General features: G+C 40.5%; 3 protein-coding genes across 3 annotated transcripts; 1 reads left to right on the top strand and 2 right to left on the bottom strand.

Moving 5' to 3' along the window:
- The first annotated feature begins 11,330 nt into the window (after positions 1 to 11,330).
- Positions 11,331 to 11,864, top strand: LOC131224242 (non-classical arabinogalactan protein 30-like). Its single transcript, XM_058219778.1, has one exon. It carries the CDS (start codon positions 11,331 to 11,333, stop codon positions 11,862 to 11,864), a length of 534 nt encoding a protein of 177 aa, XP_058075761.1.
- Positions 11,865 to 27,443: 15,579 nt separating this feature from the next.
- On the bottom strand, positions 27,444 to 33,821 carry LOC131223644 (importin subunit beta-1-like). The gene is made up of 3 exons (XM_058219096.1): positions 33,591 to 33,821; positions 28,130 to 30,545; positions 27,444 to 27,913 (listed from the first exon to the last, which is right to left on the bottom strand). Exons 2-3 carry the CDS (start codon positions 30,538 to 30,540, stop codon positions 27,715 to 27,717), a joined length of 2,610 nt encoding a protein of 869 aa, XP_058075079.1. The 5' UTR covers positions 30,541 to 30,545; positions 33,591 to 33,821; the 3' UTR covers positions 27,444 to 27,714.
- Positions 33,822 to 57,854: 24,033 nt separating this feature from the next.
- On the bottom strand, positions 57,855 to 69,543 carry LOC131223643 (GDSL esterase/lipase At2g40250-like). Its single transcript, XM_058219095.1, has 3 exons — positions 68,910 to 69,543; positions 61,735 to 62,011; positions 57,855 to 58,497 (listed from the first exon to the last, which is right to left on the bottom strand). Exons 1-3 carry the CDS (start codon positions 69,504 to 69,506, stop codon positions 58,307 to 58,309), a joined length of 1,065 nt encoding a protein of 354 aa, XP_058075078.1. The 5' UTR covers positions 69,507 to 69,543; the 3' UTR covers positions 57,855 to 58,306.
- Positions 69,544 to 72,089: the final 2,546 nt, after the last annotated feature.

Below are 72,089 nucleotides of genomic sequence, written 5' to 3'. Positions count from 1 at the left end.
GGATCGTCCACTCTTATGCAAAGTTGAGGATTTCGGACAGACGGTTTATGACCAAACTTCATACGTAGAGTAAGGAAAATTCTCAACACACATCCGTATAACCATGGCCCCGATTGAACATTCATAATCGTTGATCTGACAGAAGCTTCCCACGGCCAATCTGTTTATCCGATCGCACCAAAACTGTGTCCTAACGTTGATCCATTGATAGGGAGCCTACCTCATGGCATATATGAGCCCGCGGGCCCTCCTAAGGTCCCTGTTAGTCAAAAATAGCCGCCCATAGGGTATAAGTATTATATAAATTGGCCCTAGGGCCATTTACACACCATCTAGAGCTATAAATAGCTCTCAATTCACCCATTTCTCCTAAAAACGAATTTGAAAACCCTAAGGTGAGAGAGAGAAGAGAAAAGAGAAAGATAGAGAAGAAGAGAGATTGAAATAGTGCTTGCCACGAAGGGTAATCCTCTTCCATCGACTCACAAGCCTGACCACCGCCACTCTCGCTATCGGAACTCTTCCGACTACGACTTAGGGTAAGAAATACAAACTCCCTTATAGATGTAGGTCCTCAAATGGGTTTTCTCCAACCCTAACTAACCAGTGTGCTCGTTTAGGCAGCCGACTATCCTTGGAAACATATTCCTAGGAGCGAGTCTGAGTCGGGCGTGCTACTGAAAGGTGTGGACTATAAATGCTTAGGTTGCGATTTATCAATACTTTCATTATAGTTAATGATTTATGATTGCTAATATAAGCTTTCTTGTTGTCTTAAGTATACTTGCATCTCTATCTAATGAATTGATGAATTACAAGTTGTTGTGTGATGTTATCTATGTGTTAGATGAAATGCCTATATGAATAGATTATTAAAATTTCTTATTGAATGTTAACCCATATGTTATGAATGTTTGTTACTATGATTTGGATAGGAATAGGGCTATGAGTGTTGTCCAGGTAACCGGTAAATTTTCATGTTTGAGTGGCCGGACTGGGTTAGCCACCTTAGGTAAATTCGAAAGATACGGGTCGGACATTAACTATCGATAGTGGCTAGGCTACGAGGGGCGCTCATGCACTCCATGCCGGTTATGTTAGTATGCGCCTGTACCAATCGAAATTACTTAAAGAAATGGTTGACTTATTGTATGTTCATCATGTATGAGCGCGATTGTTTGAATCTAAGGTACCCCCTCACTATTGTAGAGATCCACCTTTAACCGTGGTACCATGATCCTCAAGACTCGTAAGCCGGGCATGGTGATATGGGACACCGTGTCTGTGCTGTCAGCCTACGCTGGGGTGACGAGCCTCCCTGTAGTGACCGCGAGCACCTCTTCTTACAACTTATCTATCGTATGTATTTATCTAGGAGTGATGAACCTAGACGGATCAAGAACACAGGAGTAGGACCGCTGCAGTTGTCCAATTCCTAGTGATTCGATTTGGATCGATGTTTAAAAGGGAGGTATCCTAGCTTCCTCAAATTACTGGATGAATGGGCATAATTAATCACTTGGCTAACATGATCATGCACCACATTGCATTAGTTAGAATGTTGCGAAAAAGGCGTTAGAGTCGTACGTTTGAGAAAGTGTTGTCATGTGCGAAACAAGTGGTCGAAGTCACGTGTTGAAGGAGTGTCGATGGGTGAGGGCACGCATCATTATATAAACTCCAATCTCACATTAAAAAGAGTAGTTAGGAAGTGATTGCTTATTATTGTCTTATCATTACTGCATTGATTGACTTGATAACATGTGTAACTTTTGTTTTATAGAACCATTGAGTTGATCACTCACCCCACTCTGGAACGATGTTTTAAAACACCAACCAGACGTTAGTGTAGATGCAGGTATTGTTGATGTCGATACATTGGAGCAGGATTTCTTAGACAAGGAGGAGGAATTCTCCTATTTTCAGCTCTCGGATGGGCCGATGTAGGCCATGTATCGTTGGACAGGGAGCGCTAGGTATATGGGCTTAGTTGGATGTCATATTACCACATTTTGCTTATTTTTTGGAATCATATATGTATATATTAAACCCAGCCGTGGACTCATATTCTAGAAGGAACTTCATGATATATGTGTGTGTGTGTGTGTGTGTGTGTGTGTGTGTGTGTGTGTGTTTTGATTTACGCATCTACTTTAATCGCATTGAACCTGGAGTATGGTACATTGTTTAGTATAACTCTATGCATGCTCATATGCTCAATGTGAAATAAATCAGGATATTGGCTTCCATAAAACATAAGTGATGTTCGGAATCTCGGGAGTCGAGCTTTGCATGACCCTCGAAATTCAGGGCGTTAAAAAAAAAAAAAAAAAAAAAACCTTCATATTTGGTGTTACTCATCTTCTAAGATGTTAATACATGCCCTTTTTAATGAAAATAAACAAACAAATAAATAAATAAATACTTCATTACAGCAGCTATTGTTTATTGCATTTTGCTGCTTTTGTTTCCTTAATAACTTCTGAATTATGTACTTCTTTCTTTTTGGGGATTGAAACTTCATATTTTCATTATAATGCAAGGATGTTAAGACTGCTTTTCATATTTCGGTCTACATATCTGAGTCAATGCTTGAAAACTCATAACTTGATGTAGCTTCCTTGTTCCGAAATTGCAATTTGGGCAAGTTAAATTGGTGTGGTGGACGACTCACTCATAACTTAATGTATCTAGCTTGTTCTGAAATTGTGATTTGGGCAAGTCAAATTGGTCGACTTGTGTTCTCGTCTCTGGTGGATTGCTTCCCATTTTGGGAAAATGGGTTATTTAACCCATTTCTTCACATGAAGCGTTCCAGATGATGCAGAACAACTTGGGCACTTTCTCAGCTAACCTGTCAATTTGTCGAATGTTTATTTATCTGCCGAGATTCTTATTGTGAATATGTGATGGGTTTTTTTCGGTTGTTTCTTCCATTCCTGATCTTGTGTGCATTGATATCCAAATTTTTATGAATGTGGACATATTTATAAATTATGTGATTTCATGTAACATTATATTATATACTAGTTATTCTTGCTCTTTGCTCATACGTTGACTTTTGATATGCAGATTAGATGTTGCAGAACAGAGTGGAGAAGTTATATCACGGTCCTTGCCTGGACCTATCTTGACAAGGTATTTGGTGATTAATCAACAACCTCTATGTTTTGAAGAAATGCAGTTGTTTTTTAGTATGCTTTCTTTCATGATATGGATACCCTTATTTTCTAACGTTCTTGTTTGGTGCAAATATTTGCCACTAGGGAAAGCAGTGGGCATTTTGAGTCTCCTATTGATAGGCATCTCTTAAAACGGCCACCAACTGTTGCAAATGGCCCCGCAGGCTGGAGTGAAGCTTTGGATGTTATTTTCTTGGGTTCTCCTGAGCAGGTTGTATACTTGATTTAGTCATTTTAGATTCTTCTTTCTTCTTTCCAATATTCATCTTTTGTTGCATGAGAAAAGAATTATATTAGCTAGGCCTCAAGTGTTCTCTTAATTGTTCATGTGAAGAATTTGAACACAATTTCTTCCTATTTTTATTTGGTGCAGTTAGCTGAAGGCATGAAAGTTGTTTGTCATGAGCTGACCACTACTGATCCTGAGAGCAGTACGATGGATGATCTTGTCAAGGGTGCAGATAGGCTAGTTGCATGTCTTGCAAGCAAGGTAAATAAATATTTTCTATTCTCCTCATTGGTATCCAAAGTTAAAAATATTGTCAGAAAATGGTATGTTTTGTGTGATACGTACCGGTCTCAATACTAGGAGACATGGTTTCGATACTAGAGAATACTCTTTCTAATTATTTTCTTTTAAAGGTGGCCAATACCTGCTGCAATTTCAAATGTTCATATGTATTAGCTAATTCATAAACAATTAACCAAATCATGCTATTTTAAAAACCCATTCTCAAATTCTACTAAAAATTTGATTTTTCTTTTCCTTGTATTCTTGGATGTTCATTGAATGGAATATACTAGGTGGAATGGAATTATCAATGAAACAGTGGATCAACATAAACACCATTGATTTTTTATGAAACATTTACACGTGACATTGAATTCTCTTTCTTTCACTGCTCTAATTTGCGTAAATACCAATGATTTTTAAGAAATATTTACACCTAGATTTTTTATGTTTGGAATTTGGATGATATATCTGATTTGGATTTCTTCCTTTTCTTTTTTGTAGATTTACCTTCTCAAATAGGTTGGTTGGTTTAGGTGAGAAATGGGTATATCTAGTTTTGGATACATGCGTTGATTAGGCAAATAATTATTATCATTATTATTATTTATGAGAAACGCGAATGGTTTTCGTCGCTCTCAGCCGTCGTAGACTCCGACGGCTAAAAACCGTCGGCGAGCAATGCCCACGCCCCTTTTCCTGACGAACAGTCCAACAGATGTCGGGAAAGCACATTTCCGACGGTTTTTAGCCGTCGGCTTCGCCGAATTTTTTGGTAGTCATCATCTCCTCAATGGAAAGATAATGACATTTCACTTATTTGTTTTGCACCATGAATTTGCATGGAAAATCTTATTAGACGAAGACGAAGGAAATGTTAAAAATATCATATTATAATATTTTATAAAGTAAAATGTTTTTCTCACTTTCTGAAGTATACTTCATAAAATGAATTTGATTTTCTTATCTTTTCTATTTCATGCTTCTCAAATAGAAAAAAAAAATCACATTAAAGGAAATCAATTTCCTTTCTATATATAATTAAGGAAATTCGTACATTTGGTTTGGCTTACAATATGGTCTTTTGTTGATTGATGTCTTAAATCTGTAAATCAACATGTCTGTCGATAATAGTTCAAAGTCATCGAGCAGGACGATACCATCATAAAAATCCAAAATTTCTTATGTTGGTTACTGGACACTTTACGTGTCTTACTCGATGTCATCAAAGGTTGTTTGATAATAGCGAAGGCCTAATTGATGCCATCGAAAAAATCCATGAAATTCATGATTTATCACCGGAACGTTTGATGTTTAGTTCAATACAAAGACGGTTTGATGCCATCGACAGTCTATCGATGCCATCGAATGTGCCATCGAACGATCGCGCAGATTTACGTAGAGTTGCGTATTTGCGGGGTTTGTTTCCTATTCCGATTAAGATTCTCGTAGAGGCTATAAATATAGGTGTAATTGGGATTAGTATCTCAGAGCTCTCTAATTCATTCCTAAGGCATTCAAGGGCTTGTAAGGAGAGATTTGAGGCTTATTCGAATCAAGTATTCTCTTTATTTCTTGTAATTTCTACTTTCATAATTATATCTATCGCTTTATGCCGTGGTTTTTTTCCAAAAGAGTTTTTCTAGGTTAAATTCAGAGTATTTATGATTAGACATGGCTGTTGCGATTGGAGTACTTTATTTAATTCATCTCTGTGTGCTTCCATAGTCCCCCAACAAGTGGTATCAAAGATTATCGTTGGGGCACAGATTGAATCTAAAAACAGCATATCAATGGCTTCAAATCTTAAGTTCGATGTTGAAAAATATTTCAGGAAAAATAAATTTAAATTATGTAAGGTCAAGATGACCGGTCTCCTAGTTCAACAAGGATTGGATGATGCACTCCTTGAGAAGCGACCGAAATCTATGACATATGATGAATGAAACATGATGGATAAGAAAGTGAGAACATCTATCCAATTGTGCCTAATGGATGAGATCATTATAATGTCATGAGAGAAAAAACTGCGACAAGTTTATAGGCGAAGTTAAAGGATATCTATGCGGAGAAATCTCTTAAGAATCTCCTATACTTGAAGCTTTAGTTGTTCAATATAAAGATGACAGAGGGAGGTGATGTTGAGGCCCACATTATCAACTTTAATAAGATGATTTGCAAATTGTTAGATGTGAAGGAAACGATTAAAGATGAGGATCAAGCATACATCCTGTTGAATTCTTTCCCAGCTTCATATGAGTCATTCAAGGACTGGTTGTGCACTGGTAGATTGACCTTTAGTGTCAATACCATTATCTCGACCCTTCAAGGAAAGTTGATGAGAAATAAAAATAGTGACATGGGAGCATCTACTAATGTATTAGTTATGAGGGGGTAGAACTTTGAGCGGGACAGTGGATCTTCTCGATTGAGATCCAAATATAAGGGTAGGGGCAAAGAAAGTTGAAGTGCTGTAATTATGTGATGTCTGGGCACATAAAGAATGATTGTACAAATCCTAAGGCAAGAAGAGAGAACTTGAAGGCTTCTTACAGGGAAGCCAACACTGTCGAGTCGAATGAAGGTACAATTAGAAGTGACATGTTGTCAGTATCTATGGTTGCATACATATACAATGATCGTAGGGATGAGTGGATTTTGGATATTGGGGCATCATATCACATAACTCCTCATCAAAGTTGGTTCATCAGTTACAGAGAGTGTAATGGTGGACAGGTATTTATCAGCAATGACAATGCCTGTAATGTGGTGGGTGTTGGATCGGTACGCATCAAGATGTTTAATGGCATGGAACGTACCTTAGCCCAGGTGAGACACGTTCCTAATATGAGGAATAACTTGATATCTCTTGAAGCACTCGGGGCACTGTGGTGCAAATTCACCGGGTTTGATCATGTCCTCAAAAGCTTTAAAGGGGACACTTATTGTTATGATTGCACAGCGGAATGAAAACCTTTATAGGTTGATCGAGAGCACTTCATTGGGTGGAGCTACAACGTTTATAGCCGATTCCACGTCTGCACGTGTGTGGCATGCACATCTGGGCCACATGAGCGAGCGGGGCATGAAGGTATTTTCTGACCGTTGTTTAATTATAGTTTTTAAAAGTTTTGATTAAGTATATGTGAGCATTGTATATACAGTAAACATTCAAGGTTATCTTTTAAGTTTGAAAAACATGTATGTAAGGTGTTCTTGATTATGTGCATTCTAATGTATGGGTGTCGTCGCCTATGGTTTCTGCTGGAGGTTCTTCGTCACATTCATTGATGACTACTCCAAGAAATTGTGGATTTATTTTTATAAAAATAAATTCAATATTTTAACCAACTTCAAGTAGTGGAAGACAATGGTGAAAAACAGTTAGGGAGAAAGGTGAAGGTACTAAGGACAGATAATGGTAGAGAACTTACTTCTTACAAGTTTTAATCAATATCGTAAGAATGAAGCGGTGTGCGCTACACGCTAGATCAAAACGATGTGGCTAAGTGAATGAACCAGACTCTCTTGGAGATGGCCTGATGCATGATTAGTAATGTTGGGTTAGACAAGGAATTGTGGACTGATTATCGGCGAGATACAAGAATGACTCTAATATCGCATATGCCTTCATTACGGATGATGGGGATCCGTCTACTCTTCAAGAGGCTCTTGATGAGCCTGACACAGAAAAATAAAAAGACGCGATGAATGATGAGATGGACTCCTTATACAAGAACAATACATGGGAACTGGTGGAGCTTCGTATCGGTCAAAAAGTGATTAGGTGCAAGTGGATCTTCCATAAGAAATAGGATAAGTACAAGACAAGGTTGGTAGCGAATGGATACGCTCAAAGGGAAGGAGTCGACTTTACTGAGATATTCGTGTCGGTTGTGAAGCAAGTATCCTATCAAATTCGTATTGGCGCTAGTTGCCCAAAACAATCTCGAGCTGAAGCAAATAGATGTGAAGACTGTTTTTCTGTATGGGAAATTGGAAGAGCATATTTACATGAAGCAACCAGAAGCCTTCGAAATAAAAGGGGCAGAGAACAAGGTTTGCATGTTAAATAAGTCATTGTATAGCCTGAAACAATTGCTTAGCAGTGATACAAAAAGTTCGATTCTTTTATGGTGAATCAGAAGTTTACTGGGAGTGAGTATGATCACTGTATCTATTACAAGACATTGTATGATATGAAGTTCATTATCCTATTATTATATGTTGATGACATGTTAATCGTCAGTCATAACATGTCTAAAATCAATTTACTGAAGACTTTGTTATCAGGGACATTTAAGATGAAAGATTTGGAGGCTGCAGGAGAATTCTTGGCATTGATATATATAGAGACAGGAAAAGGAGTAGGCTTTGGTTATCTCAGAAGGAATACCTTAAGAAGGTATTGTTAAAGTATAGAATAGACAGGGCAAAGTTGGTCAGCGTTCCTCATGCAGTTTATTTTAAGCCTTCTTATGAACAGTGTTCTAAAACTAATGAAGAAAAGCAGGGTATGTCTTGTGTGCCTTATTCGAATACGGTGGGCAGTTTGATGTATGTCATGGTCTATACAAGACCGGATATTTCACACGCGGTTGGTGTTATTAGTAGATACATGTCTAACCCCAGAAAGCAATACTAGGAGACAGTAAAATGGCCAATTCGATACATTCGAGGTATGCACAACTATGTCTTATCTTTTCAGAAATCAGGGGCCAAGTTAGTTGGATATGTGGATTCTGATTACACAAGCTAGTGTGGATTCTAAAAAATCAACTTCAGGATACTCGTTTGTATGTGCGAGTGAAGCAATCAGTTAGATATCGAAGCTTCAGTCTGTGGTAGCTCTTTCCACAACCGAAGCTGAATATATGGGAGTAACAGAAGTATTCAAGAAAGATGTTTGGTTGAGGGGGATGATAAATCAGCTGGGGCTTCAACAGGAGGTCGTGCCAGTCAATCATGACAGCGAAAGCGTGATCGATTTGGCTAAAAATTATGTTTATCACTCACATACTAAACACATTGATGTTCATCACCATTTTATTCGACAGGTGCTTGAGGAAGGAGGCAAAATTCTATAAAATATTCACACTAGCATGAATCCAGTGAACATACTCACTAAGGTAGTTCCCATAGAGAATGTTTAAGTTTTGTATAACTTTTATAGGCTTAGCAAAGGCGTAAAGGAAGATGAAGTGTGCACGAGCAGCAATAATGGAGCTATGATACAAGACGTAATTAGATAATAGGAAAAATTAGCTATAAAGAATTGTGATTGAAGACATGTGGAGATTTTGATTGATGTCTTAAATCTATAAATCAACATGCCTGTCGATGACAGTTCAATGCCATCGAGCAAGCTTCAATGCCATAGAAGTCTAGCTTGATGCCATCATAAAATCTGGAATTTCTAATGTTGGCTGCTGGACATTTTAGGTGTCCTGCTCGATGCCATTAAAGGATGTTCGATTACATTGAAGGTCTGATCGATGCCGTCAAAAAAACCCAAAAAATCCATGATTTATCGCTGGAATGTTTGATGTTTAGTTCGATGCAATCGAAGACGGTTCGATGTCATGGACGGGCGGTCGATGTCTCATCAAACGATCACGGATGAGTTGCTTATCTATGGGATTCGTTTTCTATTCCAATTGAGATTCTCCTAGAAGCTATCATTATGGGTGTAATCTGAATTAGGGTGTATCTCAGTGCTTTCTAATTCATTCCTAGGGCATTCAAGGGCTTGTAAGGGGAAATTTGAGGCTTGTTTGAATTGGGTATTCTCTCTATCTCTTGTAATTTCAACTTTCATGGTGATATCTGTTGCTTTGTATCGTGGTCTTTTCCCGAAAGGGTTTTTCCACATTAAATTCAGAGTGTTTGTAATTGGACTTTGTTGTTGTGATTAGAGTACTTTGTTTGATTCATCTTCGTGTGCTTCTGTAGTCCCCTAACATCTTTCATGGATTCTTCTATGGTAAAATATTAAAACATATATATCAAGAATCAAAATTCTCTTCCTTTCCTTTCATAATAGCACTGGATTTATTGACTATTTTTAAGAGACATTGATATCTAAGTTTCTCTCTCTCTCTCTCTCTCTCTCTCTCTCTCTCTCTCTCTCTCTCTCTAATTCTAAGGTATTGAATAGAAACAAACACGCCACAAGAAAACCACAAGTTGGTTATTTCTATTTTCTAGACTAGTGATTGCAAGTCAATTCAACAATGCATCCAAACATACTCTTTAAGTTAGGCCCACTTCTCTTCAATCTTCTTCGTCTATTATAATGGTTGGCTTTGGCCCTACTGTTGTGCTGTTGACGGCATTGATCTCCTCTTTCATGGTGATCATGGCATTCGGAAGATGGCAGATTGTAGGCATCCTTTGCTTCAGATTTCTTTAACCAATGGCTAATTGGTACTACTTCTAATGACAGTAGAAAAATACTATGAGATCGACCTCTGTGGCCCCACTAAGATGTGTTCTGGACATGGACATGTGCATTTGGTGGGCCTCCCAAAAATCAGCTGTACCTCGAACTCATTAAGGACTACACCATCTGAACCCATGCCTAAAACATCTTAAAAGAACTTGGTGGGGGGCATCCGTGCCATGCATTTAGGTGGCATGCTTAATGCGAGTTCTGGTCACCCCACACATCCATCTAGGTTTGCATGTTGCAAGCTGGAATACGTGCAGCACATCCGTGCCATGAATTTAGGTGGCCCGGCAATGCAGATGAACTGGCCAAAAAGAAAAGAAAAACTAGGCCGGTTCGACAAACCACACATACTTATTGAACTTGGACTGTCACAATTTCCTTAAAACTATCCGCGTTAGGCCCACCTGATGTGATCCTGGTGCTGAGTAATTTGCAAGCGTCAGATCATAAATCGAATAGTTATTTTCTTCTCTCTTAGCAAATGTGAAGATGCAGAGAAAGCTGAAGACCCCCATTAATGTAGTTTTCAGTTCTTGGATTAAGGTCACTTCTCTTTCTCGGAGAGAGAGCTCGGCCGCTGTTCAAGTAAACAACAAAGACCCCTGATTTCACTGGGGCCACAGAAAAGGGATTCAAGTGGGAGGGGACGACCACCCGATTTTATTTTTTTTGTCTAAGCCAGATGAAGAGTTTGTATGGCCTGGATTTGCATGGATGCATTAACCGTTAAATTTGAACCACTTATTATTCTACTTCTAGCCATCCATTTAACAGCCATTAATTAGAAGGTCAGGATTGCTCGATCAGCATGATTTTAGACATAACGCTCAAATCAGAACACGACCCACTTTTTGAACGGTCTGCATAGCTCTATATCAGTGCCACATGTAAGGAGGATGGTCCACCGCCAACTCTTAAATGGTGCAAAACACAATAGTCTCCCACAAGGAATGTTGAAAGTGGCTCCCACGTCCACATGCACATGAACGTTGCCATCCATTTCAAATGCAACGTGGTAGCTCCCACGTTCATCAAATCTCAATCATGTCAGCCAAACACCCACAAAACACCATCCAAAAAACAAACAAATATATATATGAATCTACTCCAATGACTCCCTCCCATCTCACCCATCTCCTCCAATCCAATCAATCCCACTCATTTCTCTAACAAAACAGATAGAGAAATGGCAGCCAAACAGCTCGCCTCCTTCCCCTCACTACTATTCCTATTCTTCCTGGCCTTCACTGCCTTTCAATCCACACAAGCCTCATATGACAAAGAGAAGAAGGCGGTAATGTCCGCTGTTGAAGGTGTGGTCTACTGCCAGAGCTGCACCCACGTCGGGACGTCGTCCTTGATCGATGCCAAGCCCATACGGATGGCGAAGGTTGGCGTCACATGCAAAGATCACAAAGGTAATTTGAGCTTCTACAAGGTGTTTGTGACTGACCCGAATGGCTACTTCTACGCACCACTCCATGGCTTCAAGATCGAGCACTCCTACTTGGATCATCCGCTCCAATCGTGCACTGTCCACCTTCTTTCATCCCTCCATCCTAGCTGCAATGTCCCCTCCAATGTCAATTCCGGCATGGTTGGGTCCCCACTTCGATACGAACGGAAGAGATTGTCTGGAAGGGATTATGAGGTGGTGTTGTATGCAGCTGGGCCGTTGGCTTTCCACCCTTCTGATTGCCCTGTGACGATTCACAACTGATTATCCATGATGATGCAATTGATTTATCTGATTTTGAGTTTTGGGTTTTGTCCAAATAAATTGGTCCGTTGATCATCTTCATTAGGAGGTTAGGATCAATCTTTTTTTAAAAAAATTGTATGATTGTATTGCACATCAAGATCGAAACTACGTTCAGTTGATAATAATTAATAAAAGGAAATCATTTCCATCGTTTCATATTATCCAAAATTCACCACCAGTAGCAGCTTGATTTGCAAAATGTGCATCCATCTACTGGGTTCGCATGTTGCAATCTGGAATACGTGCGGCACTTCAATGCCATGCATTTAGGTGGGCCCCGCAATGCAGATGAATTGGCTGAAAGAAAAGAAAAACTAGGCCGGTTCGACAAACCATACATACTTATTGAACTTGGACGGTCACAATTTCCCTAAAACTATCCGCGTGAGGCCCACCTGATGAGTTCACTGATGTGATCCTGGTGCTGAGTAATTTGCAAGCGTCGGATCATAAATACAATAGCTATTTTCTTCTCTCTTAGAAAATGTGAAGATGCAGAGAAAGCTGAAGACCCCCATTAGTGCAATTTTCAGTTGATGGATTAAGCTGACATCTCTTTCTATGGAGAGAGAGCTCGGCTGCTGTTCAAATAAACTACAAAGACCCCTGATTTCAGGCTTTTCGGTGGCCCTTGGCACGAATTCTAGCTCATCCATTGCCTCTGTAGGCACTAGCCACTACCCCATACATATGTAGCTTGTCAGATGGAAATGACAAAACCCTGTACATGGTTCTTGAAGATGTTATCGCTCGAATCTGGTTGAACCCACGAACCCACTTGGAGGCTTATTGAACACCTGCACCAGTTAAAAAGATGGACACTGGGGGTGCTGGTAGTGGCCGTGGACCCTCTGATGCATAAGTTGGGTAAAAAATCCTATAGTAGATGTGGCTAAAGTTGGTATATATGTATGTACCTTTCCCCTAAAATGGGGTAGTGTATTTATAGGTTTTCCTGATAGCTTACATATCTAAGTGGATCTTGCTACACATGCTAGAGAAGCCCGTATTAGAGTTGGAATTTGTTCTTGAAAGTATTTCTGATTTTGCTTCGTTTGGCTTGATTTTCGGTTAGGATATCGTCGGATTGATCTTGCTCTTATACGATTACGAGATTCTCTCGGCTATTTCTGATGTCAAGGTCAATAACTAAGGTCGATGTCGGTTAGATATCTTGGACAAGATGAAAAGGTCTGCCTATGATTCCCATTAACGAACTCGGTTGATCGATTTAATTCGTCCAATGGATTATTTGCCAAACTCAGCTTCTCTAATGGTAGACACGTTGATTGTTTGGGGAGATTACTCTGCTGATCTTGTCACGATTCTCATGTGGCAAGTCAATTTGACTTTCCCCATAACAGAAGCTATTCTCCAGTAGGAATTTTAGGTAGTGTTTGTTTTTATTAAAAATATTTTTTGGATACAGAACGAGAGTTAGAATCGGCGAAAAATGAGAAATCATATATTCAAGAAAGGCATGTTTGAATTGAGTAAAACCTTAGTAAACTATGAAAAAGAAATGAAAGAACGCGACACTGACTTAAGACTTGGAACTCATATCATTACTGGAAAGATAATGACATTTCACTTGTTTGTTTTGCATCATGAATTTGCATGGAAAATCATTTCAGAGGAAGAAAACAGTTTAATAATGACAACTTCTTGCCATTAAAAATATCGTATTATAAGATTTTATAGAATAAAATGTTTTACTCACTTTTTTGAGTAATACTTCGGAAAATAAGTTTGATTTTCCCATCTTTTATGTTACTGGAAAGATGATGGCATTTCACTTATTGTTTTTGTTACCATGAATTTGCATGGAAAATCTTTCCAGACCACCGAAACATTTAATAATGACTTCTTCCTATTAAAAATATGATATTAGAAGATTTAATAGAGTAAAATGTTTTACTCACTTTTCGAGGAATACTTCATAAAATGAATTTGATTTTCATACCTTTTATGTTTCTCAAACAGAAAATAAATAAATAATACCACATCTAAGGAAATCGATTTCCTTTCTATAGTTAACGAAATTTGTACATTTGGTTTGGCTTGCAATGTAGTTTTTCATGGATTCATCTATGCTAAAATAAAAAAATAAATAAAAATCAACAATCAAAAGTCTCTTCCTTTCCTTCCATAATAGCATTGGATTTATTGACTAGTTTTAAGAGACATTGATATCTCCGGTTTTTCTTCCGTTTTTTTTTTTTTTTCTTTTTTTTAAAGTTCGTTAAATAAGAACAGACCCTGCTCTTTTTTAACCCCTCTAATTCCAAGGCATTGCATAGAAACAAACAGACCCTAAGAAAATCACAAGTTGGTTATTTCTATTTTCTGAACTAGTGATTGCATGTCAATTCAACAATGCATCCAAACACACTCTTCAACATGTTGACGGCATTGATCACCTCTTTCATGAAGATCATGGCATTTGCAAGATGGCAGATTGTTGACATCCTTTGCTTCAGATTTCTTTAACCAATGGCCAATTGGTACTACTTCTAATGACAGTAGAAAATTACTAGGAGGTCGAACTCTGTGGGCCCCACTAGGATGTGTGTTGGACATCGACATGTGCATTTGGTGGGTCTCCTCTAGGTTATTGAATGTCCCAAAAATCAGCTGTACCTGGAACTCATTAGGGGCTACACCATCTGAAACCATGCCTAAATCATCTAAAAGTACTTGGTGGGGCCCACCTGAGTTTTGGAATGTCTTGAAATTTGGTGTGACCCCTCATCCAAGTGGGACACACACAATGGATGGGCTGCATGTCTGAAACCTTGATTGGGCCCCATTTCGATATGAACAGAAGAGATTGTCCGGAAAGGATTATGAAGCAGTGTTGTATGCAGCTGGGCCATTGGCTTTTCGTCCTTCTGATAGCCCTGTGACGACTCACTACTGATGATCGATGACGATACAATTGATTTATTTGATTTTAAGTTTTGGCTCGTGTCCCAATAAATATATGCATCCATTGATCTTTCTTCATTAGGAGCTTAGGATCAATAGATTTTTTAAATGATATGGTTGTATTGCATATCAAGATGGAAACTATGATCAATTGATAATAAACATAAGGAAATCATTTCCATCGTTTCATATTATCCAAAAATTCACCACCAGTAGCAGCTTTATTTGCAAAATGTGCATGCTTAACGAAAGTTCCGATCACTCCACATGTCCATCTACTGGGTTCGCATGTTGCAAGCTAGAATACATCATGGCACATCCTGTTAAGATGTGGAGCCACATCTGGGACCGTCCTCGACCGGTCGTGAGCCATGCTTGACCCGGTCGTAGGGTCCGGCTCGACCGGTAGTGGACCGGCTCGACTCAAAGTCCAGCAAGCACTATTTTTGATCCCGAGGTGTTCGACCGATGGTGGCCTATTCACGACCGGTCGTGAGGTCCTCTCGACCGGTCGTGCAAGCTGCATGACTAGTCGAGGTTACGCAGATTCGTTTCACAATTTTGCGCGGATTTCGTGTCGCAAGTCCTTTCGCAACTGGGATGCGGAAAGGGGAGTTTCCTAAACTATAAACAGGAGTTCCTAGATTTTTCATATAGAAAAAAAAAACAAGGGAAAATTATTCTAAGGTGTGGGCAAAGGGTTTTCTATGTGCTTTCAAGGGAGAGGTTAATATATTGCTTTGTAATCTTCATTCTTCATAGTGAAATTTTACATCTGTGGTTTTTTACCCTAGTTTGGGGTTTTTCCACGTATATCTTGCCTTGTGGTTTGTTTTGAATGTTTTGATCTATTCCTAGTATATATTTCTTCCTGTTTATCGTTTGTGGGTGAGGCCTGAGATTGGATCTAGGCTCACTGCATTGTTAGCGTGCTGCGCAACAACTGGTATCAGAGCTATTGGTTTAGTTCTATTGGGAGCGATGATGGAAGAAGGAAAAACTAGAATTGAGAAGTTTGATGATTCAAACTTTGCCTTCTGAAAGATACAGATAGAAGATTATCTGTATCAAAAGGACCTCTATATTCCTCTAGGAGGAAAAGAGAAGAAACCAGAAAAGATGACAGATGATGAATGGTTTTTACTGGATAGGAAGGCTTTAGGAACGATTCGACTCTCTTTGTCTAAGAGCGTTGCCTTTAATATATCCAAGGTAAAAACGACAAAAGAATTAATGGAAGCCTTAGCCACCATGTATGAAAAACCATCAGCATCCAACAAGGTTCATCTTATGAAACAGTTATTCAACATAAAGATGTCAGATGGTGGGAGCGTGGCTGAACATCTAAACGAGTTCAATACAGTCACGAGCCAGTTGGAATCCGTTGGCATTATTTTTGAGGATGAGGTAAGGGCGTTATTGATCTTATCTAGTTTACCAGACAGATGGGATGGTTTGGTGATTGCTGTGACCAATTCTTCAGGGTCGACAAAGTTGAAATTTGATGATGTGGTCAGTCTAATTCTCAGCGAAGAATCTAGAAGAAAGGCATCAGGAATTTCAGGAGATTCAGGGAATGCTCTAAATGTTGAAGGAAGAGAAAAATCGCTGAACAAAGAAGGCAATACACACCAGCGTTCTAAGTGGAGGAAGAAGTCCAAGGGACCGAAAGACAAAGACGGGTGTTGGCATTGCGGCAAGAAAGGGCACATGAAACGTGATTGCAGGACGCTCAAGAAACAAGAAGGAAGCTCTCAAGGCGGGAAGGATTCAATGAATCTATCTGAGGAGAGTGACACAGAGGCCTTAATCTTGTCTCTTGATGCGAAGAATGAGTCTTGGGTTATAGACTCGGGTGCTTCGTTTCATGTCACTTCATGTAAGGAAGTTCTACGTGATTATGTGTCAGGTGACTTTGGGAGAGTCTACCTGGGTGATGATGAGTCGTGCAGTATTGTTGGAAAGGGAGACGTTCATGTCAATCAGAAAGACGAAACGGTTTTAAAATTGAAGAATGTTAGACATGTATCGAGTTTGAAACGTAACTTGATTTTAGTGGGGCAATTGGCCGATACCGGTTATGTGACGACATTCACCAGTGATTCCTGGAAGATTACAAAAGGTGCCTTGATGATATCTCGAGGACAAAAGGAAGGTACTTTATATGTGACTTCAGGATCGTATTGTTCACTCTCAGTCGCATCAACTAGAGTGAATGGGCAGTTATGGCATCAGAGGTTAGGACGTATGAGTGAGAAAAGGATAAAAGTGCTATTGTCAAAAGGGAAGCTACCAGGGCTGAAGTCTATTGACTTGGAATTCTGCGAGGACTGCGTATATGGCAAGCAGAAGAGGGTAAGTTTCAAGAAGACAGGACGCACTCCAAAGACGCATCTATTGGAGCTTGTACACTGATGTGTTGGGACCGGCACAGGTATCATCTCTTGGTGGCTCACGTTATTTTATTTCCTTTATTGATGATGCTAGTAGAAATTTGTGGGTCTATTTCTTAAAGCACAAATCTGATGTATTTGACGTATTTAAGAAGTGGAAAGTTATGGTAGAAAACGAGACAAGTAGAACAGTAAAATTTTCAGATCTGATAATGGGGGAGAGTACTGTGATAAGAGATTTGAGGAGTATTGTGCAGCGAAATCAAACATCAGAAAATGATTCCAGGGACATCACAGCAGAATGGTGTGGCTGAGCGCATTAACAAGGCTATCCTTGAGCGCGCCAAGAGCATGAGGCTACATGCAGGGCTGCCTAAGACCTTTTGGGCAGATGCTATGAATATTGTCGTATATCTCATCAATAGAAGTCCCTTAGCACCATTAGATGATGGGCTACCAGAAGAAACCTAGACTGGGAAAGAAGTGAACCTTGCACATCTCAAAGTGTTCGGTTGCACTTCATATGTTCACATTGATGCAAAGCAGAAAAACAAGCTGGATTTGAAGTCCAGGAGGTGTACATTTATAGGCTACGGGTAGCATGATTTTGGCTACAGGTTTGGGATGCAGAAAATAAGAAATTCATCAGAAGCAAGGACGTAATCTTCAATGAAAAAGTGATGCATAAGAACAGTGTGCACGAAAATAAGGCCGAGAAGAAAGAATTCGTAGAGATGGAAGAGTTACAGGACACGGGTGTTACAGTGCCACAGGATGATCATGCACAGGAGCATTATGAGGTAGAGCTGCATACACCGGTTGTGATGAGGTCTACTCGGGAGAGGAGACCCACGGTCCGATACTCACCCTCCTTACATTATCTACTTCTGACAGATAATGGTGAACCAGAATATTTTGAAGAGGCATTAAAGACAAATACACAGGTTAAGTGGGAGCAGGCCATAGATGAGGAAATGGACTCTCTTGAGTCCAATCATACATGGGAGCTAGTCACTCTACCTATGGGTAAGAAAGCTCTTCATAACAAGTAGGTTTACAGATTGAAGGAGGAGCACGATGGTTCAAAACGGTACAAGGCTAGACTGGTTGTGAAAGGGTTTCAACAAAAGGTAGGTATCGATTTCACTGAAATATTTTCACATGTGGTGACAATGTCTATGATTCGTATGGTCTTGAGTACAGTGGCTATAGAGGGCTTACATCTAGAGTAGCTAGATGTTAAGACAGTCTTTCTTCATGGGGATCTTGAAGAAGAGATATATATACATCAGCCGACAGGATACGTGACCAGGAAAGGAGAAAAAAGTGTGCAGACTGAAGAAGAGTCTATATGGCCTAAAGCAGGCCCTGAGGCAATGGTACAAGAAATTCGACAGTTTCATGTCGGAAAACGGTTATAAGAGATATCATGCAGACCATTGTTGTTATTTGAAGAAGTTTGATATGTCATACATCATCCTTCTTCTGTACGTTGATAATATGCTTGTGGCCGATTCAAGCATAAAGGACATCTCATATCTCAAAAGACAACTGTCTAGAGAATTTACCATGATGGATTTAGGAGCTACAAAACAAATCCTAGGCATAAAGATAAAGCGTGACAGGGAAAACAAGAAATTAGTTTTGTCACAGGTAGAGTACATAGCCAAGGTACTTGATCGATTCAATGTGGGAGATGCTAAGCCGGTTAGCACTTTATTAGCCAACCACTTCAAGCTATCTAAGGAACAAGGTGCAAAGACACAGGAGGAACGAGATTACATGGCTAAAGTCCCATACGCGTCAGCTATTGGGAGTCTCATGTATGTTATAGTGAGCACGAGGTCAGACATTGCTCAAGCAATGGGAGTTGTTAGCAGGTTAACAAACAACCCCGGGAAGGAACATTGGGAAGCTGTGAAGTGGATACTTAGATACCTGGTAGGTACTAAGGATGTAGGGTTGTGCTATGGTAGATCAGAAATCAAACTATAGGGTTATGTGGATTCAGATTTGGCAGGAGACATCGACAGCAGAAGAAGCACTACAGGTTATGTCTTTACTCTAAGTAGTGCTGCAGTCAGTTGGGTCTCTCAGTTACAGAAGATAGTATCTATTAGTACGACAGAAGCAGAATATGTTGTGGCTACAGAAGCATGCAAGGAGATAGTGTGGATGCAAGGTTTCATGGAAGAGTTGGGTAAGAAGCAAGCAGATTGCAAGATGTACAGTGATAATCAGAGTGCAATACACTTGGCTAAGAATTCAGCCTTTCATTCAAGGACCAAGCATATTGCCATCAGATATCACTTCATTCGTTCGTTACTGGAAGATGGATCAATTACTCTGAAGAAGATTCATACAAGTGAGAATCCTACGGATATGCTGACCAAGGCAGTCACACGGGAGAAGCTAAAGCTCTGTTCAGCTTTGATTGGTCTTCAGGCTTGAAGACAGGGAGGTAATGCACTCCGGATAAAGAAGACGAAGGTTTAAGGCGATATGTCTCTAAGTGGAAGATTGTTAAGATGTGGAGCCACATCTGGGACCGTCCTCGACCGGTCGTAGGGTCCGGCTTGACCAGTCATGGACCGGCTCGACTCAAAGTCCAGCGAGCACTATTTTTTATCTTGAGGTGTTCGACTGGTCGTGGCCCATTCACGACCAGTCGTAGGGTCCTCTCGACCGGTCGTGCAGGCTGCACGACCAGTCGAGGTTACGCAGATTCATTTCACAATTTTGCGCGGATTTCGTGTCGCAAGTCCTTTCGCAACTGAGATGCAGAAAGGGGAGTTTCCTAAACTATAAACAGGGGTTCCTAGGGTTTTTTATATAGAAAAAAAAAAAACAAGGAAAAATTATTCTAAGGTGTGGGCAAAAGATTTTCTATGTGCTTCCAAGAGAGAGGTTAATATATTGCTTTGTAATCTTCGTTCTTCATAGTGAAATTTTGCATTCGTGGTTTTTAACCCTAGTTTGGAGTCTTTCCACGTATATCTTGCCTTGTGGTTTGTTTTGAATGCTTTGATCTATTTCTAGTTTATATTTCTTCCTATTTATCGTTTATAGGTGAGGCCTGAGATTGGATCTAGGCTCACTGCGTTGTTGGCGTGCTGCACAACACATCCAAGCTATGCATTTAGGTGGGCCTCGCAATGCAGATGAACTAGCCAAAAGAAAAGAAAAACTAGGCCAATTCGGCTCGTTGACAAACTACACGCATTGAACTTAGACAGTTGTAGTTTCCTTAAAACTGTCTGCCCTGTGGCCCATCTGATGAGTCGACTGATGTGATCCTAGTGCTGAGTAATTTACAAGCTCTGGATCATAAATCCAATAGCCATTTTCTTTCTCTCTTAACAAATGTGAAGATGCAGAGAAAACTGAAGATCCCATTAATGCAGTTTTCAGTTCTTGGATTAAGCTGGCTTCTCTTTCTGAAAGAGCTCCACCGTTGTTGGAATAAACAACACAGACCTCTGATTTCAGGCTTTTCTGATGCAGGGAGGGACGTGATGAGGTTGATCACCACCATCTTCCTCAGGGGATATCTAATCCGAATCCATGAAAGTCTCTGGACTCCTCACAAAGCTTCCTCAAATCCACGATTGATGAAAGTAGAAATATTTTTTAATATATTCGAAATAACTTGAATGATGATATTAAAAAAAAAAAAAAAAAACAAAACAAAACAAAATTACAACCTTTTAAATAATGAGCTCAAACTTAGGACGGAGTTTTAGACTCAAACACCCTAAAAACGTGACTTAGTATAAATAGTAAACTTACAATTTATAGACGGTCTCCATTCCTACTAGACTTCATGGTTTTAGGCCAAAAATAGTAAGTGTCCAATTTGGCCCAACCATGTTATTCTACTAACTTTTCTAAGTCTTTTTTATGTTGGGCACGACTTCTACAGCTCAAATGATCAAAAGTTATACTCCAAATAAAACTTATTATTTATAGTAAAAAAAATAAATAAACTGGACTTTTGACCATCTATCTGATGAAATCTCATAAATTTGGCATTGGTAACCTAGCATAGAAGGGTTTGTTGGCTTAGAGCCTGTTTGGATACCTGTAAGTTGGGTAAGTGGGAAGTGACTTACGGGAAAGTCACTTACAGGTGGTGTTTGGGAGAAAAAATCCACCTATAAATAACTTACAACCTGCAAGTCACGGGTAAATCTCCCAAAAAACTGCAGGGGGATGGGGGTGAGAAGTCACTTCCCTATTAGTCACTTATAGGCACAACGGTCGGATTTTTAAAACGAGGGGAAGAGAAAGAAACGCACCATCCCACCAACCACCATTAAGCTCCAACCAATGAAGAAGAAGCACCAAGCCATTGAAGGAACCCACCAACCACCAAGAGGGGATTGAAGCTTTCGTCTCTCCATCTCAATCTGTCTCTCCCTCTCTCTCTCTCTCTCTCTCTCTCTCTCTCTCTCTCTCTGTGCAACTACCACTCTCCCTCTCTCTCCTCCTCCCCAAAACGATAGGGTTTTCATCGTGACCTCCCTGTTTTTTTTGCTTTAAAAATAGGAGTGGTTTAGGTGTTACTAATGTAGAGGCATGCTTGCTGCGCACCTGCGCACATGTGCAACTTTACACACGTGTCATGGGACTCTAATCCGATCGGTCCATATGATGCAACATACCTTGAAAGCCCCCAGGACCGATTTTCAACCTAACCTAAAACTCTGGTGGGCTACAGAAAAGAGATATGCAAATCAAGGGAGGAAACTGTAAGTTTTTTCATGGCCCACCAAAGTTTTGGATCAAATTAAAAGTTGGGCCCTGGGGGTTTCATGGGGTTTTACATCACATGGAGAGATTGGATAAGCTGCACACATTTACAGTGGGCCTAAATGAGTTTACTGAGTTTACTCGGTACAATAAAAGTATACCGTGGGGCCCACTTTGATGATGTGTTATATATCCACTCCGTACATCCGTTTCTCCAACTCATTTTGGGGGCGTGATCCCAAAAATTAAGCAGATCCAAATCTCATGTGGACCCCACCACAGCAAATAGTTGTGAGTAATTAATGGAGCCATTGGCTTTGTTGCCTGTTTCTAATGGTGTGGTCCACTTGAGATTTGGCTCTGCTCAAGTTTTGGGATTTCATCCTAAAATGAGGTGGAAAAAAAGATGGTCAGCCTGGATATAAAAAATATTCATATGGTCAGCCAAAGGAATGAATGGTTAGAGAGGATGATTCCCAAGTGATAAATTTTAAATGCACTTTTTATTGTTAAAGAAGACATTGTTAATGTACTTTGATTATTATATTTGCTATTAATGTTTTTAAGTTTATTCTCAATATTTAAATTGAGTTATTGTTTTATATTATATATTATATTTTTTGAATTCATAGGCCCACTTTTATGGCCCACTTGATTATTAGTTTGGCCTAATAATTAGCTCAAATATTCATCTTAATAGGCTTAATAAAATGATATATTTGATTCTATTCATTCTTATATGATCATAACATTTTGAAACAATTCCCTAATTCAAGCTCTGCTTGGTGCGAATATACAGCTTTTCACCTGTAGGTAACTTTTAGGTTATCCAAACAGAAAAACTAACTTACCTATGAGTGACTTACAACTTATCCACACAGGTTACCTATAAGTGACTTTTACTTGTAAGTGACTTGCTGGCATCCAAGCAGGGCCTTAAGTAGGCTTCTCCTACCCCAAAATCATATAGTATGTCTAGAAACTCATCCCAATTTGTAAGATACGAGTGTTTCAAGGTCTTGACAGTCTGGATCATTTCTACCTCCGATCAAGCCCTCTCTCATCCATCTTTGCCATGAAAGTGTCTGCGACCCACTGGCATGAATTCTAGCTCATCCATTGCCTCTGTAAGCACTAGCTACTACTCGAAACTGCACCCCATGTAGCTTTTCATATGAAAAATGACAAAGCCCCAAACATAGTTCTTGAAGCTATTCTCTATTAGGAATTTTAGGCCATTTTTGCTCCTATTGGAAATATGTTGTGGATACAGAAGGGAGCTAGAATTTTATTTTTTATTTTTTATTTTAAGGAAATTGTATATTCAAAAGGGGATATTTGAATTAAGTGAAAACCTTAGTCAACTATGAAAAAGAAATGAAAGGTTGCGACACTGACTTAAGACATGGAACTCATATCATTACCTAAATGGATAGATAATGACATTGGCTTGTTTGTTTTGCACCATGAATTTGGATGGAAAATCGTTTCCAGATGACGGAAATGTTTGATAATGACAACTGCTCGCCATTAAAAACATCATATTATAGGATTTTATAAAGTAAAATGTTTTATTCATTTTTTAAGGAATAGTTTAAAAAAGGAATTTGATTTTCTCATCTTTTATGTTTCTCAAATAGAAAAAACTATCCCATCAAAAGAAATCAATTTTCTTTTTATAGTTGATCAATGGTTTCTCCCAATCCAAACACACCTTTAATGAAATTGGTACATTTGGTTTGGCTTGTAATGTAGTTTTTAAAAAAATTAAAAAAAATAAAAATAAAAATAACAAAATTAAAAATCAAGAATCAAAAGTCTCTTCCTTTCCTTTCATAGTAGCACTGGATTTATTGACTATATTTAAGAGACATTGATATCATGGTTTTTTTTCCCTTCTAATTCTAAGGTATTAAATAGAAACAAACAGGCCATAAGAAAATCACAAGTTGGTTATTTCTATTTTCTAGACTAGTGATTGCAAGTCAATTCAACAATGCATCCAAACACACTCTTTTAAGTTAGGCCCACTTTTCTTCAATCTTCTTCATCTATTATAATGCAAGTTAGAAGGTTGTAGACATCCTTTTCTTCAGATTTCTCAAATAGAAAAAATACTATGAGGTTGAGGTCTGTGGGCCCTACTAAGATGTGTATTGGACATGACACGTGCATATGGTGGGTCACCTCTAGGTTATTGGATGTCCCAAGAATCATTCCTATCCGGAACTCGTAAGGGCTACATCATCTGAAACCATGCCTAAAACATCTAAAAGCATTTGGTGGGGTTCACCTGAGTTTTGGAATGTCCTGAATTTTATTGTGACCTCTCATTCAAGTGGGACACACAGTGGATGAGCTGGATGTTTGATCCTCATCTCAATGGACCCTATAAACAATCAGAAGGTTTCAATGACTATGGTGTGTCCCACCTAAGTCATGGATTGGGTTCCACCGCGATGTGTTTCTAAAACCAGGAAAAATCATATTTCAGGTGGACCACACCAAGAGAAACAATTGAAAGGAGAACAACTATCTATCTAGGAGTCCTTGGATGGGAGGAAACATGGAGGCGGCTCAAGTGTGGCCCACCATAATTTTTTTTTCCTAAATCTACTCCAACCATCAGGTGTGTGAAGGAAATTTATCCATATGGCTAAAAAACTAGGTAAATTCACTATTCAAGTGGGCCACACCGAGAGAAACAGTTGGGAGGGAGACACCTAACTTTGATTTTTTATTTTTTATTTTACAGGGCCCACCACGATGTTTATATACAATCTATTCTAACCATCAATTGTTTCATCCATCTTTGTGTCCAGGGCCCAAAAATCAGACTGACCCACGATTCAGGCAGGCTACATGAAAGGAAATAGTTGGAGTGGGATATCTACGGATGATTGTTACAGGCCCACATGATGATAATGTGAATTTTACTCCAACATCAGTTATCTCATGAAAAGTTATGCTTGGGGCCCAAAACTAAGGTCCATCCATTATTTACGTGGGCCAGACCCCGTGAAACGGCTTGGATGGTGGGTGCCCAGCCTTGATTGGCCAGACCCGGTTAAACAGCATGGTGCAGCCCTTACTGCGGGGCCCACCTTGATGTATGTATTCTATATCCACACTGTCCATCCGTTTATTCCAGATTATTTTAGGGTAATATCCCAAAAATTAGGCTGATTCAATTATCAGGTGGACCATACCATAGGAAACAATGGTGATTGATCATTAATGGACCACAAAAGTTTTGAAAGAAGCTGATATTTGTTTTTTCACTTCACCCAGGCTTATGTGACCTTATCACCAGATGGGATGGCAACTGAAAACTAGGCAGTGTTTAATGGCACGGCATTCAATCACTACTGATTTCAATAGTATGGTCCACCTGATAATTGAATCTGCTTCATTTTTGGAATAATGCCCTAAAATGGCCTGGAAGAATAAAAACATCAAGGTGGGCCCCACGGTAAGGACCAGACCGTCTTGCCCCCCTTGCACAGTTTCCACTAGTTTGTCACACCTGAATCGTGGATGAGCTGATTTTGTCACACCTGAATCGTGGATGAGCTGATTTTTGGGCCTGACATGAGCTGATGCATCATCTGATGGACAGGGTAGGTTTCACATTACCCAACACGGTGGCTTGGCACGTAAAGTCTCCTGCGACCTCGCCTGCAGGTTGTCAGGTTGGATCAGGGATATGGACCCAACGTGAGCTGATGCATCTGATGGACAGAGTGGGTTGAGAGGAAAAAGGTTGCGATATTTTGCACTGAAAAATATTTAAAAAGCAAGGGCTGGATGGAAGCATGCGTTCTTCTTCACTTTTTTTAATGGTGGTGATTCAATCACCACCCATGTGGTGTACATGTGCAATGGCTGTAGCAAGACGTGGATCCTAAAACCGATTGGATCATCTTAACCATTTTCATCTTTTTGCCACCATTCATTGGAGAGCAGCAGCAGCATTTGAATGGTTTGGACTTGTCTCATCTCGATGGTTGTCCAAAGTGGGCTCCATATATATGTACAGTGTACTGGCCACGTGTATAGTGGACCCCACATATACCGGCCACGCGTACAGTTGTTCACCACATGTTAAGTGTGCCAGATAGCGGCCCTTAATACCCCGAACATAGATGATGCGCACACACACAGTTAAGTGGGCCATAAATGCACAATGGCCTGGATCATTGAACCATGGGTCCAAACAATTGGATGGATGATGTTCGATTTAAGATCCACACTAATAATTTCATCAGTCCAAACAATGGTTGGATTTTCCCTGAAGAAAACCCAATTTCCCACCAGATTTAAGCCCATCCATTGCGTTAATTTGATGGGCCCTGTCAGCAGATAGAACATGCCCCATGAAAGTTATCGATTCTAGATCCAGACCGTTACTTTTCATCAGTCGAAACAATGGTAATTTTTGGCCCATTTAAGCGATCCATTGCATCATTTTGATGGGCCTGACTTTAGAAGGAAGATGCCCAAAGAAATTCACCCAATTTCAGATCAAGAAGGTTAATTTCAAGGGTCTCTGACCATAGGTGGAAGATGCACAATGGAACGATTTAACCATTAATTTGATGGGGCCCATCTATAGATGAGTGATCTGGCAGTCTGCTACTGTAGCGACTTGGCCATGGCACAATTTGCTGCTGGGGGGTGAAGAGCGTGAGATTAAATACGCAACAAAAGGGGCTCTTTTAACTATTAATGCAAAAGTGAGGCCACTGTCTAGAAATACCAAATTGATAGTTGCTTATTTGGAATTCCACCAAACAACAAAACCTTATTTGACAAAAACCCAAAAAAATAAAGAAAATAAAGTAGGTAAAAGAGTTTTTCATTATCTGAATTTTACAAGCATCCAAACGGCCCCCTAAGGGCCCTGTTTGACAGGCCGGAATTCATGGATTGAAAATCATTTCTTCCTAATTATTTCACAAGTTATTATTGAGAAACATATTCCACCTACAGGTGGCACCTTTGATTTGAAAGTGGAAATCTCTAATTCATCTTACGAAGGGCCACGATTGAATTTAGTAAATGCATAATCATCATCATCAAGGGTTTCTTTACAAATCATGTCATAGAAAATTAATTTTCCCATGGATTCCCACTTACAAGCCCCATCTAAAAACAATAAACAAGGGCAATCGTTTGGTTTAAGATCAATTATAAATAACTTTTTTTACTTAAGTTACTTAATCACTTCAGTTTAATAGGTAGAAACCAAGATAATCAACTAAAGGTCATTTGGTTTAAGATCAATTATAAGTAACTTTTTTACTTGAGTTACTTAATCACTTGCAGGCCACCTACTGGTGTGGATTGATCCCATTCTTATCAAGTGATCTTTTTCATTGTTCTGCACACCTTTTGCCTATGTTCTAAACAAGTAAAATGTCGGCAGGAATGACTTGTATTCACATAGAGAGCAAGAGAGAGAGATGACAATATCAGTGAATTCATTCCAAATAACAGAGTTCAAGAAGCAAGACATCACTATTCAGGTGGCAAAGCACTGAATCATCCTCTCAACAAGGACCCAAAAAAGCATTGGATCCGAAAGACTCTAAACATCCACAGCTCCACCTACTGAGATAGCAAGTCGGACATTGGTCGCTCCTACTCCTTGATACATAACAAACACTAGAGAAAGGGGGAAAAAACATATAATCAGGACAGAAAATGGAATCCTTACCATGAACAACTTCACCTCATGAGACCAAAATGCGTCCAATCATCCCTTGTGTCCAACTTGCAGTCTCCTTCAGCTGTTCATCATCTGACTCAAAGCACTCTCCCAAGAATTCCATATGGAATGTGCAGTCCTTGAACAATATCTTCATGTTCGGGCCAAGTGTGTCTGCAAGGTCGCCCATCACAGCAACTGCAGCTTTTGTCACAGCTTCATCCCTACCAAAGTTCATTGCAAGATATTGTTAGTCTAAAGAGAAAATATAAAATACAATCTTTGGCCGATTAAAGACTGGATCACCCAAATTGAGATTCGCCAGTATGGCTGTCAGGGGAAAAAAGCACTGGTTTGTTTTACCATGAATCACATAATAGACCATTCAAAACATTTCATCTGATGCAAACAAGCAGGTAATCTCAGCAAGTTCAGCATACCTTTGCTTGTCTTCAAAGACTGCTTCTATAAACTGCAAGAGGTGACTTGCAAAAGGCATCATCAGGTCTGCCTTAGAATTCTTAAAGCCCTGGAGTATGCCCGAGTAAGCTTCAAATATGCCGCATCTAAGTTGGTTTCCATAGTCAACCATTTCCTCATCATGGGCATCCAATCTGGCACAGAGCTCCGCCGCTCCTTGTAGCATCGGCATCGCATACGGAAGGTACTTCTCAAACTGTTCATTGATGGCAAGTGCAATATCTCCAAAGCAGGAGAATATGGGAGGCTTGACAGACCTGTGAAGCAAGGTGTTGGAGAGGTCCTTGAGGAGGTGTGTCATGATGCCATCACAGTATGGAAGGACCTTCGCATCCAATGCACGGCAGATGTCACCAACCACCCCGACCGATATGGCACAGACTTGATACTCCTCGAAATTCTGCAAGCCCATCTCCAAGTAACGGTAGAACTCCGACATGTACTTGGCAAACTCCTCGCCTGTTGCATAGGCCAATGCTCCGATTGCAAGCATCGCCTCCTCATGCACTGTCGAGCTGCGGCAGGCAAAAACTTTGAGAAACAAGAGCATCATCTGATCTGCTGCCTGGAGGATCATGTGCTTTGTGTCATCAGAAGCGCTCAACTTCTGAATGATGACCTGAAGGACACCACATAACAGAGCTTGCAAATCTCCTTGCTTTTCCCTATCATCCGAGGAAACAATTTGAATCTCCATTGTCTGCTCCAATTTTTTCATGATGACAGGAAGGAGATGCGCTATGATTGGGGATGCTTCAGATAGATTAGAGCATCTAACAACCTCATTCAAGGTCTCATAGGCTGAAGCTCTAAGTCTGGAATCGTTACCATCTGTACGTTCCGCAGCGAAAACAAGAGCAGCAATAATGTTGGGAAGGTGAGGTGAGAGAACTGAAGAACTACTCCCAGCCTCTTCATACCCCTGGGCAAGATAGTAAATTGCACCACATGCTTTTTCTGCAACATTGGGGGTGTCCTTGACGCTCTCCAACAAGACCTGAACAACTCCAGCAAGGTTTGTGTCAGTTATAACTGAATATCCACTAGCTGGGGAGTGCAAGATCTCAAATATCCTGCCTAGAGTCCAAGCAGTCGTATCCTTTACGTGGCTGTTCCCATCTTTCATCGCAGTTAGCAGGAATCCAAGACCCCCATTAACCAATGGTGAGAGAACTTCAACAGATGGACCTTCAAGAATGGACCCAAATGCAAAGGTGGCTGCTTCACGGCTGCGCCAATCGGTCTTTAGTATGTTAGCCTCCACAAAAGGCATCACAAGGGGCACTATAGCATCACCAACAGTTTTTGCAACGAGTCCCAGACAGGTCCCGCCAGCCATGGATAGATTCCAAATGCTGTCATCTTGGTCCTGATCCTCCTCCTGCTTAAGCAACATCTCTAACAGCATTGGAACAAGCAATGGCAGAGCCTTCTCGATAAAGTGTGAATGGGTAGCACCCTCACTATCTTCATCCTCTTCTTGGACCTCAATCTCTTCATCACAGATTGAGCTCCAGAACTCTATTGCTTGAAGTGCAACGGGTTCTTCATCCCCCTTAACTGCATTCGCAGTCAGATTGAAGAGAGTCTGCATGTAAGGTTCAAGCTTGTCATAGTATATTGTTGAGATTGAGACAAGGCACTCAAATGCTGCCTGCCGAATCTCCGCTTCCTTCGACACTGCAGTCTCGCATACAACCTTCATGATGTAATTCCGCTCCATCTCATTCTCAAAATTGGTTTGTGCGAAACCCAGAGCATTATACAAAGCTTTAGTCGCAGCAAGGCGGACATCGCCGGGATGGTTGGCGAGAGTCATGCCTTGGACTACAGCGGTGAGGACAGAATTCACCTGATCTTGTTCGAGGTCTTGTGAAGATATCTCCTCACAGACATAACCAAGTGTTTCAAGAGTGGCCTGCTTCAAAGAAGCTGGCTTTTCTTGCTGGGTCATGTTGGAGAGCAAGCATCCAATGAGTTCAGGCCACTCTTTACGGGGTATTTCAATCGAGGCAATCTTAGCAATCACCTGTGATGAAGTGTGCCTTGCTTCATGCACGGACGATCCCAATGTCCGCAGAAGCAAGTCCTTGATCTGGGATCTGAGCGTGCCATCAATTGCAACCCAATGCTGGATAAGCAATTCCTTACGAGCAGAATCTTTGGCATCCAACGAATTCTTTAAAATGATTCCAGCAAGGCGGCGGGATTCAGGGGCCTTCTCATCATTCGAAAGTTCAACTGAGAGCGATAGGAGAAAAATGGGTAGATTCTGTTCCTGAAACTGCTTGAGGCTTTCTTCAGCAGCTGTTCGCACATTACCATCTGGTGACTGTGCAGCTAACAGGATCTGAGTGATCTCCATTGCCATCTTGTCTACAAAAAATAAAATGAAGAGATGAACTAAATGTCAGAGATTTGCCAAATGAAAAAAATACAAATCCTAAAATCGAATAACGTTCCACCAGATATATGGGTATGGTTTTCCATGGTCACAAGAGATTAGATGCACAACCCACTCATATTGGAACCAAAAGATGAATGGTAGGGATCACAAAAATGTTGGGATCCACATGTACAATTATAGACAAACAGAGATTTTTTTTTCTCAGCTGGGGAAACAAATAATCGAAAAGGTAAACAGACATCATCACAAACATGCCATCCTGTGTTCTTGGGATGCAGAATCAGTAGACCATTTGTTTGTGCATTGAAATCGCATGGAGAGGGGAGGTGTCCTTTGATCTTTTCAGATTGTCCTGCATGATGACTGGCACGATTGATGCCTTTCTTGAAGCATGGAATTGGGTGATACTTGGCTAAAGGAAGCAGAATTCCCACAGCTGAACTATGTTAGCCAGGTTGTGCACAATTTCGAATGAACCAAACAACAGGACATTCAATGACTAAGTCAAGTCACTGAAGGGGGACTTTGTCAATAGGCTTGTAAGAAAATTTGCTTGTGCAGCCTTTGCCAGGTGCAGTAAAGAAGAGTTTGGAGGAAAATTGAGGGGCCTGAAGATTAAGTTCCAAGGTTGATGACGTCTGATTGCGTCCGCCTTCAAGCGGTCACTTATGTCTTTGTTTTCTTTAATGTGTTGCACTTCCTTCAGTTTTAGTAAATTGTTGTTATCAACTAAAAAGGGTGCAGATCAGCTCATCTACAGATTTAAAAATAGTTGTTATCAATTTTTTTTAAAGGTAGTGCAGATCAGCTCATCTTCAGATTTAAAAATTTTCATTATCAATTTTATTTTATTTTTTTAAATACAGAAGCGCTCATCTTCAGATGATCTGAAAAGATCATCCATTGGGCTCCCATTATCAATAAGCAATGCTGTATTGATGGCTAACTAAGATTTGATGGGCTGATCATATGGCTAAGATTTTTTTGTCAGGAAAGTTTTGGGGCATAATTCATTCATAATGGGGCCCGCTGGATAAATGACTGCGATTACAGAAATGCGGGACCCAACTTAGAGTTGTTGTCCTAGAGAACACAGCTCATTTGCTTGACCAGTAATTGTAGAAGGGGGACTCCTCCATGGTGGACCCAGATGTTTACAGGTGAAACCCATTGTGGATGGGCCATGCTGCAGCACATTCCCTCCATAAACCAATGATCTTGACTCTCTGATCAGTGGCCTGCAAATGGATGGCTTTGGGGCATGACCCATTCAACGACAAAAAGAGATCTGCTACTGGCTAAAATTTTCTGGTATGTGAGAGTTTTGGGGCATGATACATTCATAATTAGGCACACCAGATCAAACATTTGGACAAAAGAAAGGTAGAACCCTCTAATACAATTGTGGCCACATGAAATGCCTTTTTTCTTGGTTTGGCCCAACAAATGCATAGGTATGGTATCTTTGGGAGATATCCAAAAAAAAAAAAAAAAAAATTCCTCTGGTGGATCCCCATTAGGGATGCAATACCACAACAAGTCTCTCCATCTTGTAATGATATTGTCTGATCAGTGGCCTGCAAATGGATGGTTTTAGCTACCAATTCAACAATCAACAGTAAAATCCACCAATGGATAGTCAATTCTCATCACCCATTTCCTTGATTGATGTATTTTCTGCTTTTTAATAAATTCTGATTATCAATCAAAATAATATTCAAGCTGGGGAGAGTGCTATGCATGATGGGGCACACTGATGAACAGTCCAGACCAGAAAAAGGTTAGACCACCTATTTGGTTACTAACCAAACATAATGCATATCTTGTTTAGGTCAAGAACTTTAAAGGTGGGGCATCTAGAGATGATCCAAATAGTTCATATCATGGAATCCCACTACGCATCAGCTATGCCAAAACAGATCCCAACAAGGCAGTGACCGCAATTGTCCTAAAATTGGATGTTTTAGCCAATGGTCCACATTCAACCGTAAAAACCCATCAACTATTCAGATAAGGTTTTCCAGCTGGAGAAAGTCCTGGGACATGACCAATACGCAATGGTGCCAATCCACCCAATGATCCTAACCACTCAATCGATGGCCTGCAAATACAGAATTTTAGCGGACAGTCCACTTTCAATGGTAAAACATCCATCAACCATACAGCTAAGCTTTTCTGACAGGGAGAGTTCTGAGCCATGACCCATTGTGCCCAACCAAGCACAGCTTAAGTGGGCCCCACCTGTACAGTTGCTGGGCCAAACAGAAAAACCATTTTGCTCAGCAAGACATTGCATATCAGAATCGTAGGGTCCCAATTCATCAAGATGCATATATTGTCCTGATGCAACCATGTTGCTATAAATCGCATCCATCCATGGTATGGCAATCCAAATCACCAGTTTCATGGGCGGCATAAAAATATCTCCCCACTCCGAAAGACCAAACATACGGAAAACATAGACAGATTGGACAGCCAGGATCATCCAATCTTCAAGGCTCTCCACAAATGGTCCATCCACAACAACGCCCATCATATCAACAGTCTGGATCACCAGAAATGGACCCCATACACCATAAACTGCAGATGCATCAGGCCTATAACTCCGCAAATACAAAATACATAAAAATAAAAATAAAAATAAAAAATAAAAAATAAAAACCCGGAAGGAATGCATATGAAAACATACACTTACCAGATTAAGACAAGGAAAAAAAAAAGTAAAATAAAACCCTAATTCATAAACCCTAAAACCCTACAAAAACACAAAAACAGGAGCGAGAGAATAACGACAGTAGTGAAATGCATAGATTCCAGATGACAATAGAAAATAGACAAAAGAAAAAAAAAAAAAAAAAACACGCACATAGAGGATAACGAATGCGTGAACAAGGGCAGAAACCCTAATCTCCTTCAGGATGCGACATAAAAGAATAAAAACGAACCCTAAAACGTGGGAAGAGCGCCATAGAGATGAGAAAAGACTCAGATCTGTTGCAAGAGAAGAGAAATACCTCTTGATATTGATGAAATCTCTGAGAAATCCTTCCTCAAACGCTCTCCTCTCTCTTCTCAAAACCTGAGAATGAACAAACGAAACCCTAGATCTGCACCTCTCTCTCTCTCTCTCTCTCTCTCTCTCTCTCTCTCCGAAAATGGCGATTTGAAAGAGCAGCGCCTCTTTCTCTCTCCGGATATATTTCTATATGTATTTTTTTTCGAATGGATGGAAGAAGCGGGAGGAAGTGAAAGCAAATGCGACTTACCAAACCCTAATTTATTTTTGAAAGAGAGACCTTTCATACTCTGCCTGACTGTGTTGGATGATACGCAGGCCACTTAGAAATTGCAATTTTGGCATAAATTTAGTCAAATTATTCAATAAAAATTATGTTAACTAGATTATATGTATCATGAACTAAAAATTATGCTTATTTTATTATCTGATTATTGAATTGGCGGATATTTATTGGACGGTTCAAAATAAAAAATCCAACGGTCCAATTTTTATAAATAAGTATGCAAAAATCAGTGGTTGGGATTGTTCAAACAATCTGATCTTGGGATTTTGAGTTGTAGATATTGGAATTCATAATGTAGTCTGCTTTATTTGAGTTAACATATTCTACGTGTGCAATTTTGAGTGCCAGTGTATCAAGCGTCGTGTGCGGCCTGAGTATCATATTAACTCCTCTTTTCGAAAGGGGCAGCGTGTTGTAGTCCGCGAACCATGTGAATTCGTAGCCTCCAACTTCGGGCCTTCTTGTTGATGATCGGAGACATTAAAGGAATGGGACCCACAATAAATAGGCTTTTCAAATTGTATTCGATGCTGAAGATGATCCTATACGTTTAATATTTTCAAACCTATAATGATACTTACCTCAATGGTCCGCCGGCTACCCTTTAACTCTATTTTGGGAAATGGCGGTGTATCACACGCGTGGCGCTTGGGCGGGCCACGACATGTGCCAGTATCGATCGAACATTTGCTGGACGTGAGCAGACTGCGTGCGGCCCCGGCCTGACCCAACACAGTACGTCCCTTATTATGGGGCCCACCTTGATGTATTAATTTTATATCCACTCCGTCCATCCGTTTTTTCAAATCATTTTAGGGGATGTGCTCAAAAATAAACCAGATCCACCTGTAATGTGGGTCATAGCATATGAAACAGTTTTTATTGATCATTAATGGGTCACATAGGTTTTGGATAAGCTGATATTAGTTTTTTCCCATTATCTAGATTTACGTGACCTTATTAACTTATTAGATGGCAAATAAACATCACGAAAACATTATAGCAAGGCTTAGAAAGCTTTCAGTGATAGGACATTTTTGACCTATCATTGATAATTCAATGATAGGTTATTATTTTAGGGTATGGGTCAAAAGATAAGGCAGGTCAAAATCTCAGGCAGACCACTCCACAGGAAAACTATGGTGGTTGAACGCTCACCATAAAAAAATTTTAAAAAAATTTAAAAAAAAAAAAAAAATCTATCACATCCAACCTGTTGATCAGATCACATGGACATGTACAGAGGGCCAAAAAATTATCAGTTTGATCCAAAAGTTTTACTACCCATTAGAAGTTTTTAATGGTCCATATTCAATTGCCATTTTTTCTGATGGTGTGGTCCACCTGAGATTTAGATGTGCCTAATTTTTACAACCATATCTAGATGGTGCCGCCATACAGAGCACCATCTAGCGGTCAATCGCTGCTGGCACTGTCAGTATGCAATCTGCGTTGGCATTTGCTTGTCCGGACGGGCCCACATGGATTGCATATTGACACTGTAGGCAGCCGTGTCGCCATGAGAGGGTATTCTGTACAGGGGTGTACATTAACCGAGCTAGCAAGGTTAGCTCGCTCGACTCGACTCAAAAAAGCTCAATTCAACTTGGTTCAAAGCTGAGTTGGAGTCGAGTGGAACTGATTTTTTGAGCTCAAAAATGAGTCCGAGCTGAGTTTGAGTAGGCCCTAGTTTGACTTGACTCAGGTCGAATCCAGCTGGAATCTAGCTCGAATTGAACTTGGATCGAACCAGTTCAATGACTCGGTTACTTTGCCATTAATGTTGCTCACCAAGTGTCTGATAAAATGACTCAATTAAGTGTGGCTGGTGGTAAGGAAGGTATGTACATGAAACAAATATCCTTTTTTTCTTGATTTTTATGTTGCTTAGAAGGTGTCTGATAAAATACTTGAAAAACCATTACTTCTGTTTTACATATAGAGGGATTTTGAAGGTGCACACCAGGTGTTTGTGGAAATGCCTCAATGGCGAACTCGGCTTGATCTTGGCTCGAACTTGGCCCAAGCTGCTGACCGAACCGAGCTGGCCAGACAAGCTCGAGGACCGAACCGAGCCAAGTTTGAGCTAAGGTCAGCTAGCGGCCGAGCCAAGTTGAGCTGAGGCCAGCTCAACTCGCTTCGACTCGATGTACACCCCTAATTTTGTAGGCCCCTTCAGGATAATCTATGTGTATTATCCTCATCCATCCATTTCTGATCATTAGTTTAGAATGTAAGTTCAAAAGGTAGATTCAAATATCAGGTGGACCACTGCAGGAAAACAGTGGTGATTGAATGCCCACCATTAAAATTTTCTAAGGCCCATTGATGTTTATTTTTCTGTCCAACTTGTTAATTAGGCCATAGAGCCCTTGATGAAAGGAAAACACAACTATCATCTTGATCCGGAATTGTTATGATCCCTATAAAAGTTTATAAAGATGGGTATATTCAACCTCACTTTTTTTATAGTGTGGTCCACTTAAGATTTGAATCTGTCTCCATTTTTAGCTATGCCTTATAGTGGGATCAACTGCCTGGATAAAACACATAAATCATGGTGGGACCACATAGCACGGTCTCGCTGAGAGCGGATTGGCTACACTCCCTTCCACTAGCCAATGGCTGGTGGTCGGTGCTTTATGGGCCTACCATGATGTATGTGTTTCATCCATGCCGTCCATCTATTTTTCTAAATCATTTTATGGAATAAGACTAAAAATTAGGTATATCCTAATCTCGAGTGGACCACATTACAGGAAAAAGTGTTGAATGAACATCAACCATTAAGAACTTTTTGGTGCCATAAAAGTTTTAAATGAAGCTGGTCTTTGTGTTTTCCCTTCATCGAGGTCTGTATTACCTAATTAACATATTGGATGTCAAATAAACAGTACAGTGGGCCTTAGGAGGATTTTAATAGTGGATATCCAATCACTATTGTTTTCCTGTGGCGTGGTACACTTGAGATTTATATCTATCTCATTTTTGTTATCAAGCCATAAAATGATCTGTAAAAATGGATGAACGACATGGATTAAACACATACATCATGGTGGGGCTCACAGAGCACCGACCACTAGCCACATGCTAGTGGCAAGGGCAGTAGCCAATCCGTTTTCGGTCTCGTCGGAAGCGGATTGGCTGGTGTACCTCACACTAGCTATATAGCTGTTGTATTGACGACAGCAAGTTATGTGGGTCTGATGATGAGGCATGTGTTATATCTAAACCGTCCATACATTTAGCAAGCTCGTTATTAGGTTTGAGACGAAAAATAAGACAAATTTAACTATCAAGTGGTCCACACTGTAAAAAGTAGTGGGGGATTGAATGTCATAGAAGTTCTGGATCAATATGAAATTTGTTTTTCCTCTTCAGTCAGGTCTTTGTGACCTTATGAACAAATTGGATGGAAAATAAAAGTTATGGTGGGCCCTACGAATAGTTTAACGGTGAAAATCAATATCTCAACTGCTATTTGCAGTGTGGTCCAGATGATCTTTGGATATGATTCATTTTTTGGATAATGCTCTAAAATGATCTGTAAAAATAGATGAACGGTGTAGATATAATAAATACATCACCGTAGAGCCCATGTAACTTTGATCTCCTTTGAACCATTCATGCAACATGGAGCTCAAGGAGTGTCAATGTTCGTCTATGCACGACGCATACCTACAGCAGCTATATAGCTGGTGTGTATTACACCAGCCAATCTGCTTCTGTCTCGGCCCTAGCCATGTCAGTGCGCAATCCACTTGTGGGAAGTGGATTGGCTGGTGTACCACACGCCGGCTATATAGCTGGTGTAACGACATCAGCAAGTTATGTGGGTCCCATCATGAGGTATGTATTATATCTAAACTGTCCATCCATTTGGCGAGCTGGTCTTAAGGCTTGAGCCGAAAAATAAGACAGATCTAAATATCAATTGGACCACACTGGTTCTGTGGGTCCCATCAGAAGGTATGTATTATATCCAAACTGTCCATCCATTTGGCGAGCTCGTCTTAAGGCTTAAGCCAAAAAATAAGACAGATCTAAAGATCAATTGGACCACACTGCAAAAAGCAGTGGGGGATTGAACGTCTACCATTAAAACCCTTTTGGGGTTATAGAAGTTTCAGATTAATATGAAATTTGTTTTTCCTCTTCATCCATGTATTTGTGACCTTATTTATAGATTGAATGGAAAATAATCGTTACGGTGGGCCCTACGAATTTTTTAACTCCTCTCTGCTAATTTTGGCGTGGTCCATTTGAGACTTGGATATGAATTATTTATTTTCTAATGCTTTAAAATGATCTCGAAAAATGGATCAACGACGTGGATATAATAAATACATCATTGTGGGGCCCTGTAACTTTGCTCTCCTTTGAACCGTTCCCTCAACTTGGAGCTCGAGGAGCTTGGCGCTCGTCTTCGCACGACACATAGGTACACCAGCCAATCCGCTTTCCCACTTGTGACCTAGAGGTATACCTGTGCTCGAGGCTGTGTGCAGCCCACAGAGATGTTCCGTGACATATCCACTCCATCCATCTATTTTTGAAGACCACAATAGGAGAGGATTCTAAAAATCAGGCAGATCCAAGACTCAGGTGGGCCATCCCGAACGAAACAGTGGAAATAGAAACTTCCACTGTTGAAAATTTCTTGGACCTGACGATGGCGTTTACATGCCATCCAAACCGTTCTATTATGGTCTTTAAAAGCAGATGAACGGAATAGATTTGTCACGGACATCTCTATGGGCCCCAATTTAAGTCGTTCAGAGCTTCTTCCATTAAGTGATCACAACCATCCAATTTGGGATGTTTTTATTGGATACATAGAATAAATAATAAGATATGCACCACACATGATGGGACAAACTAGATCAATAGTTTATGCTAATGGAAGTGGGACCCACCAAGGCCACTTAAAAAATGGACGCTAATTGTCTCATGCAGTTACAAGAATTCCTATAACCATGGTTAAAAGACCTGGTGACTCAGCTTCGCTCGTTGACTCTATGTCGCACGTGACTCCTTAAGTGAGGGTGACTCGTGGTATTGAAACGCTCTGAGTCCAAGCTAACTCAGTAAATTAGGTAAAACTGTCATTTCATATAGAGGGGTCTCTGAAGGTCACGGGGGATTCATCTGGCCATTATCCGGCAATAAAAGTGCAACCAGGTGGGTTTGATGGAGCTAAGGGTCAACCCAAGCCGAAGCCCAACCCAACCTCAAGTGTAATTAATCTGACTTAACCTGAATTCTGCATAACTTAAACCCAACTCAATCTGAATTCCAACTTGAAGTAGTCTATACTGGCTTGAACCAGACCAGACCCGACTGAAATATATGTGATTGTTCCCTATCAAACTTAATTTGACTAAAATTGCAGGACATGAATTGATCTTGAATTCAAATCAAGTTGCATTTTAAAAAACCAACCCAACCCGAGGACCTTAACAATCTGACCCTGACTTTGATTGGGTCGATTCCCAGTAGAGTTGTCAGTTTGTTTCAACAAGAAACAATATATCGCGTATTGGAATATCTATATTCAATAATAACAACAGGAAAGTGGAAGAACAAACATCATCATTTATTTTTATTTTTTTTTAATTTTGAATTCGTATTACATCCCTTTCATTTTCCCTTGATTCCATAACAATGTCCATTTATCAATATAATAAAGGAAAGAAAAGTAGTTCAAGGGTAATTTCGATAGCATTTCGGCTTGCAAAACATCCGTCGCAATGACAGAGGAAGCCCTCTCATTCTAAACTTAATACACTTAGGGCGTGTTTGGGCAGTGGGATTAAAAGGGATTAGGTGGGATGGGATTCATCTAGTCCTGTGCCAATTCCACTCCATGTTTGGGAAGAATGGAATTAGGTGGGAATTAGATTAGATGGAATTGCATTGGGTCCTGTGCCAATTTCACTCAATGTTAGCAAGTTGTGTAGGTCCCACCATGATGTGTGGGCTATATCCACACCGTCCACCCATTTTTCGAGATTATTTTAGAGCATGGGCCAAAAAATCAAGTAAATCTAAAGCTCAAGTGGACCCCACCATAGAAAGCAATGGGGATTGAATACTTACCATTGAAAACTTCTTTGGGGCCACATAAGTTTTAGATTTTAGGCCCATGCCATAAAATGAGGTTACAAAAATAAATGAACGGTTTAAATATAACACGTGTGTTATTCTCAGTAAGTTTAAATGATGGTGGGTATATCCATTCAATGTACCACCGTATTACCAACAAAGCATGGAATTAATCTTATCCCATGGCAACAGGGGACAATCCCTGCCATGGGTAATAATTATGTTTTTTGAATCCCATCCCACCTAATCCCTTCTAATCCCACTGCCCAAACACGCCCTTAGAATATAAGTGCAAAAGACTAACTCGCGAGAAATTTCGAATCTCGCAGGAGAATATCATCAAAGTAATCAAATCGACATGTGAACATGTCTGTTGCGTGGTCGCGCAACCAATCCCTGCTGCGCGGCTGCACAATAGGTCTTCATCCTGCCTCTTGCATCTTTTTTTCTTTTTCTCCGCATCTCATGTATCACGCCGCAGGATACCCGAAAAAGCTTTTAAAGGATCTCTGAAATCTCTTTGACCTTTTTGGAACTCCTAACTGATGAATGAATGAAATGAGAGGGGGAGTAGGTATTTATAGGCTTCCACAAGTGCGAGCTATAAATTCTCACAACGAAGTGCAGTTGCGCGATGGTGCATCGTACCCCCGTTGTGTGACCGCGCAACAGGATACATAATCTATTTGAGCAACTGCCCCCTCCAAGGCATTGTTCTGGCCACATCCTTTGTGTTGCGCGGCCGTGCAACATATACCCATTGCGCGGTCGTGCAGCAGAAGGATTTCATGTGGATTTACACATTTTTATGCTCCAACAATTAGGCAAGGGTAGAGGGACACTCATACCATAAATAGGTCGGGCTTGATTTTTCAATCCTTGGGCCAGATGTGATTTTCCTTGCCCCCCATGGGAGACCGTTAAAGGATGACATATCAATGTATATTAAGGGACTTTAAAACTCCTCTACACGTGTGGGGTGGAACTTTGCACAGGAATATATTGGGCAAGCATGGAAAGACACTCACAACATATACAACTCTTGTGCGAGAATATATTAGCTAGGCGTATTTGTTATTCCCAAGACTTAAGTAGACCTTTCGATACCATGTCAAGTAATCACTTGCTCTAAAAGCTAGAGCTGCTAGAGAATTGTAACGTCTCGGAAAAATTCATACAAAGACCCGAGTACCACCTCAGGTAGAAATCACTAAGGATCGAATCCTATAGAAAAGTGGACAAAAATTACTTAAGTGTTAAACTAAATAATCAGTGGAATTAGCTTGAACCACTATCTATACGAACTGCAAGACCCAAAACCCTTAAAATCGCTAACTCAACATTACCTAAAGAAACCTAGGAGAATCTCAAAACCCAATTGCTCTCGGGAGCGCATTAAAACTCTGTATCGGACCTAGACCGCACATCGAAAGTCCGATGACCGCGAAACTATAAGGTTATGACTACCTTATTGGGTTTGACAACCATTGTGGGAATCGAGCCCAAATAGTATTCAGAAACGCGCAACTTGAGCCTCGAGTGAAGTGTGTGAGAAATGCGAATATCCTTAGGAAATAAACTAAAACTTAAGTGAATTGGGTCGTTCGCTTGCAGGCGAAGTTAAAGACTTCAGACCGTCAGTTTCTGACCAAACTTTACCTGTAGATCAGGAAAATTTCCCTGCACATATCGGTATACTTGTGGCCCTGATCGAGTGACGATAATCGTTGAACTGATACAGGTCCTCTACGGTTGATCCACTAATCCAACTGGGCCGAAATCATAACTTGGCCTAGATCCACTATCAAAGAATTTACTCTGCGACATAGACAGGTAATGGACCTCTAGATGAGCTCCATTTACTCGAAACAGACGCCTTTTGGCTATAACCTAAGTATACCATGACCCTGGGGCCATTAACATCACTTCTGAGCCTATATAAGGCCCTTAAACCACCTCACCCCTCTCTCATACGAATTTGCTCAAACCCTAGGTGAGAGAAGAGAGAAAAGTGTGAGGAGAAAAGTGAGAGTCTGGGAGATCGTGGCAGCGTTTCTCTCTTACAACTATACGCACTAGATCGCCTGTACATCTAGCTACTTGGGTCATTCCAACTTCGATTTGGGTAAGAAATCATAACCCTAATTTCGTTTTAGGAATCCAAATAGAGGAATCAACGCAATAGCTAACTTATTTCGTGATTTAGGTAGCCGTTGTGTTGTAGACGGGAACTAGTGTACGAATTGAGTTCGTAACGAGCAAACCGATGAAAGGTGCGGACTATAAACGTTTAGGTTATGGTTTTCAAGGCTTTCAATGTCAGCAATGATTTATGTCTGACATGATTGCTACCAAGTGATCTTAGTTATAATGTATTCAATAAATTATATATGTGTGTGAACTATGTGAATATATAATGCATGCCATGTGTTTGTTGAAATGTTTGAACGAAATTGAAATTATGATTTGTGTCTGTTATGAACACTAATCTAAAATATATGTTTGTTGCATGAATGACAGCTCCCTTATGAAAGGATTTGCCATAATATATGCTATAACTAAATTAGTTCATGTATGTAGTAATGTGTAATCTCTGAATGAGAAAGTGTTTGTTGAATCGCTTCTAATGAGGGTGTTGAGATAGTATTCTCAACTACCTTATCCATATCTATCATTTTCTTCATGTAATATAAATTGCTATTATGTGATTCATGGATGAAATGCGTATGTATAGTAACATGTTCAATGTGTTTAATAAAATGCTCAAATGAGAATTATGTTTGAATTGTTTGATAAATATTGTTATCATTATCACTTGTGACTACTTATTACATTTGAGTATGATTGGGACTACTACGTAGTCCAGGCAATCGGTAACGGTTTCCGATGGAGTGGCCGAACTAGTTTCGCTACAGTAATACGTTCGATGAATCTGAGTCCTATGCTAATTGTTGAGAGTGGTTAGGCCACATAGAGTGCTTATGTGTTCCATGTCGATCAATTTAATGTGGACTCGTACCAATCGCACTTGTCAAATAACCCGATTGGCCTATTGTGTGTTTACTATGTGTGGACGCTACTGCTTGAATCTAAGGTACTACTTACCAATCTGAAGCTCGTTTAATCATGGTACCAAGATCTACTAAGACTCATGGGCCGGGTATGGTGGTGTATGGGACACCGTGGTCGAACTGTCGGCCTACGCTGGGGTGACGAGCCTCCCCGTAGTGACCAGTGAGCAACCCAAACTCGTGAGCCGAATATGGTGGTGTATGGGACACTGTATTTGAGTTGTCAACCTATGTTCAGGTGACGAGCCTCCCGTAGTGACCTCGATTATAATCAATTGAACTTACCTATCCACTGCTTTCGTTAGGGGTGATGCCCTACAACTTGCCTATCGTATATGATTAACTAGGATTGACGACCTTAGATGGATCTCTGTTTAGTTTAATGATAGGGAGGTACCTTAACTTCCCTAATCTGCTGTATGAATAAGCCTAATTAAGTATTAGCTAACACGACTATGCACCGCATTGTATGTGCTTTGGTGAGGAAGCATAGGTTTAAGAGTTTACCATGCGCGACCGTGAGATGAAGTCGCTGAGGGAGTGCAGGAGAGGGCATGCATTGTTACAGCATAACATTCCTGCATTAATAAGAGTAATTAGGAAGTGATTGCTATATTGCTTTATCATTACTGCTTGATTGAATTGATAACATGTTAACATTTGCCTTATAGCACCACTGAGTTGATCACTCACTCCCACTCTGGGACGGTATTTTAAAACACCAACCAGACTCTAATTTACATGCAGGTTGCGATGAGGCTTACTTGACGGAGTCAGACTTCTTTGATGAGGAGAAGGAGTTCTCTTACGTTCAGCCCTCAGGCGGGTCTATGTAGACCTAGAGCTGCGTCGTCGGGATTATAGGGATATGGGATTAGTGGAACATTCACATTTTGTCATTTTGTATAACTTAAAATAAATTATCTATATATATTCAGCCTAGTAGCACGTTCATACTCTAGAGGTTATAAAACATATATATATTTTATATATTTAGTTCAGTCTTCCGCTTGCTTAATTACATCAACTCTGGAGTATGATATGCTAATTTAGTATAATCTAACTCATGTTTAATGCACTAATATGGACAATATTTAAGCATCATTATCTATATTGTATAAGTGATGCGTTGGAACTCGGGAGTTGAGCTTTGCTCGACCCCTTATTTTTAGGGCGTTACAAGTTGGTATTAGAGCATAATTTGGATTAAACTGGACCTAGGTTATGCTAACACGATGCACTTTGACGCATTTTGACTTAGGTGGGGGGTGAAAAATGTAGAAATAATTATAGAATTCCAAGTTTCATCGACAAGAGAAACTGACAGTTGAAATGTGCCTTGTAGGCATCTGAGATCACATGAAATGATTTCAATTCCTTTTTAGGCCGTCAATCGATGGGTTTAAATCATTAGTCAGCAAATCCTAAACTTGAAACATGCCAAAAGGCATGAATATGCGTGAGATGGAACTCGAAAACACCTTAAATGGGCGTAGGGGCCCAAACCCCATTTTTCGGTGGGACCTAGGGGGTCCCCTCCACCATTCCGGCACCCGGGGGGGTGAGGCCATCGCCACCTGTCCAGGGGGACCGCGGCGGCCCGCCGCCCTCTCCCACATGTGTGGGGCCCTGCATTTTGTGTAAGGCCCTCTATTTTACCCCCTAGCCCTATTTTATCCCCATTACAAGCTTCCAAATACTTCAAACCCCTCAAAAATCTCATTTTCTCTATCAATTCTTCATTCCATACTCAAACCTTCTTCTTCTTCTTCATTACACACCCATCCTCCACCATTTTCCTCAAAACCCATCTCCTACCACCTTCTATCTCCCTTATTTCCTCTCATTTGAGCATACAAATCCACCGTTGTATCTCATAAACCCAAAACCCACCAACTCATCTCCTCCTTCAAACTTTCTTCACTTCCATGGCTCCTTTTGAGCTAGTGGCTACCATCTTTTTCCTTTCCATACTCCTTTCCCTCATGGGAAAGAGGAGGGCATCCATGGATGAAACCGGGCCTAGCCGCCCTACCCGTTCAAGGAAGCAGACAAGCGCCGAGGCTAGCGCTAGCGTCGAGCGAGAGCGAAGGACGAAGCGGGATCTCGATCCCCAAATTTCGCTCAAAAGATCTCTACCGCTGGGCATCGGTCTCGGTAAGTTTCGCGACTGTAAAGTCGTATTTGAAGCGCATATTGATGAAATGCTATTTGGGTTGTATCCAATGATGGACCTCCTGTTGGAATTTGGGTGGGGTCCCATATTCGAAGGCAAGTCTCATGCGTGTAAAAGCATTGTCCAAGCCTTCTACGCCCACATACGGGATCCACTACTGGAGCCTTTGCAGTTCACTATTCCCATGGGAAGGCGAAAAGTCATAGTCAATGTAGGTGTGATGGCCTGAATTATGGGAATTGAACGTGGTGAGGTACATGCTAGTGAATCTCATCTCACTAGTATGCGGGAAAGAGATCACCGCACGCGGTTTCTTTGTGGCCGACTGGTTCACTGGAACCGAGGCAATTACCTCCCATCGACCAAATTGACAAACGATTTCCGCCTGCACCACCACATATTCACATATAATGTGTGTCCTAGGTAGAGCAACCGTACCAAATACACTCGTTTGATGGTGGACTTCCTATACAAAGCTGGAAAGGGAGACAAGCTGTGCCTGCCTACGTTTGCCCTGTTACAGATAATCCAGACCGCAAGCTCTGTTAGGAGAGATACTTCACTCTCATTCGGCCGACTTATGTGCAAGATTGCTCATAATTTCGGCTACAAACTTAACATAGATGAGCTTGCGCCGATCCACTTCATTAATGACACTATGCTCAATAACATGGGAATTGGCTAGCGACAACGTCAAGCCCGACTCGATGAGAGTGGGGATGAGATAGAAGAGGACAATAAAGAGGAAGAAAACGGTGAAGAAGAGGAAGAAAACGAAATAGATGAAGGAAGTGAGGAAGAAGGAAGTGAAGAAGAAGAGGAGGCCCAAGACTCTGATGGGGGACCTCCTAATGATACACATGAGCACCGCTGTGATCGGGTCGCCTTAGAAGCCCACATGACTCAGATTGAAGAGAACCAGGCCGCCCTAAGACAAGAGTTCAAGGAGACCCAGGCCAAATTGAAGCAAAAGCTTGAAGAGAATCAGGCCTATATGAAACAGAAATTCAAGAGGATGTCTCGCACTCTGAAGGCCCTCCTGTGCTGTATGCAGGATAAGGGTGCTCTTCCACCTTCGCCAGAGTTAGAGGACTAGACATATGTTGTAGTCGTCTTAGGGTTTTCATTGTTTCTTATTTTCCTTTGTAATGGCCTTAGTAGGCTTAGTTGGTTGTTAGTGTGCTTAATGTTTAAAGCTTTTGTTAGATTAGCTCACATGCATCTTCTGTCATGATTCATGTAAGTCTATAACTCATGTATTGTGACAATTTTGGTTAAATGAAATGCATGAAGCTTCTTTTGTTATGGAATGTGTGGAATTTTTGGCAAATTGAGTAACCTTGTTCTGAATCTCACATATGTTGCACCCTATGTTGTATATAGGGAATGCCCCCTAAGAATACTCGAAGCACTGCACGTCTCGCAATATGCCGGAATCACAGCCAGCAACTGGCCCTACCAATGGGCCAACACCTAGTGCACCGCCAGTTCTGGAACAGAACTGTGCGTCCTCGTCGACACCACACATGCCTCAGGCGGCCCTTCCTCCTGATAGGTTGGAGCAGATGATACTCCTAATGCAGCAACAACAACAAGTTTAGAGTACGAACGCGGGAGTCCTTGCCTAGAACATGAATATGGTCCTGTTTGCACCACCTGTGCACCTTGATGGAAACATGAATGTCAGTGGTTTATTTGAGCGCTTTGAGCATTTTTGACCTCCCACCTTCGGAGCACTCACAGGCCCGAGGAGGCCGAATACTGGCTGGACCACATTTCTAATATGTTGAAGCTACTGTACTGTATTAAGGCAGAGCAGGTAGAGTTGGTTACATATATGTTTGAGAAGGAGACTAGTCTATGGTGGGACAACATCCTACAAACAGTTGCCCCTGGATACGTATAGACGTGGGATGCATTTGAGATCCGCTTCCATGCGAAGTACTTCATCCTCACTTGTCGTAATGAAAAGGAGGGTGAGTTTCTTCGCCTCCGATAGGGAGGAATGACCGTGTCGGAATATGAGAACAAGTTAACGGAGCTAGCCAAATACGCTCATTTGATTCTAGTGGACGAGCCGATGAGAATGCGGTGATTTTTTGAGGGTCTGCGGCCCGATATCCGTACGAAGATGTGTTGCGCTAGCATTCCCAACTATGTTGAGCTAGTGAACATGTCCTTGCGAGTCGTGCAGGATGGGGACAGACTGTCCCGTACACGTTTGCCCACGGGCCCAAGGCCTCGACCTGACTTGCCGAACTGACTATTCCTCGGCAAGAGGCCACATCTAGATTCGCCTCCTAGGCTTACGGCCCCACCGAGCCAGCTGAGGTGATCAGATATGTGATGCACTTACTGTAAGAGGTTGGGTCATACAGACACTTACTGCTTTACCAAAATGAGGGACAACGACTTCTCGCTGCCTCGGAAGATCAACCGCCAGCTTCCTCAAGCTATCTCGGCTCCACCTCTACGTTCAGCATCGCTAGCACAGCCTTTTTATAGGCCAAATGTACCTCGAAATAGGCCGCCTTAACAACCTATGGCAGCGTAGCCAAATCGTCCTTAACAAGCTTGGGTGCATCTCACTTGCAGCTGAAGCATCCGAGACAGCAACCGTAGTACCATTGGCTTTCGAAGTCACCACACATATCTAAGGTACACCAGTCTTCCTATTGGTGGAACCGGGTCCACTATTTTGATAATATCATACGCAACAGTCAAGCGATTAGTGTTAGAAACTACTCCTATGATTGGGATGAGAATCCTTACCGCCACAGGAACCTTCTCAGATGCTACCAAGATGTGTATGGATTGCTCAATAGACTTAGGAAGTAGAACAGTACTCATTGACCTGATTGTTGCCCTATTATGTCATTACGATGTCATCCTCGGTATGAATTGACTAATCAAGATGAAGGCAGAGATCGATTGCAATACCAGATTGGTGACAACCCATGGACTTGAGGGCACGGTCTTAACTTTCCTAGTTTAGGTCAGTTGGTACTACCACATTAGTTGTTATGCTACCTTGTTAAGGAATGTTGATGGTCCGACACTTGGGAACATGCCGATAGTCCAAGATTTCACAGACGTGTTCAGGTCGATACCTGGACTACCTCCTTGGCGCGAGATTGACTTTACTATTGACCTTGTGCCTAGTGCAATGCCCATTTCTCTACTGACGTATCGCATGCCTCCATGTGAAATGGAGGAGTTGAGGAGACAGATTGATGATTTGTTGGATTCAGGTTTCATACAACCGAATGTATCCCCTTGGAGAGCACCTATGTTGTTTATAAAGAAGAAGGATGGATCACTGCGATTGTGTATTGATTATCACAGGTTGAACCAAGTGACAGTGAAGAACATGTATCCCTTGCGTAGGATAGATGATCTATTCGAACAGTTGAAAAGGGCACAATATTTTTCAAAGATCGACTTACAGTTAGGGTATTATCAATTGCGTGTCAAGGATGAAGACGTGCAGAAAACAGCATTCAGAACCAACTTTGAATACTACGAGTTCCTTGTGATGTCGTTCGGACTCACAAACGCACCGGCCGTATTCATGGACCTCATGAATAGGGTATTTCGGCCTCATCTATACCGATTCATCATCGTATTTATAGACGACATTCTGATATACTCCAAGAGTCAGAAAGATCATGAGGAGCACCTATGAGTAGTCTTCGATACTCTTAGGAAGAACCAGTTATTTGCTCAATACAAGAAATACGATTTCTAGAAAGGGAAGTCAAGTTCCTGGGACATGTGGTGTCTAAGGAAGGAATCGCTGCAGACCTTGTTGAGGTGATCGCAGTTCAGGACTGAGAGCGGCTCGGTTCAGTTACTGAAGTGAGGAGTTTCCTTGGCCTGACAGGTTATTATTGTTGATTTATCAAAGACTTTTCCAAGATAGCCAGACCGTTGTCTCAGCTTACTCAAAAAGATCTTAAGTTTGCCTGGAACGAGAAAGCAGAAGCAGCCTTTCAGGAATTAAAAGACAAGCTGATGTCCACACCCGTGCTAGTATTGCCAGAGCAAGGGGTCAGATATACGATATACACCGATGCATCTCGTGTTAGTTTGGGTTGTGTTCTTATATAAAAGGACAGAGTGATTGCCTATGCATCTGACAGTTAAGAAAACACGAAGAAAACTACCCTACGCACGACCTGGAATTAGCAGCAATTATCTTCGCATTAAAACTTTGGAGACATTACCTCTATGGAGAGGAGTTCGAGCTCTTTTGTGAGCATAAGAGCCTCAAGTACATATTCACGCAGAGAGACCTAAATATGAGGCAATGACGTTGGATGGAAACCTTGAAGGACTTCAAGTCTGACGTTTCCTACCATCCTAGCAAGGACAACCTTATGGTAGATGCGTTGAGCCGCGAGAAGACAATAGAATTTGCGGCTCCGCAAATGATAGAAGAATGGAACATGGTAGAATTTTGCAAGACTTTGAACAGAAGCTTATAGTAGAGGAGTTGTTTGTGAGCGTCGCACATATTCGTGTATAACCACTTATTGATGACTGAATCATTGTGGCTCAGAGAGAAGATGCATGGTTGGTGAAGATGAGGAAACAAGCTAGTGACGAGGAAGACTCTAAATGGAGAGTTGGTTCGGATAGGGGTTTACGTTATCGTGGCCGCGTTTGCGTCTCGAATCTCCATGACTTGAGGAAGGAAGTTCTTGAAGCCACTCACAATTCGAGGATATTAATGCATCCTGGCAATACGAAGATGTATCGAGACATGAAGTGTTCGTACTGATGGAACAACATGAAGGCCCACATAGTAGATTTTGTATCTCGTTGTCTCACATGCCAGAAGTCAGGATCGAGCATCACCGACCTCCTGCTTTACTTCAACTCATGCCCATTGCTGAATGGAAATGAGACTTTATATCTATGGATTTCATTTTCGGGTTACCGAAGACGAGGAAGGGACATGACTCCATTTGGGTGATTGTGGACCGATTGACAAAATCGGCTCATTTCCTCTCGATTAGAGTTTCAAACTTAGCAGATGATTTAGCCAAGCTATACATCAAGGAGATTGTATGGCTGCATGGAGTTCGTATGAAGATTGTGTCAGATCGAGACACGCGATTCATGTCTATATTCTAGACTCGGATCCAAGAAGCAATGGGAGTGCAACTGATGTTCAGTACCGCGTTCCACCCACAAACTGATGGGCAGACGGAACGGGTAAATCAGGTGTTAGAAGATATGTTGCGGGCATATATGCTCGATTTCAAAGACAGTTGAAATGACTGTCTTCCCTATGCCGACTTTGCTTATAATAACAGCTTCCAAGCGAGCATTGGCATGGCTCCCTACGAAGTATTGTATGGGCGCCCATGTCGAGCACCCAATTGTTGGGCGGAAGTTGGCAAGAAGAGTTTAACTGACCCAGATTTAGTACAGGCGACCTCAGAGAAGATCGACATTATCAGGCGTTGACTTCTTATAGCACAGAGCAGACAGAAGAGTTACGCTGATACCAGACAACGAAAGCTAGAATTTGAGGTTGGGGACCATGTGTTTCTTAATGTTTCCCCCATGAAGGGAGTCCTTCGATTTGGCAAGAAAGGGAAGGTTATGCCGAGGTTCATAGGCCTATTCTAGATTCTGGATCGAGTGGGTGTGGTAACATACCGCCTTGCTTTGCCCATACCACTCATTGGCGTGCACAACGTATTTCATATATCGATGCTGAAAAAATATATTCTTGACCTTCGCATATTATCAAATGGGAGCAAGTACAGTTGAGTGAAGATACTACCTATGTACTGCGACCAACACGTATTTTTGATAGGAATGAATAAGTGCTACGCAGCAAAGTGATCCCACTTTTGAAAGTACTGTGGACACACCACATTGAGGAAGATGCTACTTGGGAAATAGAAACCGAGGTTCGTAAGAACTACTCTCAGATTCTCGAGGAGTACGAGAATGAACTAATTTTGAGGACGAAATTTTTCTTTAAGGAGGTAGATTATAACGTCTCGAAAAAATCCGTACAAAGACCCGAGTACCACCTCAGGCAGAAATCAATAAGGACCAAATCCTGTAGAAAAGTGGACGAAAATTAATTAAGTACTAAACAAAATAATTCATGGAATTAGCTTGAACCATTATCTTACGAATTGCAAGACCCAAAACCCTTGAAATTGCTAACTCAACATTACCTAAAAAACTTAGGAGCAATCTCAAAACCCAGTTGCTCTGGGGAGCGCATTGAAACTCCGTATCGGACCTAGACCGTACAGCGAAAGTCCGATGACCGCAAAATTATAAGGTCATGACCACCTTATTGGGCTTGACAACCATCATGAGAATCGAGCCCAAATAGTATCTAAAAACACACAACTTGAGCCTCGAGCAAAGTGTGTGAGAAACGCGAATATCTTTAAGAAATAAACCAAAACTTAAGTGAATTGGGCCGTTCGCTTGCAGGCAAAATTGGAGACTTTAGACCATCAGTTTCTGGCCAAACTTTACTCATGGATCAGGAAAATTTTCCTGTACATATCGGTATACTTGTGGCCCTGATAGAGTGATGAAGACCGTTGAACTGATACAGGTCCTCCACGGTCGATCCACTTATCCGACCGGGCCGAAATCATAACCTGGTCTAGATCTACTATCAGGAAACTTACTCTATAACATAAACAGGTAATGGACTTCTAAATGAGCTCCGTTTACCCGAAACAGACGCCTTTTGGTTATAACCTAAGTATACCATGGCCTTGGGGCCATTAACATCACTTCTAAGCCTATATAAGGCCCTTAAACCACCTCACCCCTATCTCATACGAATTTACTCAAACCCTAAGTGAGAGAAGTGAGAAAAGATGAGAAAACTGTGAGGAGAAGAGTGAGAGTCTGGGAGATCGAGGCGGAGTTCCTATCTTGCGACTACACGCACTAGATCGTGTAACGCCCTGAAATTCGGGGGTCGAGCATAACTCAGCTCTCGAGTTCCAAAACATCACTTATGCAACATATTTAATAATGGATGTATGTTGACTGTATTAGTGCATAAAATATGGAATAGATTAAGCCAAAACACAGATATGATTCAGGGATAAGTGAATAAAGCAAGCGGAAGACTTACAGAAAAATATGTGTATAAGTGTAAATCCCTGAAGTACATATACAAACCAGGTCGTATGAAAGTGTTACTTAACAAAATTATAAGTATCAAGTAACATCATTTAAATTTTCAAAAATAATCCCAGCATCCCGTGCATCAGACCAAGGCTCGCTAGAACCCGTTTGAAAACTGCATATAAGAGAAGGCAGCCTCATCATCATCCATCTCCCGCTCTGCCTCAGAAGTCGCATCAACATCTGCAACATCAGAACCTAAGACAGAGTCTGGTGGGTGTTTAACACCGCCTCAGAAACGTGGGAGTGAGTGATCAACTCAGTGGAACAATAAGGCACTGGTTAACATGTTATCAGTTCAATCAAGCAGTAATGATAAAGCAGAACAATTAAATAAATCCTAAGTACTCTTATTAATGCAAGGATGTATGCAATATGATGCGTGCCCTCACACGTGCACCCTCAGCGTCTTCATCTTACGTTACGCATGACACCACCTCAAAGTGCGCCACATCTACAAACCACATGCAAATGCGGTGCATAGATATGATTACCAAGTTGTTATTAGTCCTTTTCATACAGCAGGATTGGGAAGCTAAGATACCTTCCTCATATCACCATCCAAACAGTGATCCATTCTAGGGTCGTCAATCCTAGACATCTCATACGATCATATGGTTTCAGGTCGTAGCAAAGGGCTCGTCACCAATCAATGCACGCCTTTCACACCTTTACTACCACAGTTCGGCTCGTCACCTCCTTGCGGTATCCGGGTATGCTCGAGGTCACTACAAAGGGCTCGTCACCAAACAATGTAGGCCGACAGCACGAATATAGTGTCCCATACCACCATAATCGGCTCACGAGTTAAGTTGCTCACTGGTGACTACGGGGAGGTTCGTCACCCCAGCGTAGGCTGACAGCACGACCACGGTGTCCCATACCACCATGTCCGGCTCATGAGTCTTAGCGGATCAAGGTACCATGGTTAATAGGATTTCACTGGTAAGTTCGGTACCTTAGATTCAAGCAGTAACGTCCATACATGGTGAACATACATCGGACAATCGGGTTACTTGACGAACTCGACTAGCACGAGCGCACGTTGTGTTGAACGACATAGAGTGCGCAAACACTCCGCGTGGCCAAACCACTGCCGCCAACTCTAATACGGCTTGGGTTCGTCTAATACGTCCTACGTGGCGAAAGCAACCTCAACCACGATCTTAAGGCAGATTACCGATTTCCTGGACTAATGCATAGTCCCAAACACGTTACACTACAACAGGTATCATATTGAATGTAAAACAATAAAGGAACAACAACTCAAATCATGGTATATAAACATTTGAAGAATATCAACTTAACATAAATGTAAGCGTATGTAATGCTTAAATTTAAATAACATGGAATGTAACTAGCAAGAAGGAAATCATGCACATCCATAGGAGTGTTGAGAATCACTTCTCAACGCCCGTAATTAGTGTAATAAGTTACACTTTAGATCATTCATGCATTTCTACAAACACTTAGCATACATGGAACAACATACATGACGTATATTGCAATACATGCATTTGGACAATTCCTTTTACCAAGGAGTTGCACACATACATCTAACATACATACATGACAAATAATCATGGCTAACACAGGTGCATATTTTATACATATACGGTACTTTATACATACACATAGAATACACAAATCTCAATATAACACATGCATATCAGGAAAGCAACGTAAACACAATATTTGGCATGTGAAATCTCATCCATAACAAGAATAAATCACTAACTGGCATTGAAAGTCTTGAAAACCATAACTTATACACTTAAAGTCCGCACCTTAAGCAAGGAAAGAAACACCGAACTGATTTAGACGAGTTGTCTTCGTCAACGGCGATGGAATACCCTAAAGCAAGAATAGAAATGAGATACAACAACACCAAGACTATTCTAAGCTCCAACACAGATTAGGGTTAGGTTAACTTACCCCAAGATGAACTCAAAACCGTCAGAATAACGATTCAAAGTGAAGGTTCAAAGATGAAGAAGAACAAGGAAGAATCCAAGATGATTCACCAACTTCTCTCTCACTATCTCTCTCTTTTCCACTCTCTTTCCAAGCTAGGGTTAGAGAAAATTCGTATGGAAAAGAGAGCTAGGGTTTAAGGACTATAAATAGGCCTCAAATTGATGAAAATAACCCCAGGGTCAAGGTATACTTAAAGTATAACCAAAACCTGCCTCTTACGATCCAACGAAGCACTTCTGGTGGGCCAAAGACCACGAAAGGTCAGACTTAAGCTCACTGACCATGGATCTAGGTCAGGCTAAGTTTTCGTACCGACCGGCTCTTCAGATCAGCCATGGTGGACTACACTCAATTCAACGGTCACGGGATCTCGATCAGGTCCACAAGCATAAGGATATGCCTGGGTTACCTTCCCTGATCAGAGGGTGAAATTGGGTCAGAATCCAACGGTCAGATTACTTAAAATCATCGCGCAAGCGACACGACTCAGATTTCATAAAAACTTATTAAATTCCAACCGTTCTCACACTTTTCACTCCGAACTCAAACAAATCGACTCAGAACATCACATGGACTTGATTTTTGAGGTGATGGTCAAGCCTAACATGGTAACCGCAATAGCCTAAGATCATCGCCATCGGACTTTTGACGCGCGGTCCAGGTCCGATCCAGATCTTCTAAAAATTCCCCAGAACAACTGGATTTAGCGATGAATCCCAGATTTCAGAGTAACGTAGCGCTAACTAATCTACAAGTTTTGAGCCATACAGATACAATTTAAAGTGATTAATGCGAATTTCACAAGCAATCGAGTATAGCGCTAATTACCCCAAAAACAACTACTTAAGGAAAGATTAACACAAAATTTCCAAGGTCGTTACAGATTGCCTCTACATCTAACTACACGGGTCATTCCAACTCCGATTTGGGTAAGAAATTCTAACCTTAATTTCGTTTTAGGAATCCAAATAGAGGAATCGACGAAATAACTAACTTATTTCATGATTTAGGTAGCCGTTGTGCTATTGACGGGAATGTAGTGTACGAACTGAGTTCGTAACGAGCAAATCGACGAAAGGTGCGGACTATAAACGTTTAGGTCATGGTTTTTAAGGCTTTCAATGTCAACAATGATTTATGTTTGATATGATTGCTGCCATGTGATCTTAGTTATGATGTATTCAATAAATTATACATGTGTGTGAACTATGTGAATATATAATGCATGCCATGTGTTTGTTGAAATGTTTGAACGAAATTGAAATTATGATTTGTGCCTGCTATGAATACTAATCTAAAATATATGTTTGTTGCATGAATGGCAACTCCTTTATGAAAGGATTTGCCATAATATATGCTATAACTAAATTAGTTCATGTATGTAGTAATGTGTAATCTCTGAATGAGAAAGTGTTTGTTAAATCGCTTCTAATGAGGGTGTTGAGATAGTATTCCCAACTACCTTATCCATATCTATCATTTCCTTCATGTAATATAAATTGCTACTATATAATTCATGGATGAAATGCGTATGTATAGTAACAAGTTCAATGTGTTTGATAAAATGCTCAAATGAGAATTATGTTTGAATTGTTTGTTAAATGTTGTTATGATTATCACTTGTGACTACTTATTGCATTTGAGTATGATTGGGACTACTACGTAGTCCAGGCAATCGGTAACGGTTCCCGATGGAGTGGTCGAACTAGTTTCGCTATAGTAGATACGTTCGATGAATCCGAGTCGTACGTTGATTGTCGACAATGTTTAGGCCACTTGGAGTGCTTATGCATGCTTATGCGTTCCATGTCGATCAATTCAACGTACGCTCGTACCAATCGCACTTGTAAAAATAACTCGATTGGCCTATTGTGTGTTTACCATGTGTGGACGCTACTGCTTGAATCTAGGGTACCACTTACCAATGTGAAGCCCGTTTAATCATGGTACCAAGATCTACTACGACTCATCGGCCGGGCATGGTGGTATATAGGACACCATGGTCGAGCTGTCGGCCTACGCTGGGGTGACGAGCCTCTCCGTCGTGACCAGTGAGTAACCCAAACTCGTGAGCCGAATATGGTGGTGCATGGGACACTGTATTTGAGCTGTTGGCCTACATTCAGGTGACGAGCCTCCCGTTGTGACCTCGAGTATAATCAATTGAACTTATCTATCCACTGCTTTTATTAGGGGTGACGCCTTACAACTTGCCTATCAGATGTGATTAACTAGGATTAATGACCCTAGATGGATCTCTGTTTAGGTTAATGGTATAAAGGGAGGTACCTTAGCTTCCCAAATTTGCTGTATGAATAAGCCTAATTAAGTATTGACTAACACGACCATGCACCGCATTGCATGTGCTTTGGCGAGGAAGTACAGGTTTAGTGAGTTTGTCATGCGCGACCGTGAGATGAAGTCGCTGAGGGAGTGTAGGAGAGGGCATGCATCATTACAACATAACATTCATGCATTAACAAGAGTAATTAGGAAGTGATTGCTGTATTGCTTTATCATTACTACTTGATTAAATTGATAATATATTAACATTTGCCTTATAGTACCACTAAGTTGATCACTTACTCTCACTTTAGGACGGTGTTTTAAAACACCAACCAGATTCTGATTTAGATGCAGGTTGCGATGAGGCTTACGTGACGGAGCCAGACTTCTTTGACGATGAGGAGGAGTTCTCCTACATTCAGCTCTCAGGCCGGTCTGTGTAGACCTAGAGCTGTGTCGTCGAGATTATAGGGATATGGGATTAGTGGAACATTCACATTTTGTTATTTTGTATAACTTGAAATAAATTATGTATATATATTCAGCATGGTAGCACGTTCATACTCTGGAGGTTATGAAACATGTATATGCATTATATATTTAGTTCAGTCTTCCGTTTGCTTAATTACATCAACTCTGGAGTATGATATGCTAATTTAGTGTAATCTCACTCATGTTTAATGTACTAATATGGACAACATTTAAGCATCATTATCTATATTGCATAAGTAATGCGTTGGAACTTGGGAGTTGAGCTTTGCTCGACCCCTGATTTTCGGGACATTACAAGGATGGAGTATCAATGCATATCAAGGGACTTAACGATATCAAATGGTAACTATGATCTCCTGCTTAGCATAAACTATGCATTATGTTCTATCAAGCTTGAGCTTTGTGCCATCTCAACCATAAAACCCCATTAATATATCTATTATATCTTATACGCATGTCAAATTGGTACATATGCCACCTACAAAGTATGAGTGGGAGAAGATTCCTTTAAAGCTCGTAGTAGTCTTTTAGATGAAGGTGAAATGTTCTTGTATTTCTCAATTCTTCAGTTGTAGTACAAGAAAGCAGATGTGTCATGCCTCAGGGATTAGAAGATCTTAGCCTCTAATTTTAGTTTGTCCCCATCAAAAGAGATCTTAGGATATTCTAAACAAATTAACTATATGCCTTAAAAAATAAATTTTCAAGGCTTAAAGTAACATCCAAAACCTAATTAACTCATTGCCTGATACACATCGTTCTCAATGCCCCATGAAACATATCGACTTAATATAAAAACAACCATACAATTACTCTAACCGGTTTTGATAGAATGCCGGCCCTGCAGGCTCCCATGTGGGTACAGGATTCCCGCTGTTCGGGTGGCACATGTGTAAAAGATCTAGGCCATTCATCAAGTAGTGTGCACTATGAACATGTTCAATCAGGCAGGTCAAACTTGTATAAGAAAATTAGGCAGTTAGAAAAATTATGCAAGTCTAAATTCAAAAGTACGTGTGACCCATAGCGCGCACTACCTAATGAACGGCCGGGATATCTGATACATGTTCCATCAGACACGGGAACTGGGCCCCACAAGGGACTTATGATAGGGGCCCAACATTGTATCAAAACATTCACTCTAATAAGGGGAAGACAGTCTCCAAAGCGTGGAAGGCAAGAGCTTGGTATGCTGACTGAGTAGGATGAATAGCATCCCAAAATAAGAAGTTAGAAGCATTACGGCATGTCACAGAAAGAGAATTGCACATAGCAGCCATCTCCACCAAACCAGTGCCACAACACCCACGAGTTGTATCTTCAAAACCTGCATAACACACAAAACATTCGGTCATCCTCTAAGAAATCTTAAAAATTGAATGTTTCTTCTAAGGTATTTTTATAGAAAAATTCTTTTCTTTTATGAGAAAGAGACTTTGGCTATTTTCAATTTGTAAGTGGACCATCTTAGTACGTGGACACAACATTACCAGATCATTAATTAATTATCATACATCTAGAACATCAATCTGATGATCCAATCATTAGGTGGGACACATCATAGAAAAAAATATATACCTCTAAAAAATCTTAGGAACCTTCAATACTACATGTGGCCCATCTAATGATTGGATCAGTCTGATTTTTGGGGCATATGAAACTGGGCATCCGTCCATACTAAGAGGGAGCATAACATGAATAGATTCAATGGCATATAGACACCATAATGGACCACACACAATTTGGATGATTTTAATGGTGAGTGTCCACGTCTCAAAAATTTCCCATGTTGTGGCCCAACTGAATTTGAATCGACTTGATTTTTGGATTCCCCTCTAATCCCCACGTGAAAAATTTCCATCCATGTCAGCGAAAGTCGACTCACACTCTCCCGTAACTACGAAAGCTAAGTGTGTGTTTTTTTTGCATGGAAAGCACTTTATGGAAGGAGGTTGGCTCGAACACACCCCGACCTATTGCAATGCCATACAACAAGACTTCGGCTTTTGAATTTGGGACATCTTTTGATGATCCAGATAACTTACTTTGTAGGATGGAAAGGCTATAAATAGAATCTCTCAATAAGATTATTTTAACCCTTTGATAATTTAGTTCTTGTGCTTTCATCACCGATGGTCATTGTAATAATTGAATAATATATGACTTTTTTTTTTTTTTTTTAGCATCTCCCATCCAAGGGAATTTTATCAAATAAATGGTTTGTGTCATTGAAAAAGGACCAAAACATCTAGAGTTCTACATGTTTATTTGTGATACTTTGGGATGTATTCCAGCAAACCTCCTCCAAACCACACTAACTCCCCAAAAGAACGGCGTGTGCTTACGTCTAATAGAGCACCGCGTGGAGAGAATATGCATGAGATCCGTGCTATCCATCAGGTGTTATGCATAATGTTCGCCTTGGGAACCAAAAATTGAGTAGGGAAAAACTTAAGTAAGCCACGCCATAAGGAAGAGTTAGGACGGGACACCCATCATTAGTTTGTATGGGACCACTGTGGTTTGTATAATATGCCCTCCGCTCCATTTGACTCTTAATTTTCATCAAGATAAATGTACGTAGTCTTCAAAATATTTACGCTCTTCTAAAAACTCTTGGATTGGTGAACCACTCAACATGAATTTACAGGTTCTAGGAAATTTTTTTATCAATGTTTCCAATAATAAGGTCCACTTGAGTTTTGGATTAGTGCAGTGCTCAAGATCAAGGCTTAACATGGGCACACCTGGTGATGGATGGGTGGATCTCATCCACATGAAGTCGTCCATCCACATTAGTGAATAGTCACACCCTTTACAACTAGAGTTGATAATGGGCCGGGCTACTCAGCCCAACCCAGGTGACCCAACCCTAAAGAGCTAAGGCTTGAGCTACTAAACTTGGCCCAAAGGGCTAAGCTAGGGCTTGAAATCTAGGCTTGTTGTGAGCCGAATTGGGACAGGACCAATGATGAATAGCTCAACTTAGCCTATTTATGTAGTGCATATTACCTAAATACATGGGTATTACTAACATAGACTATAAAATTTGCATGTTAATGCATATGGCAACATGAAGAACTTTGATTGATGATACACGGACGCTTATAAACGGTCCAAATTGTGAACCCCACTTTAGATGGTGAATAATAAACTGATGTACTTATAATTGGGTGAGGCATATGGTTGGATTATGAATGATCTTATTTTATTTAGGTGTGCCAAAAAAAAAAAAAATTTCAATTCTACAAAAGATCACGTTAGTTCATAAACATGGACTTAATATTACACTAAATATATACGTAGCGTATATGTAACTTATCTTTAACTTTTATCATATGCCTTAGCCCTTATCCTAACCCTCACCTGGCCTTACCCATTAGGGTAAGGGCTAGAGTGTGGGCATATGGCTCTAGGGTTGGCCATAGCCAACCTTGGCCAATGCTAGCTTAGCACGTTAATTACCACCCCTACTTACAACTACTTGTAGTCACATGAACCTTTTTTCTCACATGAAAGGGTATTTTGGTTATTTAAATGCATTCCATTTGATTAAGTGTGTGTGTATATATATATATATATATATATATATATATATATATATATATATATATATATATATATATAAGTCTTATCGAATTAGATGAATAATAAGTGGATTTTTGTACTATAATTTATTGGGGTTTGACTGTAGTTTTTCCATTTTCTTTTATAATAACCCTTTGTATTAAACCAATAATTTTTTGGTAGGGATTAAATATATTTATAACCGAAGATTTATACAGGGTGCGTTTGGTGAGAGTTGGGCGCGACTTTGGATCCCCGGTGGGTGGGATCCCTGATTGTAGGGCCCACTATAATGTAAGTGCCTTATATCCAAGCCATCCATTCTGTTTTGAAAATTCACTTTAGGGTATGATCCAAAAAATGAAGCAGATCCAAATCTTAGGTGGATCATAATACAGAAAACAACAGTAATTGACCATTAAAAACTTCTCGTGGGCCAAAAAGGTTTTGAATCAAGCTGATATTTGTGTGGTCTCTTCATCCAGGTCTTTGTGACCTTATCAACTGGTTGGATGGAAAATAAATATTCCGGTGGCCCTCGTCAAGTTTTTAATAGGGGGATTCAATCACCTACTGTTTCCTGTGGTATAGTCCACCTAAAATTTGGACCTGCTTCATTTTTGGGATCATGCCCTAAAATGGGCTGTCAAAATGGATGGATGGATGGTTTGGATGTATGGAACATAGCTAACAGTGGCCCCCACAGTTACGGATATACGACCTCAGTGGATCCAGGGATCCATCCAAACCATGCCCATTGGAGTCGATCAATGCTTTTTTCCTAACGAATTAGATGGTTAGGATCGTTTCATCAATATGATTTTCATTCTCTATGGTCCATTGTTCATTGGGATACTGGTTCGACGGTTTGGATTTATTGACAATAACTTAAAAAATTATCTAATATATCACCACCAAAAGTTACAGTAGATAATATTAGTGACACAACAATATTAAGAACAACTAAAAAAAGAAAAAAAGAAAAAAACAATCTTACCATATTTCTTAGGGTTCTGGATCATGTCCATCAATGGATTGAATATATCCACATACAGAATTTTGCTGTCTGAATGTGAAGCTTGCATGCTAGTGATGAGGCCTTGGAGCTTGATATTGTAGGCCTTGGCGTCTTCGTTCTGTCCATTGATGCAAATGGGTCGTCGTAGTTTGGAGGTGTTCGATACGATGTCACCGGCAAACATCTGCAATGGTAGGCAGCCGACCGGCGGGAGACCGGCTATTGTGATCTTTCGGCCACCCATTTTATAAATTTTCTGAAATAAGAAAAAAGATATATATATCACCACCATTGATTTAATTTCTCCGATATGTTTGTGTTTTTCAATTTGATATTAACATTTACAAACATTGTCTATGTCATTGAAGGAAATTTTAAATTTGAAATTACAATGTTCTAACAAGATTCTCTCACTATGATAAGATGACTTCTATCGTAAAATCCTAACTATTCAATTTATAACATGAAAAATTAGTAGCTTGAAAAAAAATAAAATGATATCATTCAGTCGATGTGATCTCTATGGCCACAGTGACGTGTGCATTAGACTCACCTAATGCATAAAGGTGTGCCTTTTCATGTTAGGCATTGAGGCCGAAAATCAACTGGATCGGAGACTCAGGTGGGCCACACCACGGGCAATAGTTGGGAGGAGACACCCAACCAATAGAAGCTCCCAAAGGGTTTTGTGGGTCCAACATCTTGTTATACGCCATCTAATCCATTCATTAGACATTCTCCTCACAAATGAAGGGACACACAAAAAAATAGGCAATTCTCTCATGTGGGCCACACCAAGTAAATATAGAGGCTTTATGCATGATTTTTCGCTTCTCCCTCTGATGTGGCCCACCCAAGTGCTTGATTAGACTAATTTTTGGATCTACTACAAACTTGAGGTGGCAAACATGAATGAAGGAATGTATATCATGAAAAAATCATGGTGGGACCCACAGATTATTTTTATTGTAACTTATGGTAGAGTCGACTGTATTGGATCGAGACCCATGGGAAAAGGTCCAATATGTGGATGGATCGTATGGGCAAGTGGTGCGATGCTCACATTGTAGCCCATGAACTTTATTTCGAACCTAATGGATGATCCATATAGATTAATTGGACCATCCAAGTATTCTAGTGCAACAAGGGTCATTATCTATATATTAGGGCTGAAAGTCGGGCGGGTTGGTGCTCAACCCTAGCCTAATCCAAGGTTTCTATACCTCAACCCTAACCCAACCCAACCCAACCTCGGGTTGGGAATTCTCAACCCAAGCCCAACCCAAGCGGGCTCGATCGGGTTAGTCAGGTTGGTCAGGTGAATACATGCTAATATTTTCATTATTACATTAGTATATTGTATTTCATAGATGGCTTATTTTTTTTATCTATGATTTTATTAATTATATATGTAGTTATTTACTGTAAAGAACTTCACTTTTTTTTAAACAAACAAGCTAAAATCTAGGACAACTGCTCCTTTAAAAGTTGTGTTGTGTAGCATGCAATCTATTTAGGAGAGAAAAATCCGGCATATCTTGTTAGCATGAATCATTGGAAATGATGTGGACCAATGAGACCCAACAACACTGGAATTTCTTATACCTTCGACACCGACAATTCACACTCAATTATAATTTATTAGTAACTTATATATTGATTGGGTTCGGGTTGGGTCGGGCAACCCAAGACCTCAACCCGAGCTCGACCTAAGTTTTATCGGGTTGGTGTTTGTATAGCCCAAGCCCGAGATCGGACTCAATACATCTTGCCCAAGCTCAACCCAATGTCGGGTCGGTCACGGGTCGGATGGGTTGAACCTGCCCAACTTTCAGCCCTACTATATATAGCGGCCATCTAGTGCTCTAGTTGTATCTTTAGATAGCTAAATAAATCAATGTAGACCATCCATTGGGTTTAACATGCATTCTAAGGGTTCCACAAATATGATATTTTTTTGTCTCTGGTAGAGATGGGTTCCACAAATATGATATTTTTTGTCTCGGGTAGAGATGGCATGTGCAATGCATGTGGATAGAGGGTGGGATTGGGATTGGGATTGGGATGGAGATATCAAGGAAAAGAGTGCCGGATACACGTAGAAAGACTCAGAGACAGTGGGTGTTGGATAAACGCAGAGAGAATGAGACAGAGAAGTTGGGTTCTAAAGTATGGGAGTGGATAGGTAGGGCCCACCTTGATAGTGTGTTATATATGAGCGCCGTTTATCTTTTTTCTTTTTTTCTTTTTTTTTTTTCAGCCCATTTTAGGACGTGGTCTCAAAATTTAAGCAGATCCAAATCTCAGGTGGACCACACCACAGGAAATAGTAATGATTGAACCCTCGCCATTAAAAACTTTTTAGGACTTACTTTAAGAAATACTGTAATGTTTATTAGCCATCCAACCTGTTGATAAAGTCAAGCATATATGGATGAAAGGAAAATACAAATATCATCTTGATAAAAAAAACTTCTAAGACCTAGAAAAAGCTTTTAATGATCATTCACAACTTTCTACAGTGGTGTCATCCCCCTGAGTTTTGGATCTGCTTAAGTTCTAGAATAGCAAAATGAAATGAGCTTAGAAAACAGACGTGCGGCATAGTTATACAATACTTTCATTAAGGTGTTCTCCACAAGGCATATATATATATATATATATATATATATATGTCCATGTCCAAATGCTTAGCTGTGCAACTGCTCTCACAGAACACGTGCGAACTTTTTTGAGAACTCATCATACATGATGTGACTCCAAAATCTAAATGGTCCACGTGAAGCAGCACCTCATGAAACCCCCTTGGCCCAAATTTTACTGCGATCCAAAACTTTGGTGGGCCATTAAAATTGAAAATATTTTACTCCTTTGATTTGCATTTCTCTTTGCTATAGGCCACCAGAATTTTAGATCATAGTATAAATTTGTGCCTTGAGGTTTTATGGGATTTCGCATCACATATACCATTTGGATCAGATGTCCATGACATGTGTGCAAAAGTGTGCACATGCATAGATGCATAGGTGAGCATGACCATATATATATATATATATATATATATATATATATATATATATATATATATATATATATATATATATATATATATACACACACACACACACACACACACACACACACACACACACACACAGAGGAAAAGGTATTATGCGCTCGACCGCATATTACCTTCCCATGAGGTTGAGTGCTAGCACTATGCTAGCAGTCGGATAAGTTTCAAAAGAACGGCAAGATTTTATAAAGAAAAAGGTGAGATTTATAGGAGAGTGGAGAAACAAAACCAGTGAAACCGGCTCCTACGGAAGCCTCCCACATGAAGGTCCTGCCTTAGAAACCTAGTTGGGGCCTTCGTGGGGTTTTTGAGAAATCCATCCAGTCCATTCGTTTTTCTCATATCATTTTAAGATATGATCCAAAAAATGATTCAAGTCTAGGGATCAAGTGGACCACAAGTTGGGGATTGAATGTCCACCATTAAAAACTTCTTGGGAGATGGAGAAGTTTCAGATCAATCTTATATTTGTGTTTTCACTCCATCCACATCTACATGACCTTTTGAATAGGTTGGATGGTAAAAAAAAAAACATCACAGTGGCCCTTAAAAAGGTTTCAACGGTGGGTGTCATTATCACTATAGCTTCCTTCGATGTGGTCTATTGGAGCTGTGGACCTGCTTCATTTTTAAGGTCATACCTTAAAATGATCTGAGAAAGGCAATGAACGGCATGGATAAAACACTTACATCACTTTGGGCCCCACAGAGCCATGCCCGGACAGATTATCATCCAGGAGGGGGTAAGACACAATCCGCGTCCTCTTTCTTTTGTGTCGCGGCGGAAACGGATTGGCTACTCCCTGCCACTAGCTTGGTGGTGGTGGTTGGTGCGCTATAGGCCCCACCGTGATGTATGTGTTTCATCCATGTCGGTCATACATTTTTACATATCATGTTAGGGATTTATCCCAAAAATAAAAGGGATATAAATCTCAGGTGTACCACACCACAGGAAAACAATAGTGATTGGATATCCACCATTAAAATCCTCCTACGGCCCATTTTACTGTTTATTTAACATCCAATCTGTTGATTAGTTCATACAGACATAGATGAAGTGAAAAAACAAATATCATCTTGATCTAAAACTTTTTTGGATCTCAAAAAGTTTTTAATGGTTGACGCTCAATCAACACTGTTTCCTGTAATGTGGTCCACCTAAGATTGGGATATACCTTATTTTTGGTCTCATGCCCGAAAATGATCTAGAAAAATAGATGGACGGCATGGATGAAACACATACATCATTGTGGGGCCCATAGAGCACCGACTACCTGCCATTGGCTGGTTGGCAGGGGAGTAGCCAATCCATTTCTGGAACGACCCTGTTTAACAGACGCAGATTAGATACTGACAGGCTGAGTAGAGTCCTCTACTGAAGTGACATCACCAAGTTTTGTAGGTGCCACTATGATTTATGTGTTGTATCCACACCGTCCATCCATTTTGAGATATCATTTTAGGGCATGAGCTAAAGAATGAGGTAGATAAAAATCTGTAGCGGACCCCACCACAGAAAACAGTGGGGAGAGTGATTCCCACATTTGAAACTATCCTAAGGCCCGCCATAATGTTTATTTGAAATCCAACCTGTTCAAAAGTTAAAAAAGACATGAAAGAGGGGAAAACACAAATATTAGCTTGATCCAAAACTTTTGCAGCATTTAGAAGTTTTTAATGGTTGGCATCACTATCCCATAGTTTTTTGTACTGGGCCCACTGGAGCTTTGGATTTAACTCATTTTTTGGATATTGCCCTAAAATGATCTCTGCAAGTGGATGGAAGGTGTGGATACAAAACACACATCATAGTGGGGCCCATGGAACTTGGTGACGTCACTTCAGTAGCGAGTCTCGGTACTTAACCTGTATCTAATCCGCGCCCTTGTTTGACGGAAGCAGATTGCGTAGTAACTCACTACACTTAGCGTACTGAGGTCCACCATGATTTATGTATCTGATCTGCTCCGTTCATCCATTTTACTATATAATTTTAGGTCCTAACCTAAAAAATTAATCATATAGAATGTTCAAATGGACCACACCACATGAAACAGTTGAATTGAACGTCTACTGTTGAAAAATTCTTGGGGGCCACGGAAGTTTTGGATCAAGCTTATATTTGTTAATCCTCTTCATCCATGCCTATATGATCTTATGAATAGATTGAATGACAAATAAACATCACTGTAGGGCCTAGCAAGATTTCAATGCTTGAAATCATTATTCCCATTGTTTCCTGTGATATGATCAACTTGAGACTTGGATTTGATTCAATTTTAGGCTCAACCCCTTAAATGATATGAAAAAAATGGATAGACGGGGTGAATTTCTCAAAAAAGCCCACGGTAGACCCGACCTAGGTTTCCAAAGTAGTACTACGTGCTCAAGACTTTTGCCAGAAATACACAGTCGTATTTTAATAAGTGTTGGTTTGAAATTTTCAACATCTGACCGCTAGTGTGTTGACAGCTCTTGACTTCATGGAAAGGTACTATGCGATCGGATATATATATATATATATATATATATATATATATATATATATATATATATATATATATATATGTGGAAAAGGTACTATGCGCTCGACCTCACGATAAGCTCCCATGAGGTCGAGCTGTGTGGGCCCCACCGTGATGCGTGTCGACCATCAACACCGTGCATTTGATGGGTCACCTCTAAATTGTGGGATATCCCAAAAATTAGTCGTATACGGAACTCAGGTGGGCCATACCATCTAAAATCATGTGAAGACACCGTTAAAACATATAAAAGCACTTGGTGGGGCCCACCTGAGTTTTGAATGCTGCTGAAACTTGGTCTGAACCCTCATGCAAGTGGGACACACGTAATGGATGGGCTGGATTTGCAAACCACATCTCGGTGGGCCCAAAAAATGATTATGAATGCTTTAATGGTGCACGGCCCCTCCCCACTTCTGTATGTGGTGTGGCCCACACAAGTCAAGGATTGACTTGATTTTTGAGACCTAGGCCCACAATGGAATGGTGCATCTGACTGATGGGGTAGATGTTCGAGATGCATCACAGTGAGGCCCACACAGCTCGACCTCATGGGACGGACTCGTGCGGTCGAGTGCACAGCCTTTTCCCGTGTGTGTGTGTGTGTGTATATATATATATATATATATATATATATATATATATATATATATATATATATATATATATATCTATATATATATATATATATTGCAGCGGGAATTTTCCACATTCACGATGGACTATGAGTAACATCTGAACTATAGGCTAATAAAAGTATAAATATAACATGACATAAATATTATATTTTAAAAAATGTTACTATATACTTTTAAACCATATGATTTACGTCTCTCATGTAACTAGCTTAGAAAATTTCTAAAGCTACTTATGTTATATGAAATAGAGATAAACTTACATTTTTCATGCCATGTGTGAGATGGTCAGGATCATTCGATAAAAGTGACTCTATAACCATGACCATCCACGATGGGATCCTGCAAATAGATGGCTCTGTGGCCATAACCATCCATGGTTGGATCCTGTGAATAGATGGCTCAAAATTGTTGACTGGACCTATTTTTATATTAACACTCTAGTCAATATTTTTCATGATTCTAGATGCATGGAATCTGCATGGCGAGGATCGCATGATGAGCAGGTATGATCTTACACACGTGTGCCACTTTTCGACATGTGAGATAAGTGAGCAAGTGCAATTAGCCTCTCTTTATAGATCTTTTCTCCTCAGTAGCAATGCTCACTTTTCAAGTAGAATGATGAAAGCTGGATGACTAAAAACACGAGTAGAAAATGACTTCTCTTTCATGGCATTTTTAGAGCGATATCGGCCGTCTATCAGTCAGGACCTACTGTCAATGTATAATGCCCCACAATTCAGACAGATCACATTATCCTAAGGGAAGAAAAACTAGTGTAATGATAAACACTGAAACTTGTCCCAGATTATTATGAACTATCAGATCTTGATTGCATGGACATGATGTTTGAGGCCCACTATCATGATTATATGTACGTGTTTGTGTCTGAGAGGGAGGGCAAAGACAGACCTGGACAAGATCAATGAGATTGTTGAGCAGGAAATCATGGTACCCAGATACTGTAAATTCAACTTCCCTTGTTGGAAGATCATAGAAGTTCCACAGCATGTCATTGGTCCCAGCGCTGATCACGAACACCGCATCGTTCACCACCCGAATCGCCTCCACCGCTCCTCGCACCCTCCGAATCCTTTCGACACATTCCTCAAAATATTGTATCTGTTTCGACATTTTAATGACATTATCGGTCGTCGTCGTCCTATCATCGAAGCCAGACCCCGCCGACGCAAAGCTAACACCAGTCAGTAGATCAAGGTCAGTGATCATGGGGTCCAAGTAGGCCGGTAGAAGACTCTTGAGCCCTAATGCCGACACCAAGAAATCAGTTATGAGCTTCCCATTGGAGAACCTTCCTGTTGGGACCGGGACCTCCGTTAAGTCGCGCCCATATGGTACATGGTTGCTACGTAGCCATGTGGTTATGTAGTCGTTGTTGCCGGCATCGATGGTCGAGTCGCCAAATGCGAAAATTGCCGATATGTCTTGTGAAACTGTGAATGGAATCAAGAGACAGAAAATGAAGGTGGCTGGTAAGAACATAGCCATTTTCTTATTACACTTCTCTCTCTTGTATTCTAATGTATTGGCTACCCCCATTCTCCCTTTTATTTCTCTCTTTTGGTTGGACTACTATTGTACACATGTATGCAATCGCAACTGTTCATTTTGTTAACCTGATATACCCCCCCTAGACATACTAATTGGATAATCTTCACCATCTGATTCCCCCATTTCAATTTGGATGTCTTGATCGATGAACCGATTTGTATGATTTTTTTTTTTTTTTTGGTGATATGCATTGGGTCCCACAGTTTGGATGGTCCAGATTCATGTACACGTATTGCCCACCTGTGTGTTAAGTGAGTCACCACCGCTTGTAAAAGGAAAACGCTTGTAACTCATAGGTCCTGCTACTGTGGTCACTTTCTCTAATTTACGGGAAATGACTTAATTTTCATGAAATCCACTCCGATCATCGGGTATATCACCCATTCTTTAGCATTGATGCAAAAAATCAGAATGATTAAACACTAAGGTGGGCCACCCTAAAAAATTATACCTAAAAACCTCTAAATTTATGTGTTTTGGCTCACCTGAGTTCCGAAATACTGTTATTTCGCATAATTCTTTCAACATGATGAGGCAAACCAGATGAATGGATTGGATGGCATATGTACACAACAGTGGGCTCTACACAAAACTAACGGTGGGTGTTCTATACCAACTTTTTCCTACGGTGTGGTGTACCAAAGAAATTAATGGTCATAATTTTTAGAGTCCAAAATGAAAATGAGGTAGCATACCTGATGGATGGAGTAGATCACATGAAAGTTCCATCCACGTGGCTCTTGGTGCACGAGCAATGCCAGTGCAGCTCCTTGTAAAATGGTGGTGAACAATCAGCCTAACCTGTCATTTTCCTTAGATAACGAGGGGCATGCGTGACTTGAGTAATTGACTTTTCTTACACTTTCAATACCTAATTGCATCTGTCTTCTGTTACGATTTTTACAAGAAAGAGAAATGTTTCACAGCTGTCAGTATAATGCTCCTAGTTGAATCACTTCAATTGGACATTCCAATCGATCGATCGATCTGAACCATCCAGTAAGTCCAGAAAACATTCTATGAGCTACGAAAACATTCCATGAGCTACCACCAAAAAAAAATGCACCTGATCAGATGATCCAGATTCATCCTTGAATTGTCCTTATTTTCTTCAGCCATTTGTTTTTCAAGCCATGGATGAGATGGGTACAATTTCTTAACAAAACCCATTCTTTATAATTATAAACACTACATGATTCTCCCTAACAAGTAGATGGATCAAATTGTTGATTGGAAATATTTTGTGTAAACGATCTTCACCATCTATATTAAAGGCCACCGATCAAAGGAATAATATCTGTCGGATCAGTGTTATGTTTGCACAGTAGCCAAAGAAATGTATGTTGGACCTAATGAACGGTTCAGATCAATGGTTTGGATTGTTTCTGTGCCTCAATGCAACAAGGAGCACTATAACTGATACTACCCTGACAGCACTGGAGCAAATAATGTAATATGGAGTAAAAGTTAGGTGATCCACATGTCCACGGCAGCATGTTTCTGTATTTGTCTAAACGACACACATGTAAATATTAGAGTTAGTATGGTGGTCTAGTTAGGTGACCCACAACAGGAGGTCACTTGGTCATCTAAACCATTGGCCTGATGGGCCTAAAATTTATTGGCTACCGAGCAAATATTCTATTTTCTTGGATGATTCTAACCGTCCAATTAGTTGCCTCCAAATGGGTTATTAATAGGATAGTAAAAAAGTCAGATCTTGACTTTTGCATGGTGGCCCATTTAAAAGTGATCCACAAAGGCAGTCACTTGGTCATCTAAACCATTAGTTTGATGGGGCTTAAAATTTATTGGCCACCTCAAAAATATTTCATTTTTTGGATGATGTTAACCATCCAATGGGTTGCCTCCAAATGGGGTGTTTAAGGGAGAGAGTAAAAAAGCCAGATCTAATGGGTGTGACTTTTGCATGGTGGCCCATCCAAAAAGTGACCCACAACAGTAGGTCACTTGATCATCTAAACCATTAGTTTGATGAGCTTAAAATTTATTGGCCACCTAACAAATATTTCAGCTTTTAAATGATCCTAATCGTCCAATGTGTTGCCTCCAAATGGGGGTGTTCAAAGGAGAGTAAAAAAGTCCAATCAATGGGTGTGACTTTTGTATAGTGGCCCATCCAAAAGTGACACTTGGTCATCTAAATCATTAGTCTGATGGGCCTAAAATTTATTGGCAACCTAGCGAATATTTCATTTTTTGAATGATCTTAACCGTCTAATGGGTTGCCTCCAAATGGTGTGTTTAAAGGAGAGAGTTGAAAAGTCAGATCTAATGCGTGTGACTTTTGCATGGTGGCCCATCCAAAAGTGACCCATAACAAGCGGTCGCTTGGTCATCTAAACCATTAGTTTTATATATGGGCCTTAAAATTTATTGACCATCTCGAAAATATTTCATTTTTTGGATGATTTTAACCGTCCAATGGGTTGCCTCCAAATGGGGTGTTTAAAGGGGAGTAAAAAAGCCAGATCCAATGCATGGTGGCCCATCCAAAAA

Source organism: Magnolia sinica, chromosome 13 (assembly GCF_029962835.1).
Source record: "Magnolia sinica isolate HGM2019 chromosome 13, MsV1, whole genome shotgun sequence".
Lineage (NCBI taxonomy): Eukaryota > Viridiplantae > Streptophyta > Magnoliopsida > Magnoliales > Magnoliaceae > Magnolia > Magnolia sinica.
This window is presented reverse-complemented; position numbering and strand designations above follow the sequence as displayed.

Excerpts from the sequence above, each read along its gene's own strand:
- LOC131224242 (XM_058219778.1), top strand. The coding sequence starts at position 11,331 with ATGGCAGCCAAACAGCTCGCCTCCTTCCCCTCACTACTATTCCTATTC.
- LOC131223644 (XM_058219096.1), bottom strand. The coding sequence starts at position 30,540 with ATGGCAATGGAGATCACTCAGATCCTGTTAGCTGCACAGTCACCAGAT. Across the intron at positions 27,914-28,129 it reads GTCTTTGAAGACAAGCAAAG|GGATGAAGCTGTGACAAAAG; the intron begins GTATGCTGAACT and ends GAACTTTGGTAG.
- LOC131223643 (XM_058219095.1), bottom strand. The coding sequence starts at position 69,506 with ATGGCTATGTTCTTACCAGCCACCTTCATTTTCTGTCTCTTGATTCCA. Across the intron at positions 62,012-68,909 it reads ATCTCATTGATCTTGTCCAG|AAAATTTATAAAATGGGTGG; the intron begins GTCTGTCTTTGC and ends TTCTTATTTCAG. Across the intron at positions 58,498-61,734 it reads CCAGAACCCTAAGAAATATG|GTTTTGAAGATACAACTCGT; the intron begins GTAAGATTGTTT and ends TGTGTTATGCAG.